Genomic DNA, 72,089 nt, shown 5'->3' with positions numbered 1-72,089 from the left:
CTGGCAAGTAGTCCGCAGATATTTGATATGTTCCAAGAAATTAAGCTTACTATCAAAAATGAGGCCCAGGAGAGAAATACTTTTCATGACTAATATAGAATGATTCGTTAAGTGAAGCTCTGGTTCAGGATGCATCTTTCGTTTGTTGCAAAAATGAATGACACTGGATTTCTGATGTGATAGTCGGTATCCATTCTGTGTCATCCATAATTCAATATTGTTAAGAGAGGTTTGTAGTTGCCTTTCGATGAAGTTCATATTCTGTGAACTGCAGGAAACAGTCAGGTCATCGGCATAGAGATATGTGTTTACAGGGACTGGTATGCATTTGGTTATATTATTTATTCTTATTGCAAATAAGGTAGAACTCAGAACTGAGCCTTGTGGGACTCCTTCCTGTTGTATATAGATTTGCGAGAGGACTTGCCGATAGCGGACTTGAAAAGTTCTATTCTGAAGGAAGTTTTGTATGAAATATGGTAAGTGGCCTCTGAGGTCAAGAGAATGTAGATCTTTCAAGATACCAAAACGCCAAGTGGTGTCAAAGGCCTTTTCTATGTCAAGGCATACCATAACGAGATGCTCGTTTCGGATAAACGCATTCCTGATGTTTGTTTCAGCTTTGACCATGAGATCCAGGGATGATCGATTTTTCCTGAATCCAAATTGGCTATCAGATATTAAATGTTTGGAGTCAAGATACCAGGTTAGTCGGCGGTGTATCATTTTTTCCAGGGTTTTGCCCAAGCAGCTGGTAAGAGAAATAGGTCTATAGTGGTGAGGGACAGAGTGATCTTTCCCTGGTTTGGGAATTGCCAGTACATAGGAGTGATGCCAGCATGTGGGGAATGAATGTTCAGTGAAAATACGATTGTAGAAAGTTAACAGCAAGGATAATGCTTTGTTATCTAAGTGTTTAAGCATTGTATAATACACTCCATCTGGACCAGGAGCACTGTTCTTTGAGGTATGTATAGCTTCTTGAAGTTCAATCATAGTGAGGGGCCGGTTATATGATAGACACGATTTGGTTTTGAAGTTCAATCGAGATTTTTCAGCTGAAGCTTTAATCTTCTGAAATGACTGGTCATATGCGGTCGATGCAGACAGCTGTGAGAATACAGAGCCTAAAGCATTTGCAATTTCTGCAGGAGTACACAGTTCCTGTCCATTCCAGTTGAAAATTGGGGAGGATGGAGGAGGAAATTTGCCATTTAATTGTTTTATTTTTCTCCATATTATTCTAGAATCTGTATTTTTATTAATTGAATTTGCAAATCGGATCCAGGAGTCTCTTTTTGCTTTTTTCCTGATATGGCGAGCCTTGGCTCTGAGTTTTTTATAATTTATAAGATTATTGATAGTAGGATGTTTGCGGAATATATTCCAGGCTCGGTTTTTTTCTTTTTTGGCACTTCTACAGTCTTCATTCCACCAATAATTTGTGGATCTACGAGAGCTTGACTGTGACTGTGGAATGGCAATAGACGCAGCTGCTAGGATTTGTTTAGTGATATGGATATGGCTGGTGACTATGTCAATTGGACAAGATTCAATTATCTGATTATCAAATGATACATGATAAGTATATTTTGCCCAATCAGCCTTGGAAAATTTCCATTTCATGCAGTTTTCTGAAGTCACGGAGTGTGAAGTTTGAATTTTACAGATTAGTGGATAGTGATCACTGTTCAGTGGATCATCCAAAGCTAGCTGTCCACTCAATACAAGGAAAAAGGATTGGAGAGCATATAGATAGATCTATTGAGGACACAGTTCCTGTTTGGAGATGAATGTAAGTTGGTGAACCAGTATTTAGGATGGATAAATTCTGCCTGTCAATGAGCATTTCAATAAGGTGTCCCCGTCCATCTGCATTGGGAGAGCCCCACAATGGATGGTGTCCATTGAAGTCGCCCAATAAACAGAAAGGGGTTGGCAACTGCAGTATTAGATCTTCAAGTTCATGAATAGTGCAAGGCTGAGTGGGCGGTAGATAGATAGAGACAACTGTTATAGTGACTCCAATTGCTATTCGCGCAGCAACCGCTTCAATGGAGGTTTGCAAAGGAATACGCCTGCAAGGGACTCGTGAATCTATGAGAATAGCAACCCCACCGTGAGCTTTATTTGTAACTGGTCTATCTTCTCTGAAAAGAGAATAATTTTTGATCGAGAGAGATACTTTAGGAGTTAAATATGTCTCCTGTAAACAGATGCCAACTGGATTATGACGTTTAATTATTTCTTGGATGTCATCAGTATTGCTACGCAAGCCTCTGCAATTCCACTGGACTATATTATTCATTGTTTAGATTTAGATGAGGGAGCTGAGTCTGTCTGCTTTTTAAAAGTCTGTTTACCGCGGTCAATTTTGATTTTATCTCTTTTTGAGAAAACTGGTCTCTTGTCTATTTCATCTTCCGGATGGATCTCCAGAATCGTTTCTGTTTCCTCCTGACTGGGGATTTCATTGGTATCCATAAGGATGGAGTCAACTGGCTGTTTGCTAACGGTATCTGGTTTCTCTGTTTGAACAGATATTACAGGGGCTGCATGGACAGCTGGTGGTATGGTGATTGGCGTGTTGTTAGCCCTGCTTGATATATGTTGCTTTGATGATTGTGGTGCAGAAGAGAGCAGGGATCGAGCCCATTCAGCAATAGAGATGTTTGGTGGAATTGATGTGTCAGTTTGGATGGATACTGAATGAAATTTTTTCGAGGCTTCGGCATATGTACGTCTAGGCATCTGTATTTGCAGTTGCTTTCGTGCTTCTGGGAACGAGACTTTGTTTTCTATTTTATATTTCTGGATTTTTTTCTCGTATTTCCACTGTTCACAATTTTTGGAGAAGGCTGGATGGTTGCCTTTACAGTTGGGACAAAGAGAAGACTGGGCATTACAATCAGTTTGGGTATGCTCTTTCGATCCACAGTTTGGGCAGACTGGGTCACCTCGACAGACTGTTTGTGAGTGTCCAAATTTCTGACACTTATAACATCTTATTGGGTTTGGAATGTATGGCCGTATGCGACAATGCAAATACCCTGCTTTCACTGACGAAGGTAGGTTTGGTGAGCTGAATGTTAGTATGATGCTCCGAGTTGGAGTTAGCTCGCCATCTTTTTTCATCATTATTCTTTTGGCCTGTGTGACTTTCTGTTCCTGCAATTCCTGTACAATTTCCTCCTCTGAAACATTCATTAGGTCCCATTCTGAAATTACGCCTTTGGATGTGTTTAGTGTGGCATGTGGGGACACCTTGACTTGAATTCCACCAAATGAATTGAGTCTAAGTAGAGACTCAGAGTGTTTAGAGCTTGTGGTCTCTACAAGCAAGTCGCCAGATTTTAGTCGCCTCACCATTTTCGGGGAACCAGCTACATTCTCAAGACATTTTTGAATTAGAAATGGCGATAGATTGCCTAAGGGTTGGTTTGTCAGTGAATGGAGAATCAGAAAACTCGGATGTTCAATTCGATGAGTATCCGTTTTCAGTCTCTTTGGATTGGTAGAGTCGATATCAGGTTGATGCAAATCCGTATTATTCAGATTTGCAGTCTTAATCGGGGGGAAGTTGTCATATTCCATGTTTTGCTCCTTTTGGCCCTGGGGGTTTGCTTTACCTCCCAGGTTTCCAGCCCCGCCACGGGGAGGCAGGAGCAGTGCCACTAGGTGACCAAGCGGCTGAGTTAATTGGTTAGTACTGTTAGATATAGAAACAGAAAGGTGGCTTCCCTTTCTGGGCCTTTGCCTACTTCTTGTAGTGCGAAAGTGCTGCAGTAATTTATAAATAAAGAAAACGGTAGTTGGAACGAAATATAATTTGTTCAAAGGCTCTTTGGATATAACGCTTTTTGGAACGCACAAAAATCACTTGGTCACGGAACGCTTGGCACCCGGGGCCTAGCTACTCCGCCTCCACGAGATCCTCTGTCCTTTCTATGGATTGTATATTGTCCATCTATAATCTCCTGATCATCAATATTTATGGAGAGCCAGGTTTCAGTGAGCAGGTAAATGTTCGTAAATATGTGAGCCTTGGATTGCTCTGAAGTGGTTTAGGTTGCTAATTATACTCCTGCAGTTCTGAAGGTAAACACTGAACAGTTGGGATCTGGGGATTCTATGACGAGAGGAGAACGTAGTATGTGTAGATAGCAGAGTATCTGATTGCTATGCCTGTGGAGAAGAGATTTTGGACTCACTTGATGGTCTGTCCGTGAAGCGTTTTACTAGAGCCCCTGATAAAAGGGATCTTAGATTCAGCACTTTTTCTGTTTGTGATGGAAGGCATGTTATTATAAAAGATGAGTAGGCGGGACACCGTGTCTTCAGAGAACGGACATCTACTCCGAAACCATATTCTTCTTTAATTAAGTTGATAAGATCTTCAGATTTAGTGGCGGGTCCAAGTCTAGAAAGAAAAATAAATTCGGTCTTTTGTGGGAATAATTGTGATATTATACTTGTGTTTGAGTAACTGAGATTTTTCTGCAGTAGTTACTTTCTGTGTTTGATGAGTTTTGGCTGGAAGCTTGGAGGAAGTATCTTGAGATATAGAGACTTTAATATTTTCTGAAGGTTTGTTCTGTTTTGATCTTTGGTGTGATACTCTGAGAATATTTAGTTTCTTAAGACAGCTGGTACGAATATATTTTATATGTTTAAGAACGTTTAGTTTTTTTATCAAGTATTATACCAAGGAAACGAGTACTTGGTTGAAATGGAATACAGTGAGAGTCTAATGGAAGGCCTGGATCAGGATGTAATTTGCGTTTACGACAGAAGTGTAGTGCAGTTGTTTTAGATTTAGAAATTCTGTAGCCATTGTTTTTGGCCCAAGAGACTATTCTATTAATGGTGCCTTGTAGTTGTCTCTCAATAAGTCGCATATTTTGAGAATGACATGAGATGGCAAGATCGTCAGCATACAGGTATGCATCAACTTTTTCAGGTATAATACATGTACACTTGGTTATAGAATCAATCCTGATGATTAGAAGTGTGGCGCTCAGCCCTGAGCCCTGGGGAACTCCTTCGTCTTGTATATATGTTTCTGAAAGTGAAGAATGGAATCGGAATGGGAAGGATCTGTTAGATAGAAAGTTCTGAATAAATTTCGGGAGATGACCCCAAAGACCAGATTTGTGTAAATCATGAAGAATCCCATATCGCCAAGTTGTATCAAAGGTTTTCTCAATGTCGGCGCGTATCATGACAAAGTGTTCATTTCTTAGAAAAGCGTTCCGAATATTTGCCTCAACTTTAATAATGGGATCAAGTGTAGATCTACTTCTCCGAAAACCATACTGGCTTGGACTCAGAATGTTTTGAGTCTCCAGGAACCATGTTAGTCGGGCGTTAACTATTTTTTCCAATGTTTTTCCCAAGCAACTGGTTAAGGAGATAGGTCGATAGTTTGTTGGATTCGTGTGGTCTTTTCCTGGTTTCGGGAAGGCTAGCACATAAGCATGGCACCAGCTGGTGGGGTAATGTTCCTCTAAGAACATTCAATTATAGAGTCGTAAGAGAGCACTTAATGATCTTTCACTTTAACTAATTGGAAATCATTGTGTAATAAATTCCATCTGGACCCGGAGCACTGTTCTTCACTCCTGTGAGCGCATTGTGCAATTCAGTCATGGTCAATGGCAGATTGTATGAATGTTGGAGAGCAGTATTGAAATTCAGTTTATAATTTTTTGTCCTGAATTTTAGCGACTGGAAGAATGGTTCATATGTGGAAATAGCTGAGTGTGTTTCAAAAGACGAGCCGAATGCATTAGCAAGTTCCACAGGTTCAGAAATTTCCTTCTCTTTCAGAAAAAGAATAGGAGAAGTTGCAAGCTAGTATTTGCGATTGATTCGTTTGATTTTTTACCAGACTGTAGCAGTATCTGTGGATCTGTTTATGATGGCAATATAATGCGCCCACGCTTCTTTTTTACTCATTCGTCTTACATGACGAGATTTAGCCCTTGCTCTTTTAAACTGTAGGAGGTTGACTGTGGTCGGATTTTTTCGAAACTGATTCCAGAATTTATTCCTTTCTCTTTTAGCAATTCAACATGCTTCATTCCACCACATTTTAGGATGGAGTCGGATTTTAAATGATGATTTCGGGACAGCAGATTCAGCTGCTATCATTATTTGTTGTGTGATATAGCTTACTGCAGAATGAATCTTGACAGTTGTAATGATGTAGGAATCAAAATGAACTATTTCTTGATATTTAGTCCAGTTGGCATTGTCAAATTTCCAACTTGTTCTAATGGTACTCTGCGGTTGGTTGGTTGGTTGGTTGGTTGGTTGGTTGTTGGGTTACTCTGCGGAGGAGAACTTGTACAGAAATTACAGATAATCGGAAAGTGGTCACTGCCAAGAGGGTTGCAGTAACTGTCCAGTCTATGAGAGGAAATATTGTTGGAGAACATACTGATAAATCAATGGCAGGGCTTGAGCCAGGTGGTAATTGCACATATGTGTTATCACCGGTATTTAAAATACAATAGTTAGGTTGTGTTTATCTAAATTCTTTTCAATTATTTTTCCGCTGCAGTCAAGATGTTGAGATCTCCATAGGGGGTTATGGCCATTCCAGTACCCAGATTACAGAAAGGAGCGGGTATTTGTCTTACTAAGTCATCTAAATCATCAAAAATGTAAGCGTGGTTTGGTGACAGATACAATGAGATTAATCGTATCGTTATGTCAATGGTGATACGGGCTGCAGTTGCCTCCAATGGTGTTTGTAACGGAATAGTTCTGGAAGGAATTGAAGAGTTTACTAACAGCGCTACTCCTCCGTGTGCTGCATTAGAGCAGTTTCTATCTTTTCTATACATTCGTCAGGTTTTTTTTCTTGTATGCATGCTACAATAGACTTATATTCAATTAGGAGATCGTAGAGGTCATCTAAATTAGCACGAAGTCCGCGACAATTCCATTGAATCACTGTGCGCATTGTTTGGTTTTAACTGGTGTGTTGGTTACTTCCGGTGGATATTTTTGTTTGCGTCTGTCTACTTTTGCCTTTTATTTCTTTGGGAAGGTTGATCTTCTCGTGCCAATGTCTCCCTCTGCATGAATCCCAAGAGCTATATCATCTTCATCTACCTTTTCATCAATGTCCATGGTATCAGATATTAATTTAGTTGTGTTGCTTCTTTCAGGGCTCTTGGTTCGTTCTGTTCGTTGCTCATTGGATTTCTTATCTGGAGGTATCGTTACAGGTGTATTAGCTTCTCAAGTAGCATATTTGGAGGCAGATTGTTCCTTTGGTGAGGAAAGGAATGATTTAGCTCAATTAGATATCGATATATTTGGAGGGACTGAGCAGTCAGTCTGAGTGTAACTGAAGCGTTTGTAGGTCACTTAGTAGATACTGCAAAACGTTTCTTTTCTTCTTGGTATGACACTTTCTGCTCTATCTTATATTTTTGAATATTCTTTTCTCGTTTCCATTGGAGCATTCCTTTGAGAAAGCAGAATGTTTGCCGTGACAGTTGGGACAATTTTGCATTTTGCAGCAAGAAGCACAGGTGGCTACATCTCTGCAGACAGTTTGCGAATGACCAAATTTTTGGCACTTAAAGCATCGGACTGGGTTTGGAATGCAAGGTCTTACATGAAATCTAAGGTAACCAGCTTTTATAGTGGTAGGTAGATTTGGTGTTTTAAATGTGAGTATCACTGTTCGAGTAGGGACAGGCTCTTCATCTTTTTTTGATGACGATTCTTTTGGAGTGTACCACATTTTGATCTCGTAGTTGTGGACAAGTTCATCTTCCGATACGTTTAACAGATCCCATTCTGATGTACCCCTTTAGAGGTATTTAAGGTGGCATGTGGGATAACCTTCGTGGGAATTCCACCAAAGGTAGATACTTTTAATAGATAGTCTCTCTGCATATCTACATTCGGTCATTTCAACTAATAAATCTCCGGATCTTAATCGCCTAACCATTTTTGGAGGGCCAGCCACATTTTCAAGACATTTTTGTATCAAAAATAGGGAAAGCTTATTCAATGGTTGGTTTGTGGAGGAGTGTAGTATTAAAAAGAGAGATACGGTATTATCCGTATCTTCTTTTTTTTTTTTGTCTCTTAGCATGGGGTGTTGTGTCATCATTATCTGGATCATGTTTATCTAGATCTGGATCAAAAGATCCATAAGTAGACTGTTTAGTTTCGTCCATCTTTGCTCCTTTTAGCCCTGGGAGGCTGGCTTTCTTCTCCCAGGTTTCCGGCTACGCTAGGTGGAGGCAGGAGCGGTGCCACCAGTGACCAAGCGATAAAGGAAGGTTAGTAGTTAGTGCGTTAGTAAGTTAGAAGAAGAAAAGTGTCTTTCCTTTCTGTTAGGTATGCTAACTTCTTTACTTAAATCGCTTGGAAATCACTAATAAATCGCTATAATCACTGGCTTGGCACTCAGGGCCGAATTTTGAAGTAAAATAATTTATTGAGCCGCAGTTTTGCTAACCGTACGTTATGGCCGAAGTGTTAGGGTTGTTGTTGTAGTAGTACGGTTTTTCGAGCATCAAAGACAAAGGCCACGAAGCTTTGTTCGATTAAATAGTTTAAAGCTCTCTGGAAAGTCTGTTTTGGAGCCTTTGTTACCTCTTGGTGCCGTGGAAGTAATTCTGGTGGCTGGAGGCGGAACAGTACAGAGGTCTGCGTATCAATTGAGAATATAAGGAATATTAGTATTATTATTAATAGTGTCAAATGACGCAAAGAAACACGCTTATACAGCAACAGGTCCCCCACTAAAAAAATTCACACCAAGTTTTCCTTTTTATACATTTTACATCATTTATCTGCGTGTAGAAAATTGCCCCTCCAAGTACTGGTTTCCTGGCAAGTACTCATTTTATGTCTCTCATACAGGGAAAGAAAAAACCAAAAAATCGAAGACAACCTTGAGTTTAATTACGGGAAACCAATATTAATATATCTAGTACAACGGATATAAAGACCCCATCTGTAATTATTTTATAAAACTTCTGTATTAAGAATTATGAAGACCGCACCCATAAAATTACGAGGAAATGCGTTAAATTTTTCATCAACTTCCTTCTGTTGTCTTTCACAATTGCTTTCTGTTGTAAGTTGGGAAATATTAAAGGTGTCTTCCAGCGGCACAGGGACACCAGGAATATGGGCCCAATTGGTGTCAACGATTTTTCTTTGTAGTGGTAATGATTATCAGTCCTAACGTGATTTCCTCATCACGATTGAACTGGTAATTGTCCTTCCAAATTTTTCCTCGCTTAAAACTGATTACCACCAATTTCGTGACATAATTTATTCGAGCTATTATTTCATATTTTGGAAGATCTCTAATATACACAATTTGGTTTTTCCTCACCAAAGAGACAGAGCTACCAGTTGGCAACGTCGTTGGTTTTTTCCCCCGTGTAAAACTGCATGTATAATTTGGTTGGTTTTCTCGTTTTCTGGATGAAAAACCTGAGTTGCAGAGGGTGAAAACGTACAGTTTATACCCAAATTCCACAGTAAATGACCTCATTATTTCGTCTTCAATATTAGAAGTATATGCTCTTCTACCTTTGCAGTAAATTCACAGTTAGAATAGGGTGCATTGCTCAGAAATTTATGACTGATGTAGTTACAGTTACGCAACCCCTGCAGCACTTCTTGAGAAAAATGAGTTTAGGAAGAGACGTGCTATTCATTGCAAATTGCTTTCTAAGTAGTTGCGTTAAGAAAATGATATGACAAGAGCAAAACGATTTGGATAGTAATCGCTTTCATATTAGAATTTAAAAGACCTGTAATTGCTATGGGACAGAGGAGTGTTTCTGCCCTCGTAAAGTCCTGACATGGTTTAAATAAGTCGAATTTCCAATTTAATATCAGAAGTAGCATTAACTATATGGTGCAGGAAGCACCTGGCTTTTGCTACGCCACCAGAAAAATAAAATAAAATAAATTACCTTTGTGAATCCCTCCTACAGAAGACATTTGAATTTCTGCAAGCCGTTAGCATAATCCAATCATGGAGGCAATGATTGATTTGGTTTTTAATGGCGCATTGTCAGCTAAGGCCATAATGCGTCATGTCAAAACCATGGAGGCAACTCATTCCAGTAATTAATAACTCGTTGGCTAAAGGTAAACTTCTTACAATCCAGTCTAAATCGTTCCCCCTTAATTTGAATTTCTGGTCTCTAGTTCTTTATTCATTTATAGCAGTGAAATTTTCATCCTCTTTAATATTACTTTCACCTTTCTTAGCTTTAAACACCTAAATAAAATCTCTTCTACGATGTCTAGTTCCGAAGCTCTGTAGGCCACACGTTCGAAGTCTTTCCTCGTGTGGACACCATATTGCCGATCTCATCAGGTGCGTTGCCCATCTTTGGACCTCGCTCGATATATATTTTTTAAGTGTGAACTTTATACACACAGTGTTCCAAATGCAGTCCGACAATTCTCTTATAAAGGGGGATTATGATATCCCCATCTCTAAAAGCAAATGTTTGGTAAATCACTGATAGGATACCATGGGCTTTCCTTACTATTCGCTCGGAGAATTTCATGTCTGATCATATCGTAACTCCAAAATCCCTTACCTTCCTTTTGAATTTTTAATACTGGAGTTACTATTTCACCAGGTATAAGACTGGCTTTTACTGCATTAAAACATAGCTGCCATTTTTCTGACCATCCGTGAAATCTATCCAAATCCCCCTGAAGAAGAAGCAGTGCTTGATGCTGATCATTAACTACTCTTCCCAGTTTGGCATCTGAAAATTTTGACATCAAGCCCTCCATCCCTTTGTCGATGTCATGCATGAAAAGAAAGAACAGTAGGCCCAAAATCTATCTTTAGGGAAACCCCACTTCTAAGGTTAGCCCAACGTGAAGAGAACCATTAATCACAACCTTCTGCGTACTGCCTGCAGTCACCTCCAGATCGATCTAAGGATCTTCCCTGTGATTTCAAGATGCTCCAGCTTATACAGTAACCTCTCGTGAGGGATTAAGTCAAATGGTTGATATAATCCAAATAAACAATATGGAAATTATTGCCTACGTCTAGATCATGAGTGACTTTCTCAACGTAGTACACAGATTGGTTAAATATGATTTTTCCTCTACAAAATCTTGCTGTGTTAATTTTAGTATTGTATAATTGTACTGCAATTTTGATAATTTCCTCCATGATTTCCCCTTCTACTGAATTCACACTAACTGGTTGCTAGTTAGTCTGAATAACTGGTAGCTAGTTAGAGACTGCAATTTTTTCTGACCTAAACTCGGATTTTTCATCCTGCAGATAAGAAAACTAGTTACAGAATATACGCAGTGTGTGGACATTATATACCTACGACTCATGGACTTAGGTGTCTCGGTCTTAATTCTAAAAATCCAACCAACCAGCGCATTTGCTGGATAAAAATCTCGACTCTCTAGAAGAAAAGTCAAGTAACCTTGTTCTGAGGGGCCCGGTTACTTTGTGCCTTTATAGTCTATTTCTCCGCTTTCGCAATTTGAATCGTGGCATCTCATGCTTCGAGTTCTCTGTTTTTATTTAGATACAAGGCAAAGAATTCCTTTGTAAGAACTACGGTCCTTGCAATACGCAGTCACCTTCATTTCTAAAATACCAAAAATTTCTTTACAACGTGTGGCTGAGCAGAAAGACAGCGAGAGTGTGATACAAAAAAAATCTTCATAAACAACAGACCGAATGTTTTGGTATGTGAAGGTCTTCTGGAGGGGAATGCGTAGGAGCGTGTTTGTGAGAGGGGGCAATGAAACATCTAAATACCACCTGAATGAGCTTCCTACAAAGAGACCAGAGCTGCCTACCTCAAGGATATGTCACTTCTCTCAGCTATATTTCTCCAATTTTGGATGAATCACTGTTTCCCACGATCAATTGCGCTTTTTAATTAAACAATTTGTCTTCATCGTCATAGTAATTGCGTGGGACACCCATTCTCTGGAATCCGTTCACGTTTTGTTTATGACAAGGTCGTTTGACAATGTCGTATTTCTCTCGTGCTCTGATACTGTGATCATTCTGACGTATCTGATAATTTCGAACAGTGAATGACCTTCAGTAGATTCCTTTGTGCCAGAAGATCATAAGATATGGTCGTCGGCGACGAAGTTCAACGGCTGTTACACTGAAGGTTCCGTCTTTGGTGTGGTCGTACATCATAAAAGTTTATATTCAATGTTGTTATCCTAAAGGAAAGTCCCAGCATCTCTGGATGTCACCAAGGACATTTCTGTGGATATAAAAGAGTTAGAGTTTCCTCCCCTGTATCGATTGGCCCTCCTGCATCACCGTGACTCCATCTCTTTCTTCATTTAACACCATGAAGGCTGTAGTAAGTGTGTGGTTTTGCTTTTAAACTATGAGATATCTGCTAGACATACATTAAAATATATATTTTTTAAAATTTCTATAAAATTTCGTATTCATTGGTAACCGGTGTCCAGGTTCAAAGGCAAGGACCCCTTTTGCTTCCTAGCTTCTCCGTGGACCCCCAAATTGATTTAAAATAAATATTAAAAATGTGTAACTGAGCGCAGTTCACTCGATACTTAATCATTTATATCTTGGCATACGGTGGAGAAAAAAGTCTAAACGCTTACCCATCAGAATTAGCCTGAGCTTGTATCTTCTCGGGAACCCCAGTGAACCACAGTTTGTGTGACACTGGACTAAACGATCCCTTTAAAAGTTATTTTCAAAACAGTCCATAGTCGAATTGTCAAAGCTTTGAAAGAGTTGGACAGTTAAAATATAATCGATTGATTTACGTGTACAGTTTTGTATTAATTGATTTTATAAACCAGAAAGCTTTGCTTAGTTCGCGTTGCCCAAGACGTCATATTGTTTTTAAATTAATTCTCATGATTCAACACGGGTTATGATTGCCTTATCTTTGCCTTTTGAAGTTTAAAGAAACTTCCAAAAGACTAACTTCTGAGAATAAACAACTGCAATTCTGATAAAGTAACTTTAAATATAGAATTTTTTATTGGAATTATGAGCAAGGCATTTTTTAGCAAATTTGTACACTGCCCTACCATTAATATTCGGACACCTGCCTTTAGACAAAAAAAAAAAAGGAGCTTTTATTGTCTCATTTAATATTTTGTGCTGAAACCTTTTGCTTTTATGACGGCCCTCAATCTTCACGGCGTACTCTCAACCAGCTTTTTATAAATGTCAGGTGATATGTTCCTCCACTCGGCCTTTAACGCAGCCACGTTTGGCTTTGTTCTTTGGGCAATCTCGACGTGCACGTACCCGACAATCCAGTACATCCCAAAGATGGTCGATAGGATTCAGATCAGTATTTTGGGTTGACCAATCCAACTTTTCCACACCAATGTTCTCAGACCACTCTGCTACGACCCGAGCAGTAAGGCATGGCGCGTTGTCTTGCTGATTCAGGTATGGGCCTTCACCGAAGTATTGCTATAATGTTGGAAGTGTATAATTATCCAGCATGTCCTGATATTACACAGCATGCATGGGTCTGTCGATAACGACTAATGGGCCCAAACCAAACCATGAAAGGAGCCACATACCATGACACTGCCTCCACCAAATTTCATTGTTGGGAGGATACAATCAGGAAGGAACTGTTCCCCTGACATTCTTGACACCCAGGAATGGTCATCAGACTGGTAGAGTGCGAACCTCGACTCGTCTGTCCATAGTACTGCTTTCCACTGCTTTACAATTCACCATGTTAATCGGCGTCTAGAATTTGTTGAGGTGATCAATTCTGTTGAACGGTTCATCTTGCATGCCCACTTTTGCAATTGTCTGTTCGAAGCCCAGTGTGCATATTTATAGCACGTTCTGTGATGTGTTGCATGCATAGGACCTGTTTCCCCATCCATGGAGGGGTTTCCGGATATTAATGGTAGGGCAGTGTATTTGTCTATTATGATATCGTTTATTCTTTTATGGTGTATTATTAATAATACGTCGTTGAGTATGAAATTGTACATCGAAAAATATGGTTTTCAGAAGTACTATTTGTTTATTTTCAGTGCATTCTGCTTTTTGCCTTTTTGGCTACTGCAATGGCCAGCGGCTTAGTTGGATACGGATATCCTTATAGCGGTTACTACGGACGAGGATTAGGTTACTATGGAGGATTAGGCCTGGGCTACTATGGTGGACAGGGTCTTGGTTATTACGGTGGATTAGGTTATGGATATGGTCGTGGTTATGGATATGGGGGTCTCGGCTATTACGGTTATCCCGGATACCATCATGGACACTATGGATATTGGTAAAAGAAAGAGGTAAGTGTTGAATGAAGATATTTAGTGAGGTAAGAATGTATTTATTCTCTTTTCTGATATGCCAATATATAAAATTCAATTCATCTTTTAACAACCATAAATAACAAATCGTTATTTCATTATCAATAATGAATATAAGTACGATTCTTCTTATGTTATTGTGTTTTTTGTTTGTAGATGAAGACCACTTGGCGACAGCGTGATGAAATAATTGTTCAAGAAGGCAGAGTCATCCAGGATGAATTGAGAAATGAAATCTGTGTTTACCAGTTCTGTTAAAGGTGGATAAAAATAAAATATGTTAAATAACTTCAAGGGTTTCTTACTTGCAATAAAATACACACAATTTCCAAGTACAATGAAAGATAAATACTTTGTCTCTCGGCCATTTTACTTTCAGCGCGCGATTGGAATTCATAAATCGCTTATTTTTTGCAAATACAAACAAAAATGCGTCTTGTTGGTTATTCTGAATTGATAACTGTGCTCAAACTCGTTTTATTCAGTGATTGCAAAAAAACGAGTAGTAAACATTGAAAAATTGGATGCTGCCGAAGGCAAAATGGGTAAAAAGGAAAATGTCCTCTCTCTTGTCAGAGCGTTTTGTTATGGCCAATCGATTTCGATGGAATATAAAAGTATCTAATGAATGTGCTTAGATCTCTTCAATATTCCGATATTTAAATATAATATTTGGGACTCTGCTTTCATTATTGCTAGTAGGAGAGTTATAATTTGAGAGAATCCCTTATATAATCTACTTTCCAAGTTTCAGCTTACAATTCGAAGAGAATCCCAGGATATGTACAAAATCATGGAATGGAGGGTTTAAAATTTAGAACTGTGGAATCAAAATTTCAAAAAAATACGTATATATTAAAAATGTTTTTGATTTTGATTCATAATCTTCTCGTGATATTTATGCCATATTGTATTCCAGATGTCATCCACATCAGGGAAGTCCGAATACAGTATTAGGTGGCCATATTTGAGTGACCACTGAATGTACTTCCGTGTTCATGCATCTGAGCATATCAAGGATAAATGGAACACTGCGCAGCACAGAATGTCTAAGACACTTGATATCTCTGTTTCTACAGTGAACAGCAGACAGGTGATTACGTTTACATCATTGTGGGCGAGAAAGCTGTAGAACGGAAGACTTCCTGCTGCGAGAATAGTGTCTAATTCAACACCCATGTCAATCATACTGTTGCCAAGCTTCCGTGTTAATTTAAATCCTTCTGTGCTTCAATATTAATACAAAACAACAGATGATATTTACCCTAGTGTACGTTAAACTGGTGGAGTTAATTTAATTAAACATTGCGTTCTTTAGATTATATCATCAGAAAGTCTAAACATTGCATTTCTTCCAGAAGAACATTCTGATGGAAATAAAACTCGAGTTTCTGGGGAAAAATCTTACTGTCCGTGGAACCGACTAACTCAGCTATAGAATGAAAAAAAAGCGCACGAAAGTCCCTTGCATCATTGACAGGATTCGAACGTGGATCTTTTCCACTCGATGTGGAGGAGATGGCATTATAACCACTGTGCTACCGTGAAGCTGTTCCACTCTGGACAGCTTCTTAGGACATCATCACAATATCATCTGGAGCCTGTCACTGGATGTGCACAGAGACATATAACGCCATAAGACTTCCATAACTCAGCACGGACAGTTGTAATAAAAATTACAAGTAGACAGATTCATCGCAAGTTAAGAAGCTTTTGCTGTTGTTGTGGGGGTTTAATGGCGCATAAGCTGCTTTGGCTGTAATGCGCCTATTCATTTATTACATAAAGAAATCAGATATTCTCGTACGGTCAGACAAACCTGTAATCAAAAAAGATTAAAAACTCTAGTGTTCTTGAGGAAATTAAAAAATTTCGGAAAGATTTGCTTTGTCTCCAATCAGATTCTCTAGCGTTAATGGTTTGCGAAGATTAACCAGTGATAGCAGGGTTGAAGTTCTGTTTTGTTAAGGTAGGGCCAGTCAATGAGAATATGTTTAACAGTCAGATTTAAAGAACAAAGTAGTGTATCATTTCCTGTTAGTAAATGAAGGTGGATCAGATGGGTATAACACCTATTCTTGCCCGTGAAAGGACTACTTCTTCTCGTCTTGATGTACGGACACTGGAGCGCCACATTTTCGGATCCTGCTTAAATTGAAAGGGTTTGTTATTAGTTTGAGAGTGCCATAGTTCTGTCCATTTCAATAGGCATGCAGCGTTTATGATTGGTACACAGTCTGATTCTGGAGCAGAGATATTCCGATTGATTCTGGTTGAACCATCCCAGGACCACCCGTCTTGTTGAAGAAGGGGCCAGTGGCGTGCTGAAGTTGGGCCCTCAACCACCAGATTAGATTTCATGGTTAAAATGCAGGTTAAACTTCATGTATTTCTGCACTGTAATCTCCAAATATTTCAACGTCCGATACACTATCACTAACATGCCTTTAATTTCCTGTGTGTATATTCAAAAAATAAATAAATAAAAAACCTTCAAGTTTCAACTGTTTTGAGTTATTTATTTTTCTGTTATCTTCGGTATTGTTTGGAACATTTTATTAATCGATAGGTTTTTGCCAGTTTGTTAAATTTATGAGGTCAATGGTCTGAGTCAGCGAACACAATCGATGAAATCCTTCACCTACAAATCGCTGAGGTCCGTCTATGGTTACAGCGATAATTGGCAAAGCTAATTGTTATAGCAGGAAGAAAAGAAGAAAAAACAAATGAAAGCAAGTCGACAGAGAAAAGCATGTAATGTAAAACGAAACCTTGACTGGAAGCAGGACTAGTCAGTGTCTAGATGCGGATCAGATAAAAATTTCCGGTTTCTTCCGCAGATAATGCCAAGTAAAACCTCACTCCTACTTCTGAATGTACAGCTAAAGAAATTCTCACCCCCTTTCCTGATCTCCGTGCACCCACATGATCAGAAGAGAGAAGAAAGAAAGCAGGTATATTCGAAAATAGGTCACACACCCATATATTCACGCATTTTGTGAGCCAAAAAACGAGCAATTTCCTGTTTGTTAAAGATTTTAATACTTTGTTTTCAGGAAGTGTGCCTTTTAAAGAGCACTTCATTGGTTATATGAAACGTTGATAATTTCCTTATATTCCTGTTTAGCTGAAAACGTAAAACCTATACAAGCATGGACATACGCGATACTTTTTGCTAGTTGAAAGATATTTCGCTTAATTACTCATCCAAACCACAAAAAAATTAAAAAAAAAGGACCACTCGTTCATTACCAAAGGAGAATACTATTAGAAGGTGAATAGCTATTCGTTCATGAATTATGGAAACAAACTCACCCACATTTCCCACGTGGCGTTGAGGTTAGGTTATCATGCACCAAGGAGGTTCCAGCTGGATATATTTTGCAGCCATCTTTACTAGTTCATCTAGATCTTTTTGAGGTGGTATACCTTGATTTTTTTTTCTGGAGCACTATGGCCACAGATGCCGATGAGCCTCATAAATCCCCAAACAACATACCCTGATTTCCTGTAATTCTCTCTGATTCTCTTCTCACTTTGTATCCTCAGTAGTCCACATGGTATCATCAGCAAACGTATAAATTAAACTTGAAATACCGACATCAATATCGTTAATAAATATTAAAACCCAAAGCTGAATACTGTGGTTGTTGTTGTTGTTGCTAGAGTGGCTTTTTATGGCTCAAGGACGACTATGGCCTAACTCAAGTTCTTGTGGAAAGACTGTACAGGTTATTAATATGGGTTTAGAAGAGCATGCAAATATCAGCCAATTTTAGACAGTGGAAAAACTCAGTTAGATTGCAGTTGTCCCCGATAATACGACTAGGCTGAAGAGTCTCCTGCAAGTTAGAGAGATCGAGAGATCAGAATGATGTGGATCTGGAAGACTGATAAGGAGTGCACTCTATAAGGATATGCTTTACAGTTAGTGGTGAACCATAGGGCAAGCATAATGGGTGATCATTTCCTTGCAATAAATAGACGCGTAAGGTGGGTATGGCCAATATGTGGGCTGGCAAGAACAATCTCTTCGTGTCTGTTTGATCCAAGCTGGATTTCCACTAAACATATTCCACTGCAGACATTCTTAGTGGATCTGTTTTACGCAAAATTTTTGTCCATTTTTCAGTGCATACTCGGCATAATATTGATATAATTTGTATAAGAAATCTGGATGTGATCGGTGTCAGAGGGGTTTCTTACTGCTTTATCTGCATGCTCATTTCCTGGTATTTCAGAGTGCTCAGAGATCCAACAGAACATGCAGTCTGTTTATTGTTATTAAGTTCCGATATTTGAGATCTCATTTGTTTTACAAATGGATGTGAAGAGTGAAAATTGTCTTGGAGGGCTGTCAGTGTATTCAAATTCAAATTGAGGAAAGACAGTTGTAGAAGAGATGTGCAGAAATTTGCTTTAGCCAGCGCGTGGTTGAAACAAACTTCCATCTGTCATAGTTGAGGTCGATAACTTAAATAAGGTCAAGACAGAGCTAGACAAACATTTGGAGTGAATGGATGGGTGAAATGGGAAGGGGTTTTTTTTTTTGGCTGATGCTTGCTTTCTTGTACCATTATATGCCTCTGATAATACTACTTTGGATTTTGGATTTGATTTGTATTTTATTGGCGCATTAGCAACTAAGGCTATAATGCGCCAAATCCAGGTCATATATAAATACTAAAAAATAAAGGTAGATTCCCTTTCTGGGTTCTTACGTAACACTTTTTAAGCAAAGAACCATTTTAAGACAGAAGAAAATCGCACAACAAAAATAGAACTATATCACTTTCAAAGATCACTTTATGAGTCGCAGAGAAAAATCGCTTGGCACTCGGGGCCTTTAGGGTGGCATGCGAAATAACCTTTGTGGGAATTCCACCAAAAGTCGATATTTTTAATAGTTTATCCGAGTGCTTATTCTCACTCATCTCCACTAGAAGGTCTCCAGATTTTAATCTCCGAACCATTTTTGGAGGACCTGCCACATTTTCAAGACATTTCTGTATTAAGAATGGGGAGAGCTTACTCAAAGGATTATCAGTTAAAGAATGCAGTATCAGAAAAAGAGGAGAAGGGGTTTCTGTTCCTTCTTTTTTCTGCCGTTTTGTATTACCTGCATTTAAGTCTTCTCTCTTTGAGATATCTCTTCATGAGATCCGTAAGTGGCATGTCTATTTATGTCCATCTTTGCTCCTTTTTGCTCCGGGAGAGTGGTTTTCTTCTCCCAGATTACTAGCCCCGTCATGTGGAGGCAGGAGCGGTGCCACCAGTGACCAAGCGGTTTAGAAAGTTAGTTAGGTTAGTATGGATTATATAAATACAAGGAACGAAAGGTGTATTTCCTTTCTGGATTCTACTTCAAAGCTTTTAAGAAAAGAATCACTTATAAAAAAACAAGAAGAATAGAGACACTGGAAAATAAATATAACTAATCCGTTGAGAAAGAACGCTATGTATCGCACAAAATATCGCTTGGCACTCGGGGCCAATGGAGAAGTCACATGATGGTAAGCGAACATGCCAGGGTGGAAGTAGATGCCTTGGTGACTGGGCAACATTGTCTATCGTGATATTGAGCTCTCTAAGCAGCTTTTGGACACGGATGCCAAAGGATCGGTTATCAGTCTGACGGGTTTTATAAAGCGTTTCCCATCCTGGGTCAAAAACGCAAGTCCCCGTTTGGTTGTCTGGCAGGGATTTTAGTTTAAAGGTATATTTTAGCGACAATTGCTTTCGTCGGAGCAATAGTGGTGGTTCACCTGCTTCGACGTATAAACTCTGGACAGGGGATGTTCTGAATGCTCCAGTAGCAGTACGGATGGCTTGGTGGTGGAGTGGGTCTAGTCACCGTAGTACGCTATTTCTAGCCGATGCGTACACTTGGGACCCATAGTCTAATTTTGAACGAACAAGCGCACGATAAAGGCGGAGTAAAGTGCATCGGTCTGCCCCCCATTTATTTGAGGAGATGGCACGAAGGAGATTCAATCCCCTCGTGCACTTTGTTCGTAGTTGACGGATATGTGGTAAAAATGTCAACTTCTTATCGAATGTGAGACCCAGGAATTCTGTCTCAGGTACTACTGGAATGATGTGTTGTCCGAGTTTGAGTTGTGGTTCAGGGTGAAGATTCCGTTTGCGACAAAAGTGTACGCAGACGGTCTTCTGAGGTGACAACCTGAAACCATTAGCCATTGCCCAAGTTTTGACATGGCCAATGGCATGCTGCAATTGTCGTTCAATAACCCTCATGTTGGATGACTGACAGAAGATGGTAAAATCATCAACAAAGAGGGTGCTGTTTACAGTTGGAGGAAGTTGTTCAGTAATAGAATTAACTTTGATAGCTAAAAGAGTAACACTTAACACTGACCCTTTGGGGACTCCTTCCTCTTGACAAAAAGATTGAGAGAAAACAGAGCTGACACAAACTTGGAATGACCGGTTCAATAAGAAATTTTTAATGAACAGGGCTAGATGGCCCGTGAGACCCAGATCATAGATATCCTTTAAGATTCCAAATCTCCAAGCCGTGTCATACGCTTTTTCGATATCAAAGAAAATTGAGACCAGGTGTTCGCGTTTAAGGAAAGCATCTCGGATAGATGTTTCCAGTCTTATAAGATGGTCAAGTGTTGACCTGTTCCTTCGGAAACCACATTGAACTTTGGAAAGGAGGTCATTCGCTTCTAAATACCACATGAGACGGGCATTCACTGTCCTTTCCAGGATCTTGCACAAGCTGCTTGTCAGAGCAATTGGACGGTAATTACTCAGAAATTTTGGATCTTTTTCTGGCTTTGGAAAGGCAAGCACGATTGCCTTATGCCAGGAGTTCGGAAATTCATCTTCAAGATAAACTCTGTTGTACAAACAAAGCAACTGATCCAGAGATTCAGACGAAAGATGTTTAATCATCTCATAATGGATGTCATCTGGCCCTACGGCACTCCCCTTGGATAGTGATAGTGCCGCTTTCATTTCCCATTCTGTGAAGGGTTGATTGTATTATTCACAGTTCTTTGATGACAATTTCAAATGTTGCCTTTCGGCATTTTGTTTGAGGGCCAGAAACTCAGGGTGGCAAGATGTTTTGGCAGACACTTTAGCAAATACCTCCCGAAGAGTGTTTGCAATTGCAGTTTGGTCTGCAATTGCACATTCATTATGCTCCAGGATCGAGGAAGGGTGTGAAGTGTATTTACCCTTCATTTTTCGGACTTTATCCCAGACAAGCTTAGATGATGAAGTCTGGTTGATAGAAGATATGAAGTAGATCCAAGATCTGACTCTGACGTCAGACCTTCTTCATCAGAAGGTCTGACTCTGACGTCATACGTAACGTGCTTTAGCACGTGCGCGTTTGAATGCTATTAAATTATCTGCGGTGGGGTACCGGCAAAAAATGGACGAGATGATTTAAGTATTTTTAGCTTTTTCATAGAAAGAGTTCGTGTTTGTAGGATATGTTTCTGGAATGTCTCAATTGTCTAAGAATCGGATATTGTTGGTAAGTGGTATCAGTTGAGTTCCCAGCGATAATTCGAGTTCTCGATGTAGTTGACGCTTTTTGCAAAAGTGAATGGCTGTACTTTTTGAAGCCAATAGAAGATAACCATTACGTGAAGTCCATGACACTATTTTGTTTACGTACAGATAGATGTCTACGTTACCCGGAATGTTCTGCACTAAACTGCTTATTCTAATAACAAAGATTGTAGCACTGATCCCTTTGGTAAACTTGATCCCTGAGTACTGGCCCCATTGGTAAACCTGATCCCTGATCCCTTTGGTAAACCTTCTCTTTGGAAAACAAATTGCAAAACAGCATTGCGATAACCCACTTGGAAAAAATAAAACTATTATATTAGGGTCACCCCGTAATTTCTTACATATACTCATGTGTTGTGTCTGTGAACTGCTTGTGTTCTTTGGCACATTTACCAGTTCTGCTGGACGGAAAAACCACAGTTTCTGTGGGGGGGGGGACCTTGTTATCTACGCCTGAGAGTCACTATCTCAACCACGGAGTGAAACCACGGAAGGAACCCACCCTTCCTGATCCTGATTACCTCTTTCCCCGCTTATTTTAATATAAATAAATAATTGGACAGACTCCATCAGTGGGAATGCTTTTGCTCAAGGAAGAACTGCCGTTCTTCTACAGTCAGTTTTGTGATATCCACGATTTTTACAGAGCTATCTGTAGTGGGACTGACTTGCTCAGTTTTATCTGTAACAATTCTTCTCCTGGCTTCCTTTAAGTTCTCAGGAAACCATTTATCTCCCAATCACCATTATATAGACATCTGCTATTCCAGTCTCCAAAGCATATTCATGTGTGAATATTCTCTTAGATATAGTGGGCATTCTATGACGATATGCTTTACAGTACGTGGACATGAAGAGTCACTGCATTATGGGGCGTCTTCCTTTCTTAATAGGTAACTGTGAGTGAGGGATGTATGACCAATGCGCAGTCGTTCTAGTACAGTTTCTTCTTTTCTATTTCCTCTTAGACTGGACTGCCACTGTTTGGGTTCTCTCTTTATTTCAAAAAGTTTATTATTTGTTTCTTTTTCCCATATACGTTTCCACTGTTCTTTAGAGGTCTGCTGTATAATGGATTTATAGTCAACATAAGGTGTCCTAAAATTGGGTGAGATCGAATTTGAAGCACTTTTGTTGTTGTTGTTGTTATGGGGGTTTAATGGCGCATAAGCTACTATGGCTATAATGCGCCTATTCATTTTTTTATATAGGGAAATCGGGGAAAAAAAAAAAAATCACAAAAGATTAAAAAGTCCAATCTGCTTCAGAAAGTTGAAAAATTCGAAAATATTTGCATTGTCACCAATGAGATTCACTAACGTTATTGGTTTATTAAGATTTACCAGTGATAGCAGGGTTGATGTTATGTCTTGTCTATAGTAGGGGCAGTCAATGAGTATGTGTTTAACAGTCAGATTTATAGAACAATGTGGACACTGTGGTGGATCGTCTCCTCTAAGTAAATAAAGATGGGTTAGATGGGTATGTCCTATTCTTGCCCTTGACAGGACTACTTCTTCTCGTCTTGATGTACGGATACTGGAGCTCCAAATTTTTGGATCATGTTTAAATTGAAAGAGTTTATTATTTGTTTGAGAGTGCCAGATTGTTGTCCATTCTGACAAGCAGGCAGCTTGAATAGTTAAGGCAAAATCTGATGGCGGAATAGGGATGTCAGTTAAGTCTAAGCTAGATGGATTTTTTGCAGCTTTATCAGCCAGTTCATTGCCCAAAATACCAGAATGTGCTGGAATCCAACAGAAGATGACCTGTTGATGGCGTTCTTCAATTTTTAATAATATACTTTGAATTTCATCTATAAAAGGGTGAACGTTATCTGAGAAATTACATAAAGCCATGATTGAACTAAGCGAATCGGTGTAAATAACAGATTTTAAAGATCGATCAGCACAGAGATTTTGTAAGGCCAGTTTAATAGCATATAATTCAGCTGAAAATATACTGAATTCAGGTGGAAGTGATACTGAAATAACAGTATTCGGAAACACCGCAGCTGCTCCAACGTTTGAGTTAGATTTAGATCCATCTGTATAAATTGGGGTGAAATTACTATATCTTTGAGTGTGAGCTGCATGAAGCTGTATGATATTAGATGCTTGTAAAACTCCCTTTCCCCATTGGCAGAGATAAGTGTCACAAGTCACCAGAGGAAGAGAAGCCCATGGTGGTTGACAGCAGGTTTGAAGCACTTTTAACAGCCAAATCTGCCTGTTCGTTTCCTGGGATTCCAACAAAAAATTATGCGGTGGCCACTTGTTCGTTTCTTGTATGCATGCTGCAACAGGCTTATATTCAACAGGCTCTTCTCGAGTAGCATATTTGGGAGTAGGTTTCTCCTTTGATGAGGAGAGGAGTGATTTAGCCCAACCAGATGTGATATTTGGAGGGACTGAGCAGTCAGTCTGAGTTGCTACTGAGTGTAGCCGTTGCAGTACTTAGCAGGTACTGTAAAATGTTTTTTAGCTTCTTGATAGGATACTTTCTGCTCAATCTTATATTTTTGAATATTCTTTTCTCTTTTCCATTTAGGACATTCCTTACAGAAGCCAGAGTGGTTACCATGGCAGCTAGGACAAATTTGCATTTCAGTGTTACAGTTTGTGTGTGTATGCTCTTTGGAACCGCAGTTAGCACAGGTGGCTACACCTCTGCAGACAGCTTGGGAATGACCAAAATTTTGGCACTTAAAGCACCGGACTGGATTTGGAATGTATGGTCTTACTTGGCATCTAAGATAACCAGCTTCAATAGAAGTAGGTAGATTTGTTGTTTTGAATGTTAGTATCACTGTCCGGGTAGGGGCAGGCTCTCCATCTTTTTTAATGACAATTCGTTTGGTTTCTACCATGTTTTGATCTCTTAGTTCATGCACAAGTTCATCCTCCGATACGTTTAATAGATCCCACTCTGATATCACCCCTTTAGAGGAGTTTAAGTGGCACGTGGGGTAACCTTTGTGGGAATTCCACCAAAAGCAGATACTTTCAATAACCTCTCAGCATGTCTATGTTCGGTCATTTCAACTAATAAATCTCCCGGTCATAATCGCCGAACCATTTTTGGAGGGCCAGCCACATTTTCCAGACATTTCTGTATCAAAAATGGGGACAGTTTACTGAATGGTTGGTCTGGGGAGGAGTGTAGTATTAGAAAGAGAGGAGTGGTATTATCCGTTCCTTCTTTTTTTTTGTCTCTTAGCATGGGATATATTTGTGTCGTCACGATCTGGATTATGTTTATCTTTGAGTTGGATAAAAGGATCCACACGAGGACTGTATATTTTTGTCCATCGTTGCTCCTTTTAGCCCTGGGAGGGTGGCTGTCTTCTCCCTGGTTTTCAGCCCTGCCACGTGGAGGTAGGAGCGGTGCCACCAGTCCAGCAACTTCATTTTAACATTTTCAACGATCTGTATTTATAATTAAATATTTTCTTGGTATGCCACTAGTAATTAAAATCACTAGATATTTTGTAATCAGCTAACGCCTTCATTTTGTCTCGTGGCCTGCGTTACCTTGCCGCTAATTTAAGACAACTCCACCATTCTAGACAGTAAAAAGAGAAAAGAATGGTTGAAATTAATTTATCACAGATTTTAACGAAAATAGTAATTTATCAATGAATATTCACATAACATTGCCTTTTCTCTTAATGATCATATAATGTTTGGTCAGTTCTCTCCAAAATTATCTTTCTGTATTCTTCCTTCCTTTCACTATCTTTAAACGGTGTTTAATTTATGCAAAGATGTGACCCATTTCTGTGACTGATTTCTCGCAACTGCGGTAAAACTTTGGCCCCCGTAAATGACCTCATTGTCGTCAAGGTCAGAATACTAATTTATAAACGGACGTACCAGAATTGTTTCTTCCTGCAAAATATAATCACACCTCTAGATTTCGATATCTGTATCAGCCACGTCCTTCTGTATCCCCACGGTTTGCGAGGTCCTGTCGCAAGATCTATGACGGAACTATTTCAAATAAAAAATAGTCTTCAAGGTCCCTGATTGCCTAGTGAATCGAAGAATGTCCATCACACCTGTTTTTACCCTCCCATCTATGTCCTTTTTTGAGGGTTAAACGCCTGTACGGAGGTCACTGATCAGGGTATATAAGTCCAGTCTAGAAACTGATCGAACATTGTTCAGCTCTTACAACGTACTAAATCACAAGTTGATTAAGCCAGTCCCTTGAATCGACAATGAAGACTGTGGTAAGTGTAGCATTTATTCAACGTAGCTTGGCAACTCATATTATCAAAAATAATTAGAAATAAAATAAGAATTATTTGGGACGATGAATGAATTTGAAATATACCTAAAATGTGTGTATTTACGAGTACTCGTATTACCACAAAGATCAGAGATTGTAGTAGAGTTGTAGGAGCATCAGTAACTAAGGCTATATTGCTCCGAATGTGCTGTCTGTAAAATGCATGTGTTCTGTGGTAGATTTTCTGTTTTGCTGGATGAAAAACTCGAGTTTCCGGAATAAAAAAACCATACATTACCCTCGCCTGAGACCGACTAACTCAGCAACGTTGTGAAAAAGGTCCTCACCTCATCGATGTGAGGAATTTGTGAGGTCTTTTCCACCCGGTGGGTTGAGGACGGCGAGTCTACCAACTGTGGTGCCCAACGAGGGCCACCAGATGCACCCCCCAGTTGAATATTTTGTTATATCAGAAATATTATTTGTCCAACTAACAAGCTACTGTTATAATTTTAAAGATAAAATGATTGAAGTTTTATTTTGAAATTTCTAGAACTTTTTATTGTACAATTAGCGAAATGTTATTCATTGATTAAAAAGTGGATTTTCATTAAGCCTAATTATAAATGATAATAATAACTGAATAAGATATTTCTGATTATTAATTATCATTACATAAATTATATTTTATTTTTTTAGTGCATCGTACTGTTTGCCCTTTTAGCAATGGCTATGGCTGGTGGTCTCGTTGGATACACAAGATATGCGTATCCAAGAGTATATGCAGGTTACTATGGAACAGGTCTGGGACATTACAATGGCGACCACTATGGTTACTATGGCGGATTAAGACACTATGGTCACGGCCTTGGCTATGCTAGACTTGGATATGGCTATGGTAAACTTGGATATGGCTATGGTAAACTTGGTTATGGCTACGGGCTTGGATATCTTGATGATTGCTAAGATGCTTGAGTCCTGATACATGGGCAGCAATCGTGCCAAAGTAAGTGTCGAAATGCTTTTAAAATTAATATAATTTCCAGGTCGAAGTAGTTCATTTTGATTTATGATTTGAAATATAATATATTAAATTAAAATACCAGAATTTTATTAAACGTTTTCCCCATTTAAGTAACACCTTAAGACAAAAATAAAATTCTATTTTTCATCCACCCTCATAATAAATATATTAAAAGGAAATTCAACTGATTATTACGTTTAAATATCAATTAATAAAAAATTATTTTCAAATGATGTTTCTGAATATATAAATATTAAAAATATGTGTTTTTTTCCTTATCTTTTAGGTTACTTAGCAACGAAATTCGGGGTTCTGATCACGGGTGTCATAGGAATGAAAGCTGTCTTAACATAATTGGCTGAACTTTACCTTTAAGTGTTGCTGTAAATATTTCGTTAGAAATTTTAATTAAACTTTGTTTTCGGAATAATCCCAAGGAGTAGTAGTGCATTACTGTTGGTTGTATGTACGTATATTATCCATACATTACAAATTATATTACAGTTTCTACGTCACCGATAATACACCTTACCTTAAAACACCAATCGCAGCAAATAAAAATAAAGAAATTAATAACAGGTGAAATTAAAGCCGACTTGGAGTGCCTGCTATTGCAAATTGCCCACACATCCACTTTCATAATACTCCAGCTATTCCCAGAAGGTACTTTCCCAACAACCCCATTAAATTTCAAAATTTCTCCAGGCAGGCAAACTCAACCGCCAAAGGAGGCAGTTGATTCTGATGGTCAAACAAACTTCCTGAGGATCCAGTCTGTTATTTTTCAAGAGGGTTAGAAACAAAGTGAGCCTATACCAAGCGTTGATTGCCGACACTTATATAAAAAAATAAGACTAATTTTCAGTTGACTAGTTCCTGTTTGCTTTAAAAAATGCACAATCTCGTGTTTTAAATCCAAACAGTTGAATCCGCATGGCATAATCTCAAAGCTTTTCATGGCTACACAATACACTCAAATTTTAAGAACTTCCAGTCTTTTGGAAATATCTTCTACTACACTGCCTAACAAAATTAACAGAACACGTCGAAAACGTGGTGTCACTCGTGCAGCTTGCGATGAAGTGGGACAAAATTTGGTATGGTGGCGTACCACAGAATAACGATGAAATGAGGAGACAGTGAGAAATTCGGACAGGTATAGAGGACATTTAAGGGGTTGTATAAGAATTACCACAAAGGTCACATTGCAGAAGTCGATACAGGACGCTCGAAAATATGGTCACATAACAGCAGTAGAGTATGATCTTCTCCCACGGCTAAACAGGCCTGACAAAGGTGAACCATGTTCGATATAAGGGTGTCTATAAGATTCTGTGGCAACAAATCCCATTTTCCACCAACGCAGACTTTAGGTCACCAAGTGACCAAGGATTCGGCTGTCGGCGTGTAGTGCGACGTCCAAGAGTGCCCCACATATGTTCAATCGGATTTAAGTCTGCTGATCGAGTTGCCCACTGCAGTCGTTGGATATCTTCAGTTTCAAGATATTCCTCCACCACTTGAGCTCTGTGTACAGTGGTGTTGTCGTGTATGAAAAGAAAATTTGGGCCAACCGCACCCCTAAAATGTCGTACGTAGGGTTCGAGGATCTGTTCTCAGTACCTCGGCGCAGCTACGGTACCCTTATCAAAAAACATAAAGAGGGGTGCGGCCGTGGATCATTATTATTGCGCCGCATAAGAGGACATCGCCTCCACCGCAAATGTCCCTTTCTCTGATGTTGGAGGGATGTTGCCGCATTCCTTGTTGTCTCCAGATGAAGTAACGTCTAGAATATGTAGGCTAAAACGGGACTCATCAGAGAACAGAATTGTACCTCCTTTGTCAGGGTCCCAAGTCTCATGTTCATGGCACCGGTTTCGACGAGCTCTGTGGAGTGAGATTGTGAGAGGGATCATTGATTAATTGAATGTTCCGCTTTGATCGAGAGGACGAGTTTTTTTGGGAAACACCTCTCAAGAATAAGTATAAACACCTCTCCATGTGATACACTTATGACAAGAAAACTAAAAGCTAAGTTCTTAGTACTTCAAAGGCTTTGCTATGATTATGACTTTCATTTCCATTTACAAATTCTAGAAAATAAGTTGTGATGAATTAAATGTCCCTTACAACATGTCCATTTACCATAATTACGATTGTTGGTTGATCTGCAGGTTTTTGGAAGAAATAAAGAAAAGTCAACCTGTCAACTGTACAGCTCGATACTTATGTTTATTAAGCTGTATAGATAAAAAATATGGCGGAAATAAAATCCATTCCTTCCACCCAGTGGTTAAACGTAGTTTTCTTTTACATATTTATTAATCATAAGTTTATTAATACAAAGCAATTCAAATAAATTTCTTTCCTGTCAGTCTACAATTAACCCAACTAATGATATCACCAGGACGAATGTTTGATCTAATGATCTGTCAACGTACTAAATAAATAACATCATAATGACTGTAAATGGACTAGGATATTCATAAACAGCTTACCCGTTATATGACCTTGAACCTTCTTTTAAACATAAACAAGTAAAAAGAGAAAAATAAACTTGATTTCGCGCCCCAGTACTGAACCTCATAGGTCCAATACACTGTACATTACTTAAGTAACAAAAACAGTAATATCCACCCGTCCTGAAATTTGGAAAAGGTATTTTTATCGCCCTTCCCGAGTAAACTTTCTGAATACGCCTTAAACATAATCGTAGTTGTCATAATTGTCAGTTACACTGGATTTCAAAAAGTTAAGGTACGAATAGAACAAAAAATTACAAGTATACTCATGAAAAACCGTGATCAGATTCACACCAAAATTCTCTTGAACAAACAAGGTTAACATACACGAACGTCTTGAAAATTATTATTCTAGGGTTAAGGATCTGCTCTAAGGCAGGTTATTAATCCTCAAGGAATTATGCAGGGCTATATGAGTTGCTTTCTCATATCCTGCAGCAACTTCATGTGCATATATGGGTTTGTTGTGTTGCCGAGTGTGTTAAGGGCCAGTTAACCTCTTTGCGGGAGGAAAGTCCCAGAATAAATTGCAGGTTAAGTCCCGAACCGCCACTTAAGATTAACTAACTGAAACCTTAATGAAAAGATCAGAAATTCTTTTGTTATAAAGCAGGAACACTGACCTTACCAAGCGAATTAGCCACTATACCGATAAGGAGGTCAACTTTAGTTAATTTGGGTTTCATCTGAATGTGCAATAGCACAAAAAGTTCTCCAGGTTGACTAATACTTTGTACATCGAGTGTTTGCAAATATGGAGTGGTCCAGTCTTAATCCCAGATTCTCTGAATCTCAAATCTCAGCTGCTCTAGAAAGAATACTTATAATCTTTTCACTCTTTCCTCACAGGGATTTATATGAACTTAGGATCGTATTAAATGATAGTCGCATCTCAGAACGAGACGTATATTGACAGATTCATTCTGTATTTTGCTGAGCATTTATCGTCAAATCTCCTAAATAATTTATTAAACAGAACGAACGCATTTAGAGATTTTCTGAATTTTTTTTAATGTTGCACTTTACGTTTTCGCTGGGATAAAAAACTTGATACGCACAGCTTTCCTGGAATGAATTAGGACCAACTAAGGTTATTGGTGCCTTTGTTAATATATCTCCTTAGATACGATAGATTAAACTAACATTATCAAGGACATATGCTTTAATCAAGTATAGCAGCCAGTTTTTCACCACTATGTGTGTCAAAGCCGCACAAGTTGCCAACTGTGGGACTGATGTGACCTTATCAACACAGACCAAATGATAGGTTTTAAAAGGGCGCAGAACCAGAGTAGTTCATAGCAGCATTCCACAATTTCGGCTTTTTGTTTATCTTCTTTCATCGGGGAATATTTAATTCTCGTGTACCACTCACCTCGGCGTCCTTCAAGGGGCACATAAAAGCGCAAGGATGGCCACGCCCTACTAACAGTTGCTAACTTTCACCTCACCAGTGGCCAGGAAGTCTACATTCAACATGAAGATCGCGGTAAGTAGAGCAATCGTGCTATTCAGCCGAGTTCTTTCTTAAGGATATATCCGCAGGAAAACTGAAGAAAACAACCACGGGGTTTGTATTTCGGCATGGGCCTTTATTTCTTGGTGTTCAATGCCTAACAGTGGGTGTATTTCATCGGTACTTTATTATCGAGATGCAATTAATCCAAGACTTTACAATGTAAAGTCATTTGTGGTTATAGTTGAACTATGACATTGCCAAACTAGCTAGTTAACCATTTCCTTAGACCAATCCGGTTAACTAGCAGCTGCAGTTATCCATATTGAGAGCCAACTTTCGTTACTGGATTGAGATGTTTAAAATATTCATTGAGATATCTGTAAATTACGTATTCTTAGGTACGATTTCCCGTTTAAGGGATGAAAAACTCAAAGTTTCCGGTAGAAATCACCATGCAACGCTTGTTTAGGATCAACTAACTCGACACTGTGACAAAAGCCTGCTTAAAATTCGTTTTGTTGAATTCGGCTTCTGGACTAGCAAAATATTTACGCCCATTGTACCTAGTGACAATATTTACTAACGATATTTAAGAAGATAAAACTCAACAGAAGTAAATTCCTAAGAAAAAATAGTACTACAATTCTCATCATGTGTGTACATCGAACACATTATGAGGATTGCAGTTCAAGCAGTATAGATAGAAGGCAACGTCGGATTTAAACATAAAAGGGTAAGGAAATCACTTGAGGAATTTAGGGTCCTCCAAATTATAATTAACTCAACATATTTATAGTAAATGAATTTTTATTCTATTAAAATGAAATTTATTTCTTGCTTTTTTTGTTTCCTTGTTTCGCAACATTTCAGAATACTCTGGTCTCGCAGAACATATCTACATAATAGAATTCAAAATAGAATATAAAAATAATTTCTTTTTCTTTACCTTTTGAAAAACAAGTTTTCATTTTATTCCAGTGCTTGCTTCTCATAGCTCTAATTGGAGTCACCTCGGCGACCTTTTCAAGTCTCGTCTATCCTGGTTATCTGGGAGGATACAAACATCTGTATGATGGTGGTCATTATGGCTACGGCTTAGGATATCATGGAGGCTTAGGATATCATGGAGGCTTAGGTTACCATGGCTTAGGATACCTTGGTTTAGGACACGGCTTCTTAGGATACGGTTTGGGGCACGGTCTTGGATATGGCACCCTGGGATACTATGGTCTTGGACATGGCACTTTGGGATACTATGGTCACGGACATGGTCTTGGTTTAGGACATTACGGTCTTGGAATCTATGGATCGGGCTATCCTGTCCATCGCTACACTTACACGCAAGGAGTAAGCTACGTGAAACCCGCTGTTCGTTACTACCATGGCCATCCTTACGTATCTGGTCTCCTGAACTTGTATGGTACCTGCTATTGAGGTAGTCTTCAATAATCAAGTTCGATGGAGATTTAAATGGTGAGTAGCTTTTTTTTTTGTTTCGACAGTGCTAGTTTCAAGAATTGATTATTGAATTCGTATTTGTATCTTGTTGATGAGTGCTTACAGAAGTGCAGCCATAAATAGTTGCATTCAATCCGTGATCAAGCGAAGCTCATGGGTTGGCTATAATACCGGATTCTATTAGTAACTGTTGATTTTAAAATTTATAAATGTAAAAGTTAGTGAGCCAATATTTCTGTGAATTACATGTCCCTAATGGACCTTAAAAATAAATCCTTTGGAAAGAATTAATTTGGAAGTTCTGATGATCACTGATTTAGGAAAGCGAAAAAATTCCTTTTGCATATCTACAATTATTTCTATCTTTTAAAATTTATTATTTATTGTCAATATTCCTAATGAGAACATATTTGGAAATTGGGCACAGGGGTCCGGGTATTTTATGCCCTCGATTAAAATTGTTTGCGACCGATTCTTAAAATAGCAATTTTAAAATACGAAATATTCACTAGGAAAAAGTCTTATGATTTCTACTTCATAATTTCTTCATTTACCTTTTATTAAAAATTAATTTTCAATAAAATTATAAAAGATTAATAATAAGGGAGTTTACAATAAAACTCCTTTAATGTCTTGTTTCGTATTTTTCAGGAATAAAGAGACTGTGCAGCTATGTAAATAGGACCGGGACTGAAAGCAGCAGCTATTCTTTTCTACCTGCAGGCGTTTTTCTAACTGCAGATTGGAGGAGTTGGAATTTTCTTGTAAAACACGGTTAGAAATAAAAATGAAGAAGTTTCTTAGACTCTTGTCATTCTTTAGATGTTACATATTGCCTAATATTTTAATCCCCACTGGTTTAAGTGAATACCAGATCATTTGAGGATGTTGATGATGAAACCATTCCCACTAAACAGTTTGATGTCCAAAACTTCTTGGAGAATATACAAATGAGTTTGCTCTTTGTATTCTCTCGAGTCTAGCTTCACTGACCTCTTCCTTTATATCTCTTCATCGTTCTGTTCCCTGTAAACTTGTCGTCCGCAATTAGAAAACCGAATAAACATAAAAAAAATATATTTTTGAAAAAAATGATTAATTGAAGTAATTTTATATAACCGGTTCCACAGTTGCCCGGAAAAATTTTCATCTGAAAGTCATTAAGATGGTGGGATCGGCATGAAATGTGACAAGAATCGCATCATTCTTCCTCAGAGGACGATTAATGGTTACTGGAAATACGATCTGGCCCGAGATATTCCTCTTACACCCCTTAATAATCAACGCGTACAATACTTTTGTTGTTAATGTAATTATCAGGGGCTTGTATCTACAAGGGCGTTTTTCTAACAGCAGATTACACGCATTTTAATACTCCTAAGAAAGACCAAATATTACTTTGTAAGCAGAAAATAACCATCACAGTTTATTAAACATATCGAGAAAAAAAAACAATACTGAGAGAAAGAGAATGCAAATATATAAAATCTTTTATCATGTTTTCACAAAATCCAATCACTAGATTTTGTCAAAACAATCGATAATTAGTTCACCGAGCTCTTGTTGTTGTGGGAGTTTCCGATGCAATGGCTACTAAGGTCACCTTGCACCTATCAGTGGGGTTCATACTACTTATGTTGGCTGCCCTGGATGTAGTCAGAAGCGGTCATATAATCCTATTCGTTTTTTTAGGAAAGAGAAAGCTTCTGTGAGATTTGCGTTTTAGACCAAGCTACAAAGGTTCCTGTAAGTTTGAGAGAACTGAGTCCAAAACTCAAATCTCACAGAATTCCAGAAGTAGTTCCAGTAACATTCCAGAAGTATTTTAATATGAATGGTTATGTGGCAGGAATAGATGGGTTAGATGAGTATGGCCTATTCGGGTTCTGGCTAGGATTACTTCTTCTTTAAATTACAAATCTATGAGCTGGAAGCTCATAGTTTTGGTACAGGTCTCATTTGAAGGAGTTTATTATGTATTTTCATTTGCCATTGAAGTGTCCTTTAAGTATTCTTCGTATATTCGTTTTTTAATCAGTGAACAGTAGTAGAAAATTCGTTGGATGGATGTTTCTCAGCATCATCTACAATTTAATTCCCTGAAGTTCCAGTATGGCGTGGGTTCCAACAGAAGACAATCTTTTCCTGATGCTCTCTGAGTCTAATTGGCTCTGATCGGATGAGCTTTAATAACAGATGATTAGGTGGCGAGGTGTTTTTGAATGGCTAATAGTACACTTTGAGAGTATGTGTATATTATTTCTTTTTTGGATCGAGAGGTGGAAAATATTTTCTACAGCAAGCTTGTGGCATATAATTGAGCGTTGTAAACCACTATATTCTGTGGGAGGTGGTACAGGAAGGGTAGTGTACAGGAGTACAAATGCTGCGCCTGCTTTACTCTCAAACTTCGATCTGTCAGTATAAATTTTAACGAAGTCGGTAGAGTACTGCGTATGAGCAATTTGTAGCTATCGGATGTTAATGTCTGCTTGAGATGTATTCCCCATTGCTGAACCTTACATGTTGCAATTGCAGAGGTTTAACCTGTAAGGAAATGGATATAGGTAGGAGAGCTAGTATTCAATAACGTTAAATTCTGTCTATCGATGAGCACTTTGATAAACTTTCCTCGTCTGTCTAAGACGGAGGAATCTCATAATGGCTGTGGTGTGCATTAAAGTTGACTAGTGAACAAAATGGAGATGGCAATTGAGAAACAAGATCTTCGACTTCGTTTTCTGAATGGTACACAGGTGATTAGGCGAAAGATAAATTAAGACTAGTGTCAGAGTGAAACCAATTACTACACGTGTGGCAAGGGCTTCTAAGTAATTTTACAATGGGAAGCACCTGGAGGGACCTCTTGAATACATGAGTATGGCTACCCCTCCATGAACACTATTAGCGTCAGATCTATCCTGCCTGAAGACAGTATAAATTTTGTTTATAATTTATTTATATAGATTACACCGTCGAACTTGGCTGCACGGTCAGATACAGTACAATAAGAGAAACTAAATGTCATGTTTTTGGAGGCCATGTTCCATGCTAGTAGACCACGGCCATTATGAGGTGCAACTATTCTATCAAAACAATGACACCAGGGTGGTTCACACATGGATGAGAACTTTTTTTCTTATTGTCTCATTAAAAAACGAAGGGGCACGAAGCAGGTGTCATAATATCATTGGATGGAGGGCTTACCATTACCTATAACAAACACGCAACTCAGCGTCATATCTGAAAGGAACTGCCAAGTTCTAATGCTTAGTGTCATAAAGATTTGTTATCTTTTCTTTTCGAACGAAAACATGAAAGCAGGCGAAATCTTTACTTGATATAAAGCTCAGTTGTTGCTGTTCTTTTTATAGGAATTTCTTGCTCAAGGGCTACTTAAGACATATTGCGCTTATCAAAGTAATTGAGGCTACATACGATAACAGCAAAGGGAGTAGTCAGAAGCGGTCACGCATTTTAAGCGGTCATCATTTGTTTCAGGGTGGAAAAAGATTCACTCACTTTTGGGTCATCAGATATGGTGCCCCTGAGTGAAAAAGGGCTAAAGCTCAGTATGTTTATGGTAGAATCTCAGTAGCTGGTTGCCTCAACCACCGCTCTTGAATTTTTTTCATTATTCGATCTATTATTTCTGCCTCTTCTTGTGCATTATTAGTTTTGGTAAGGAAAATTGGAGCTCTTGATGATTTCCGTAGGCTCAAAATCTCTGTTCCAAATTCTCTCAAATTCATCTGTTGTCCACATCCTTCTCCGAACTCTACAAATCATTCTGAACTTTTTGATTTTCTTTCTTTCTTTGAAATTCGCCCTCCCTGTTAGCACAGTGGTTATGATCACGGCCCTTGGTTTGACCTCAGTCTGAATTCCGTCTCTTTGGGAAAATTAATCAGTTCATTTTACATCATGGCCACCTTAATCGATTTGGGCGATTTTCGCATGGTTTTATCTCCCAGAAACTTGTGTTTTTCGCCTAGTAAACAGTTTTTTGTTTGTTTGTTTTGGGTTTTATTGGCGCATTAGCAACTAAGGCTGTATTGCTCCAAAACCAGGTTATATAAAAGATAACAGTTACGATTTCAGCGGCCTAGCGAATTAGGTCGCCATGTCAAGATGTATAACAACAAAATATGCATAAAAAAAGTATAAAGGTACATTTTAAATGAGAGTAAAAAAGGTTTAATGATTTTAGATAAGTAAAACTGGCAGCCATACGGTCACTGTCGTATAAAACCTGACTGAGTGTGTAAGGTTTCTCTGACATAACTAAAAGCAGTACGACATAAAACATGGTCGTGTCTACAACGTGGACACTCGGATAAAATATGTCGCACGGTTAAAAAGGCGGTGCTCTCCTCACACACAGGGAAGTCATCTGGCCTCTCTGTCGTTGTGGTGACTTGGCTGCAGCCAGGTCACCACAACGCCTCGATAGCCGTAGCTCAGCCAGTTCGTTACCTTTGATTCCAGTGTGGCTTGGGATACAACAGAAACGGATATCTAAAGAATATTCAGAGAGAGAATGAAGTATCTGCTGGACCCGGGTCAGGTATGGATGATATTGAGGATGAGGATTATATCTCATCCTCAATAAAGCCTATGGTATACTTAATGAGCCAGTATGCACCCATATACTTTTGGTGATAATGAGTTTTAATGTGGTCCAACTCTATAGCATACAACTCAGCTGTGTATATGCTGCATTCGTAACGAATCTTCTCAGATATAATGTTATCTTTAAAAATGGCAACAAACCCAACAGATGACTCTGACTTCGAGCTATCCGTGAAGACAGACACGAAGTCAAAGTATTCGGTTCGGTGCGCAGCGTAGAGTTGTTGGTAGACAGAATTTCGAATATCTAATTTCCTAAGCAATATCCCACCCACAATATATTTAAATATTTGATAACTCTGTGCTGATGGCTGAGTTCAACATTCAAAACTACTTCAGGGAAATGTTTTCAATGAACTTATTACATACATTTCTCAATTTGGCCTTTTATCCACTTTTAATAGAGAAGCTGCATGGTGGTGTTCAAGCATTCCAGGGTGGTGGTGTTGATAGTCTTGATGACTGAGTCACATTGTCTGAATTAGACGAGCTCTGGAGAGGGTTTCATAGTTTTATCATCAGAAACTCGTGTGTCTCATCCAGACAATAGTAAATGGACTGAGGAAAATGCGACTACAAGTACAGTAATCGCATATTCCTCAGTTTGCGTAATCCTCTTAACTCACCCCTAACACCTAAGCTTGCTTCAGCGGGCTTCAATATCCTACCCATCTCAACCAAGCTGGTAGAGACACTGAGTCTTTTGCTGTTACTGACGATCTCACACAATTTATTCATTTGTTTACAAGAATACCAGAAAATCTTCACAGCCCAATATTTTAAGGGTGAGGAAAACACCAAGGTATTTTCCTCACCCTTAAAATAAAATTTCCTTAAAAATCTTCATGTAATAAGGGAGCTTCAGCTTACAACTGGTTTTTATAATTTTACTGGTTCTTTCTTGCCCTTTTCAGAACTGTATATTATTGATAAATTACGTCACACAAACTTACTCCAAAGCATTTTGTTATACTAGCAGCAAATAATAATAAATGTGTCCAATGTCTTAGATGAGTTCCGAAGTAAATGCTAGAAATATAAGTTAAAGTTGCAAGCAATAAAATTAAAAAAAAAAAACCGGCAGAATTTCCCTATAGAGGTCCAATAACAATTATCTTTGATCGAGTTTACCACCATCAAAACTATATTGTGACTTATATTAATGGAGGAAACAGAAAGGCGTTGCATAAAAGGAAATATAAAAGTTAATTTGGTAAATAATTAGTGAGTAGCCGTGTTTCACGAACTTGGAGCCATAAAATTCCGGATATCCTGAGAAGCCTACGTTTTATTGTCCAAGTCGAAATACAAAACTGACATCTCCTTGACCTTTAAGCTGACTTGATAAATATTCATCTCGAATACGGAATTGAGTTTTGGGGGTGGTCACTAATGGATATGAGACACACACAAGCCTCTGCTAATGTCTACAATGGGGTCGCGAAGACCTTCAAGAAGGTCAGAGGTCCAAATTTTTTACAGGTGTAGTGAATATGGGCCACAGCATCATTATGCCTCCTGTGGGGGGGGGGGGATTGGAGCTGATAATTAACGATGTAGAGAAATCCAAATGGTCATACGGCATCATCATTCATCCTTGGTCAATGCTAGCTGCGAAGGAGGATTGTGAATGGCAGATGACCTCGTGGGGTTAAAATTACTCATGATATGAAACTCACGTGTTCCTATAAATAGATGGTGTGTTTCGATTTTTGATGCATTCAGTACTACAAGTGAAGTTTTCTATCGAAGAATACAATGGGGAAAATTGTGGTAAGTCCGTTTTGTTCTTTCTCTTTTTCTTTATACTCTTTAATCGAAAGTGTACAGATTTAATCATCGGGACTTTTACTGTTCTTTCGTGACGAAATGGTGGCAATATAGGATGTCGGAAAATCCTGTAAGGCTCATTTTTCACTGAAATTTAGCTAATCAGATGACAGCTCAAACAGAACGCACCAATCTGTGCTTCTAAGGAAACTTTTGATCTACAGAAACTACACCTTCTTAAGTTCTTCCTAAATTCTAGTACTTAGAAATTACACTTTCTGATTTTATCAATTAATATGAGATATATTTATGATTCAAATAATATTTAATTCTTGTGGACTCTGTTCTTCCACATCGTGTGGAAAACGCTAGGATTCGAAATCAGCCGAGATAAGTCTTTTGGGGTTGTTTTCACATGTGGCCGAGTTAGTCGATCTCGAAAGAGTTTGCGTGGTTAAATCTCAGAAACTTTTTATATCCATCAAAACAAGCATACAGACCCTAGAATACATGCAGTTTACAAACACTGCATGCTGACGCTTCATGCCTGGAACTCGGAACATGCAACTCAAATGAAAAGCTCACACCGTTGAATAACTGACTACTATGTTATGAATTTAATATAATTGCAAAGGATCTAGCTATAAATACCAAATTTTATTTGGGCTTCAAGGCAACAAAGCTACCTAAATTGAGCAACATAACAATTCCAAGATAAATCACTCTTTCAGAGTCGGTTTCATATTCAGCTTCAAGAGAAAAATAAGTCTTGTCAAAAATATGGGATCAACTGGTCCGCCCCTCTTTTCAATGCTTCATTGGATAATCACCACCATAGAGGTATATTTTCTCATCTTTGTGGACGATATATTATTGGGAGCCATTTTTATGTAGAATATCTTGGTAAATTACCAAAGGACTTTGAGAAACTTTGCTTTCTAAGATAACATCTTTTGTATTCATTTGCAAATTCTTTCTCTCATGATGACCAATCAGTGATTCACTGAACTGTAAAGACTCCTCAGACTTAATTAGTGTTATGGATCAATGTATTTAAGTGGTCTGACTTTTCAACTATAAAAGATAAAGGACGATGCCAAACAAATCGCAAAATACGCTCCAAGGTAGCTGAGAAAATCAAATCTCATATATTTGGTCTAGCTACAGAAGACTTTCTTTCTTCGTAAAATGTAATTATTTTTTTTTTATGTTTCTTTTTCCATTGCAGTGAAAATTATTGGCATACCTGAAAGCTATCTTTTTAAGGATATTCAAAATGTAGGGTACTTTTTTTAGGATCATACTATATACGTTATTTATTTATACATGTGTATTTTATATTACCATTAGCTTCATTTTATTTAAACTAAAACCCCCAACTTAAATATTAAATAATTATTACAATAATAATTCTTTAATTGAAATAATAATTATAATAAACAACAAATAGATAAAGAAATCTATTATTTTAGCAAAAATATTTATGTTTCATAGCTGGCCATAACGGTAATTTTTGCCGTTCTTGTGAATGTCCTTGCGCAAGACCCCAGATATGATTACAGACGTAGAAATCTGTACCCCAATCCTGGTGCCTACAATCCCTATGGCTACGATAGCAGATATAATTTGGATCGTTATTCTGGCAACCCCTATTACCCTGGTCGATACAACAACCCGAATTACGGTGGTCGATACAGCAACCCGAATTATGGTGGACGATATGGTGATCCATATTACACTGGCCGAAATGACTACCAAGGTTACAGAGGACTTTCAAATTATCGTGGCTATGGTGCTTATCCACAATAATACCTTCATGGAATGCTCTCGTAAGTATCCACCTTCTATATCAAACAGAAATAATAGTAGAAGATAAAAAACAGATGGTCTACATTGAATTTGTTTATATTCATTTTAAAATTTAAGTTTTACTAATATGTCATGGTATAATTGGGGAGAAAGACGAGTTTCGAATAAGATTTTAGAGAAGGGAATGCCTGGTCAGATCCACAATCAGACATTGGACGTGAACCAGGTACTCATAGCACTGAAGAAGCTCTTAAACAGTTTAGGTTGATTTAAAACAAATGTTTATCGAGGATCTGTAGTGTGATGTTTGGGGTTGGATGTTCCTGGCCATCATACTCACCTAATTTGGATCTATGAGAATGAAACGAGCGAATATAAGAGGGATTTTTTGTACACTTGGTTGTGATGATGTTAAGTCCGCATGTTATATAAATTTATATTTGTTTTTTTCATCAGCAGATAGTAAAGATCTACAATCTGATCCCATTTTTTATTATTTTATTTTTATAGGACGAATCAAGAGTTTTTCACATTTCAGAAGGCAACTAACGAAATAGTTTCCATTAATTAAGCAAGGTTCTTCCTGAAAAATGTAAATTTTGTTGGGTTTCTGTGTTTCTTTTTTGAAGATATTCTGTAATATGTAAGGGATCAATAAAATGTTTTAATTTTTTTAAAAGATTGTGTTTCTGTTTCATTGCGCAATTAAATACTTTATACATACACACATACTAAATTAGTATCCTGTACGTGAGGAACTATTTTACGAAATATTGATAAACTACAGAAATTAAAACATGTTTTTTACTAGGAAAGTTTGAACGGATAAGTCAGAAATATTGCAGTTTGTTTGTAGAGTACATACTGTTTTTATTATATGCTACGAGGTGGCGCTGCCAAAGTATGGCGACTTCATGAGCCCCAAGAATGTGAGGAGATTGCACGTAGGATATTCAAGCCTCTCGTGCACTTCGCACGTAGTTGACGGATGTGTTGTAGAAAGGTCAACTTTCTGTCAAATATAAGTCCCAAAAATCTAGTCTCAGGTACTACTGGGACAGCATTTTGTCCAAGCCTCAGTTCAGGTTCAGGGTGAAGATTGCGCTTCTGCAAAAATGCATGCAAACAGTCTTTTGTGGAGAGAACCTGAACCCGTTATTCGTTGCCTGAATTCAAATGGTCAATGGCACGTTGCAGTTGCCTCTCAATTACCCTCATGTTGCAGGAATAACAGAATATGCTAAAATCGTCAACATAGAGGGCACAGTTTACAGTTGGAGGAAGTTGTTCTGTGATGGAATTCACTTTAATGGCAAAAAGCGTAACACTTAAAACGGATCCTTGAGGTACTCCCTCCTATTGGCTAAAAGAGCGAGAGAGAGTAGATCCTACACGGACTTGGAAAGAACGGTGACATAAAAAGTTTTTAATAAAATTGGGGAGATTACCTCTAAGGCCGATGCTGTAGAGGTCTTTTAAAATTCCAAATCTCCAAGTTGAGTTGTGTCATACGCTTTTTCCATATCGAAGAACACTGACACCAGGTGTTCTCGTTTTAAAAAGGCAACTCGAATGGAAGTTTCGAGCCTGATTAAATGGTCCAAAGTTGACCTATTCCTACGGAAGCCGCACTGAAATCTGGAGAGGAACCCATTAGCCTCCAAATACCAGGTACTAATTTCTCCCACTTGCGGTTGGGACCTCAAGTGGGTGAAATTAGTTTGTTAGTGAAAAAATTAAACAAGAAAGGCGATTTCCCTTTCTGGGTTCTTGCTCAAAATCTGTAAAGTACAGAACCACTTACAGAACCGAGAATTTGAAAAGCACTAGAAATTAAAGAGAACAAAATCACTGGGAAAATCACTCAGGAAAAATCGCTTGGACACTAACGCTTGGCACTCGGGGCCGTCCAGTAATTGAATTCACTTTTACAACAAAGAGGGGGTAACACTTAAAACTGATCCTTTGGGTACTCCTTCCTATTGACAAAATGACCGAGAGAGAGTAGATCTTACATGAATCTCGAATGACCAACAAGATGAATATTTTTTAATAGAAACAGGAAGTTGACCTTTAAGACCAGTGCTATAATGGTCTTTTAAACAGGTTTTGGAAAGCATCTGGGACAGACATTTCCAGTTTACATTGTCCAGAGTGGGTCTTTTCCTTCGGAAGCCAATCACCAACTCCATTCTGCCATTCTGCACGCCTACTGGGTTGACTGATTGATTGCGTTTTTAATGGCGTATTGGCAGCTTTGGTCATAATGCGACAAGTCCAAATAAAAACAATTAGGTAATCTATAAACAGGCTACCTCTTCAAGGAAGTAAATATAAATGACTAAGGTAAATAACAAAATAGCGCACCTAATGGGTTCACCCCCCATTTCTTCAGGAAAACTTGCATATACTTTTATTTCGAACATAACATTACAAATTTCCCAATGACAATTATTATTTTTGAGTGGCCGCCTTTTCCTATTCGTCTAAACCTTCAGTTTACAAATATTCATATTCATATATCCGTTCACCATAAACAGTTAGGTGTTCGAATACTTTTAGTAGAGTAGTAGATATCCAAACATTTAATTAAATGAATTCACTGAATAATAAAATTTTGTATTCGTATTTTGGTAGCTTAATGCTGGAATGTTTCAGGTGAACCTACTTGAATAATAAACTCTCTTCCTACCTTCTTCATTAGATGTATTTCAATCTAGGGCTGGTCTTATCTCGAAAATTTACTAACAAAAAAGCCCATTCGAATGAAAAATTATTTCCGAGGGATTGCAGAATAGACAGAGGAACAACTGATAATAAATTTAAACCCTTTTTATGCGCGTAATTAGTTCAGGCAGCGAATAACTCACACAGAAATACAATCGTTTATTATCAGTAGTGCTTAACAAGCTGAAAGCATTTGTTTACATAATAATATCCGTCTACCTTCGTTATCTCTAAATAATTTTATACCAAATGGCAATTAGCTGAATCATCCGATGGCATTGAAAGCGCCCTCTTTAAGGATCAAGGTCAAAAAGAACTCTTTCCTTTGTACAATAGAAATGGCAATATTTGCGTAGCCCGACAAGTTTCTTGGGTGTTGGTTGGAGATGACCCAGATTTAAAATAAAAAGAAACTGATAATAATAAAGACGTATAAATACATTGAAAAACATTTACTTAGCATTCTTCTGAAGAACTGTCCAACACGAAGCCAGGATGAAGCAGATTTCGGTGAGTTTTAGCAATTCTAATTCTTTTATCGCATGCTCTGAACATTTTCATCCCATAATATCGAAAGCAATTGTGTTTTTAATTGAGCGTTTGTTTTTCGTTAATGCCCTGTAAGTAATGCGGATGTACAGAATATAAATAAACAATTTATTACAATTTATTATATACGCTGTTTATCTTATAACTCTAAAAGAATAAACGAAGGTTTATAACGCGAATGGGCACACCTCTGATTATAGCCGGAAATGTCTTACTGATCTTTGATTAGTTTTGTATCTCATCTCAATGCCATTGAGATGAGATTCTTTCGGGCTTGGTCAGACAGTTTCCCAATTCTCAGCTCAACAGAGTATGCCTGGGATGCTCTCCATGAGAACTCAGGTCTTTTCCATCCGGTGTGGGGACCAGAGTTCATAATCCATACTCACAATCGTAATCTATACTCCCAGCACTAATCAGCAGTTACATTGTGTTTGTTTGTTTGTTTCGGAATTTATTGGGCGCATCGGCAACTATGGCCATAGTGCGCCATGCATATGGTAACTATGCATGTAATTTCTTTTCAAATAGAGAAAATGGAAAGAAGGGACCAAAAAGTTTTTCTAACTAAAGGAGGTGATATACTTTAATTATCTTGAGAAAATTATAAATGCTTGAGACATTTGTTTCATTGTTTAAAATTGAGGTAAGTGTAGGATCTTTTGTTGTGGCTGAAGTGCAAAGCATCTGGCGTTCTCTTGTATATTTTGTGCATTCGACCAGAATGTGTTTCACTGTGAGCATTGTATTACAGTGATGACATTGAGGGGGTATCTCTCCTCTTAAAAGATAACCATGAGTTACATTTGTATGTCCTATTCGCAGACGAGCCAATATTACCTCCTGGTGTCGGATTGAACTGAAGCTGGAAGGCCATCGCTCAAGGTTTGGCTTGATACTTCGAAGTTTATTGTTTGGCTGATTTTCCCATAATAACTGCCATTGGCACGTGCATTTTTCCTGGATTATTGGTCGATAGTCTTGATGAGGCACTTTCCACTTGTTCTCAGATGAAAGGTGAGCTAATTTGGCAGCATTGTCCGCTAGTTCATTTCCAGGAATTGCCATATATCCTGGGACCCAGCAGAAGTGTATGTTTTTCCCAAGTACTGATAAGGTATGCAGAGAGTTGACTATTCTTTCCACGACTGGGTGGGTCATGTTCATTGTGTTTTTTAGTGCTTGAAGGGCACTTAAGGAATCTGTGAAAATAATGCTGTTGTTAATATTGGAAGACTCGATATGATTCAGTGCAACCTGAATTGCTATTAGTTCTGCGGAAAATATACTGAACTCACGTGATAACTGATAAGCTAATGTGATGTTTGGGAAAACTGCGGCGATTCCAACGTGGACATCATTCTTTGATCCATCAGTATGTACTATGGAAAAGCTAGGAAACTGGTTCACTACTGCATGGTATAGCTGCAAGAAATTTTCTCTATGCAATGTAGATTTATTCCATTCATGTAGATGTAAGTTACATGAGGGCGGAATGATATTCCAAGGAGCAAGAGAGGATGGGAGGCTATGTGCCACATTGTCTAAGGTCAGATTTAGTTCTTCTAAGAGGTGTTTTATTCTCATGCCCAAAGGACGATTAACATTAGGGCGGTTTTGGTATAACCTGGTGTGCTGTGATGAAAAAAGTATCTGCCAATTTGGGTGTTCTGGCATAGATCTAATTTTATAGGCGTAACGTAGTATCAGTTGTTGTCGCCTGATCGAAAGAGGAGGTTCGTGTGCTTCAGCATATAAGCTATGTATTGGAGACGTGCGATATGCTCCTAATGCAATCCGTATGCCACTATGATGGATAGGGTCAAGCCAGCGAAGGGCACTAGGTCTTGCTGAACTATAGACTTGTGCTCCGTAGTCAAGTTTTGATCTTATTAATGCTCTATATAGCCGTAATAAAGTAAGGCGATCAGCTCCCCAATTAGTTGCAGAGAGAACCCGGATGACATTTAGTTTTTGTTGACATGAGTTTCTTAGTCTTTTGATATGCTCAACAAAGGTGAGTTTCTGGTCTAAAGTGATTCCTAAGAACCGTATGCTCGGTTGAACTGCTATTGGTTGGCGATTCAGTTCTAGCTCTGGATTGGGATGGAGTTTTCGTTGGCGGCAAAAATGGATGCAAAATGTTTTTTCCGGACAAAGTTGAAATCCATTAGTCTGAGCCCATGAACAGATCTTATTTATTGCCCCTTGCAACTGTCTCTCAATAGTATTCATGTTTTTTGCATGACACCAAATACTCAGGTCGTCTACAAACAGTGCTTTATCAATAGTGTTTGGAATTTGTCCGGCAATGGTGTTTATTGCAATTATAAAAAGTGAAGCACTGAGTACAGAGCCTTGAGGAACTCCTTCTTCTTGGGAAAATACTTGGGACAGTGAGGTTTTGAATCGAACCTGGAATGTACGCTTGCATAGGAAATTCTGTATGAAAATCGGGAGGTGACCCCGAAGTCCATGACGATGTAATTCACGGAGTATTCCATACTTCCACGTGGAATCATAAGCCTTACTGATGTCAAAGCAGACTAACACATGGTGTTCCGATCTGAGGAATGCATTTCGGATGGAAGTTTCTAGTCTGACTAGTATATCTAGTGTAGATCTGTTTTGTCTGACACCGTATTGTGCAGAATGTAGGAGATTGAGATTTTCAAGGTACCAGATCAGTCGGCGGTTCACCATCTTTTCGAGAGTTTTGCAAATGCAGCTGGTCAAGGCAATTGGTCTATAATGAGTGGGATTTGTAGGGTCTTTACTTGGTTTAGGGAAGGCAAGGACTGTGGCACGATGCCATTGATTAGGGAATTTATCTTCCAGGAAGAGTCTATTGAATAGATGAAGAAGTAACTGTAATGATTCGGTACTAAGTTTCTGAATCATGGAATAGTGAATATTATCTGGTCCTACAGCACTGCGTCTAGATGTAGACAAGGCTCTGTGTAATTCGTGAATGGTAAAAGGTAAGTTGTATTGTTCATCTCCTTTTGAAGAGAAGTTTAACTTTTGTTTTTCTAAACTTGTTTTTAATCTTCTGAAAGTCGGTGTATAACTTTCTATTGCTGATGTTTTTGCAAAGGTTTCGCCCAGTATATTGGCAATTTCAACAGGATCATTTACATTCTGCCCTCTCCATTCCATGATGGGTAGAGGTATCGTTTTATATTTGCCACTCATTTTTCTGATTGCTTTCCAAATTTTATGTGCAGGCGTTGTTTGATTAATAGTCGAAGTGAAGCGGATCCAAGCAGCCTTTTTATTGCAGCGTCTGACATATCTCGCTCTTGCTCTAGCGCGCTTATATTGAATGAGATTGGTTGTAGTTGGACTCCGGCGAAAAGAATTCCAAGCTTTGCTTTGCTCTTTTTTAGCCACAAGGCATTCATCACTCCACCAGGTTTTTGGATGAATCGGTAATTTAGATGAGGATTTCGGGATAGTTTGTTCTGCTGCATGTAATATCGTTTTTGTGACATAGTCAACTGCTTCATCAGTTGTGGAATTTTGGATTATTTCGGAATCAAGCTTAGTTAATTTTTTATAGGACTGCCAATCTGCTTTTTCAGTGAGCCAATGTGGAATTTTAGTAGGATGATGAGAGGGCTGATTAAGTAATTCAATTATTATGGGGAAATGATCGCTATGTAGCGGATCGTTGTTTATCGTCCACTTTAGAATAGGATATAAGGTTGCTGAACAGATAGACAAGTCTATTGCAGTGCTTGTTCCTGAAGGAAGGTGAACGTATGTTGGTGAACCGTCATTTAGAAGAAGGAGGTTGTTATAGTCTAGACACTGTTCAATTAGTTTTCCTCTTTGGTCGATGTTGTTGTTACCCCATAGAGTGTGATGACCATTTAAGTCTCCCAAAATGAGGAAAGGTGTTGGGAGTTGAGCTATAAGATTGTTGAGATCATTTTGTTGGAAGGTATAGCTTGGTGGGATGTATAAGGAGCAGATTGTCATATGGATGTCAGCTGCCACACGGACTGCTACTGCCTCGAGGGGAGTGTTCAGTGAGACCTGTTTGGTAGCAATATGTTGGTTTGTTAAAATGGCTACACCACCATGTGCAATATTCCCATTGGTTCTGTCTTTTCTAATAATGTTGTAACGAGACAGTTTTGGTGTATTTTGGGGTTTTAAATACGTCTCTTGAAGGCAGAGACATATTGGTGAGTACTTACAAGAAAGATCGTATAGGTCATCGATATTGGCACGGAATCCACGACAATTCCACTGTATTATTCTGTGCATTATTTATCTCTTATTAGGCTTTCTGAGCGTTTTCGGGTTGCTGAAGTTTTCTGTTTTTCACTTTTGCTTTTATCTTTTTTTGGGAAGGAAGGCCTTTCGGTGTCCATGTCTTCTTCAACAAAAATTTGAAGAACAGGGTCATCTGCTGATTTTTCTTCAGTGTCCATTTGTTGTTGGTGACTAGAAGTTAGGATATGTTTTTCTTTGGGTCCTTGATCCGGACTCTGGACATTTTCTTGTGGTATGGTAATTGGTGTATTTACTGCTTGGGTTTGAGTTGCACTGTACAAAGATTTTACGTAATTTGAGAAAGACTGTTTTGGGGATACTGTTAGTTCAGTTTGCGATCCGGTTGATTGGAATTTTTTGATGGCTTGGGCATACGTAGGTCTGTCTGCATGAGTTGGTGGTGAGATGATTCTTTTTGCTTCTTGGTAAGAAACATTATGCTCAGTTTTATATTTCTGGATAAGTTTCTCACTTTTCCAGCGCTCGCATATTCTGGCATAAGCGGGATGATCTTTCTTGCAATTTGGACATACTGATTGAGGAGCATTACAGTTTTCGCAATCATGTTCGATTGAACCACACTTTGCGCAAGTAGGGGTTCCCCGGCAAGCTGTTTGAGAATGTCCATACTTCTGGCATCGGAAACACCGTAGCGGGTTTGGGACATACGGTCTGACATTACATACCAGATATCCGGCCTTAATGGATAATGGACGATTCGGTGTGTTAAAGGTCAAGATCAGATTGCGGGTAGGGATCAGATTACCATCTTTTCTCGTGGAGATTCTCTTGACATGAATAACTCCTTGTTCTTTCAGTTCTTCTAGCATTTCTTCTTCAGTTACATCTAGTAAGTCCCAGTTTGAGATCACTCCTTTAGAGGTGTTTAGTGATCTGTGGGGTGTTACAGTTACTGGGAGACCTGCAAAGTAATTTGTTTTCAGAAGTCGCTCAGAATGTTTGGTATTAGACGTCTCTATGAGAAGATCTCCTGATCTGAGTCTTTTTACGGATTTCGGAGATCCTGCTTTACTTTCCAATTCCTTTTGAATTCTAAAGGGAGAAAGTTTGCCAACTGCATTCTCACCAGTTGAATGGATGATCAGATAGGTTGGAATTGGATATGTCTCTGGCTCAGTTTTTTGGCGCTTTGCCGTTCCTGCTGTGGAACTGTCTTTCTTTTTTGATATCTGGGTTGCGTCTGGCAGCCCAGATAAGTCTGAGTTTGATTTACTCATGATATGCTCTTTTTGGCCCCGGGAGATTGTCTTTTTCTCCCAGGTTACCAGCCCCGCCACGTGGAGGCAAGAGCGGTGCCGCCTAGTGACCCAAGCGAAGAAAAGGGTTAGTAATAACTAAAAATAAAAAGAGGGATTAAAGAAAGGTGGTTGTCCTTTCTAGGTTATAGTATTTGAATATATCTATTTAATTATAATATTCAGGAGTTATCGGACTTTCGAAACTCAGGAATAACGTATTTACAATTAAGCGTACTAGATAATCACTCTGGAAAGGCGCTGTGGTCACTAATATCGCTTGGCACTCGGGGCCTTACATTGTGTCATAATATTCTTTGCCCAATGGTAAACACTCTGCATATGGGTAAGAAAAACGTTTTTTTATCCCTAACATTAAGGAAAGTAATTTTCCAAATTATATTATGCTCTGGTGTAGCATCTGAAGTATATACGAGTGTTAATCCATCTGCAAATCATCAGGTTTTGTCTCTTTTCACGTTTTTAAAATCAACACATCATTAGAGCGAGTAGGTGCCCTTGATAATTATTTTTTTCACCTTGATGGAACTTATCAAGGTTAGCAGTTGGTAATTTGTTTATCTGATACAGATGTCGAATAAACCGGTTGACTCTACCGGGAAATACTCCATGCGCGTTATCAGATAATCAGAGACTTAGTTTCATCAAGACTCGTAATTATTAGAGGCGCGAACTTTGGTGAAGCCAAGGCAAACGTTTCTTCTTAACTATAAAATAATGCTGACAACTTTTTGCGCTATGAATTTTTTAGGATTGTTACTTCAATGGCATCTACATTCCTTTTCAGATACTCATATTGCTGGTCTTAGTATGCACTTCCATTGCTGTGGCTACCTATCATAAACACTATTATGGACACAAGCATCATTCCTATTGGCCAGCCCATGGAGGATATCACTACAAAGTTCATTATCCTGGCTATGCAATCTACAAGCGTGGACATTACCATTATCATGGCTAGTGGTGAGAGCATTTGAAGGATTACGGTAAGCATTTTGAAAGGTGTGGATGCAGCTAACAAAACCTACATCAAAATGTTTTCTAGAAGTGCAATTTCTATTAGTGGTTACAAAAAGAACTGTATGAGCTACAAGATTAGTCACACCGTGTATTACATTTTTGTTCTTTATAAATATTAAAATCTTTCTCGATATTCATATTATCGAAAATTGTTCTGCAATATCCTATTTGGACATTTAGCCTTTAGCTTCGAAATTTCATTTTTAAATTTTAATGTTTAATGATTAAAATTTTAAAATATTCATATTCATTAAAAATCATCAATAAATGACTGTTTGCTTAAAAAATAATAATAAATAAAATAAACAAATATTTATGAGATTGCACTCAGACTTGGTCAGGGATTCGTCAATTCATCAATAAATGATTGTTTGCTTAAAAAAACATTGAGTAATGTTTTACAAGTTTAAGCTGCATAAATTTAAATTAAAAATATAAAACATTAAACACTTTTTATAAAGCTGGAATCTCTTAAAAACTTAGAAAAAGTATTTGGTGTATGTAAGAAATTCTATTTGATTTTCAGAATGTTTCGACTGGATTCTTAAAGCACTCCTCTACTATTATTGAACTCTGATTATAATCATAACATACGAGAGCAGAATTAAAACTTAGATCATTGAATTCTGATTTCTCCATCGTGGTAGCTGAATATCTATTGACAGAAATAAATACTCAGTATCAGGAAAACTTACCCACCCTAAAAGAGCGAATGAAACAATCTGAAAATTGTAGATGTTAGTACATTGTGATTACAGATTAGATTTTTAAAGTGTATTTCATTTTCAGGTGTGGATAGAAAGAACCAATGTGATCCTGAAATTCACAGAAGAGTCAATAATGAATTTTATTATTTTCAATTCACGATTTTGTTATAATTAATGATTTCATAAATAAATTTTCCATGCCAAGTAATTTTATTCAACATTTAAAAAACAGAAAGGCTTTTTAAGACTAGAGAACAGATAAAAATATATACTTTTTTTCCCCACAAGTGTATTAACAGAACATAAAAACGTTGGGGAAAGAACACTCCAGTTCTTGTATCTTGATGACAAATATTCTTCTAGTTTTGTTTCCTTTAAGTGCCTGGAAAATGAAATAGTTAACTGTTTATTTTATTTTGAAAAAGAGAAAACGTCTTTTGACCTTCATATGATATAAGAAAAATATAAACTTGTCAATCTGTCTATTAAAGGAAACACTGCTTTAATTACTATTCAGGGTGGTTCAATTAAAAGGAAAAGAGTTCAATTAAATCGTAAAATCTGAATAATACTTAATTTTAATATTAAATTCAAAATTTAATACCACAAAACGTAGTCCTAAAAATAAGCGAGACAGACCTCCTCTAAATTTCAATTGAAACAACCCTGAATGACACCGAAACTTACCTTTCATGTTTAATCTTTTCCGTTTTCACCAATAAAAAATATGGTGCCCATATCTGTGGCTGGAAAATGGATATTGATTGATATAACTATAAGGATTATATCTACCATAAGGATGTCCCCCATAAAGTAGGCTGTAGATGCTCTGTCTTCCAGGGTTGTTGTAGTAAGAATATCGTCCTCGAGGGAACAATAAACTAATGCTGGAAACTACCATCATAGAAATTAACAGGAACATACACTGCAAGAAAATGAAATGGAATCAGTATTCACAGCGCGAATTAATAATTATTAAAAGAAAGAATCATTCCAATTCTAATTCTAGGAGTCTGGCATTATTCAAAAGGGGAAATTTATCTTGTCCACTCAAATTAGAAACGAATTTACAGATCTGATAATGTTTTTATCCAAACCAAGGTGAATGGCAACATTATCGAGTTTATTTATTTGAACTAACTCAGCTTGAGGAATCATATTGAAAATACACCGAAGAAAATATTAGAAGTCCAGTCGGCAAATCCAACAGGAGCTTACTAATGTTAACAACCTCCCACTTAAAAAAATCTTTAATTAATTAATAACCTTAAACCAAAACGAATATTTCTGGTATTCATCTATACTGTAAAAGGGCATGCAGCCAGTCACAAAGCCTTGTGAAGCCATTGCAAAATTGAAAATAAAATTCAAAGAAAGTAAACTGGATACTTAAACTTCGTAATAAACTCACCAAGAACTTCATCGCACTTTTTGTAAGAACTGTATTTGAATGATCAATACACAATACAGAAGCTGTAAAATGGTGTAAGACTGATGTTTCTCTTTTATATATTTCCATTCATATTTCGTGACTAATTTTAGACATCTCTGTTTGCAATTATCCTTTGCTGACGAAATCAAACGGAAACGAAGGCGATCTCAGGGTATTTATCGACAGGTAAAAGTACGTTCAGGGACACCAATGCTATTATTTTATCGTCAAGTTCACCAGAAGGTCACTGTGGTGTCAGCAATTGATTCCATCGGAGCAGAAAGTGTTTGGTAAAAAGTACAACCAATTATTAGCTGCAGCTTGAACCAGGAGCTGAACCTGCGAGGCAGGTTCAGCTCCTGGAATGTATATATCCTAAATTTTAGCTCCTGGAATGTATCCAGGAGTTGATACCAACCCTTAGACCGCCGATGAACCAAAAGTCAGGACAAGACAACCAATAATGGTTCGGATCATATATTGGACAGTCTTTTTAACTGTCTGTTTCTTTTATGTTTATACTGACATGAATGAACTTGTCCTGACTTTTTGTTCATACAGTCTATGGTAATAACGAATTCAATATAAAATAAATCAACATTTTTTATAAATTTTGAAGCGCAACAAAATAATTTATTTTTCTTTCAAAACTCCTCACCGGTGAAGGCTACAAATAAACTTGTTCTTTCACAACTGAACCCGTGGACCTTTCAAAAGAAATAATTACTTTGTTTGTGTTTTCAGTTAAGAATGGCATAATGAACATTCTCTGACTACCCATTTCATCACCAGGAACACTCAAGCAGAACTCAAGGAAAAAAATTATCAAAACATAACGCAGTATTGTGTACAGTTTTGTCACGAAGATTATCTTTTTACGCATTGAAATAATATTAAATTAAAGCGTGGTTTCTGTTGTTGAAATCGCCAAGGTAATTTCAAGGTCATAGCTGTGTGACTCCTTAGAGTTTTCCAACGGTTAAGCTCAACAGCAATTAAGATTTGTTCCATGTACACTAAAAAACAAACAGATGCTCAAAAACAAAAATGGCCGCTTTTTTTTTTTGTTGCATTCAGTTCTGATGAATTACATGTTCCAGAGTACACATTCCCACCAGCCCAAACAGGTGTTTAACTTGAACAAAGAATAATATTCTTGAAATTCGCAAAACCAGTTTTAAACCCCGTCGCTGGAAGGGTGGGCCACTGGAAAGTGCCCCTACTTCCTGCGATATTAATGTAGATCATTTAAGGCGAGAAATAGCTGCGAAGGTCATTCGCTGCAGAGGACTACAGTGAAGTAACCTTCGTACGACAAAACGAGATACTTTTCCTTAAGTTTATGACTAACACACCCTGCGCGATAGACAGTTGGTACAGAAGTAATTAAGAAAGAATGAAAACGCAATATATTTTTATGTATGAAGAAAAAAACTGTAGATTTAAAATCTATGTTCAGCAGGGGATTTACCAACTTTCACACTAATGATGGTATTTAAATCTCGAGTAATAATAATCTTTATTACCAAAAAAGAGCATAAATTACAGTCTGCTATCAAAAGAAACCACTATTACTCATAAAATGGCATTTTCATCCAATAAAAGTTCCTTCCGATGAGATGGAATCAAAACAGAATCTTTCCCAATTGATAAAGTTACCTAAATTTGAGTAGTGGATCCCTAGATGGATGGACAGAGCCTGAAGTAAGCCTTAAAAAATTTCAAGACGTATTCTTTACACTCGTACTGGAAGCCGTTGGGCAAGAGGGGGAACTAATATGCCTCGTGCATTATCGCTTTCTGATCACGCACCAGACGAAATTACGAAGGTGGAGACGCAAGGTCACCTACGTTTTAACCAAGACAAGCTTGACTGCTTACGTAGGATACTCCCGGCTAACACAATCGACATCAAAAATAGTATCCAGATAAACTGCAAGATGAGATATGCTGATAGAAGCTACAGGTAGAACATCTTAAAGCAAGCAGACCGTATTTGACTCTTTTATTCTAGAAACACAGGTTTTTCATCCAGCAAACTGAAAAACGATCTCAGACAATTTACTCGGAGCAATATGATCTTAGTCGCTCATGCTCCTAAAACCCTACTACAAAAACAACAACATGAGGGCTTTCTGGCACAAGAGCTTCTAAGGCAAGGATGTGTATATTCTAGTTGCCTGTGGCCAGGACTGAAGGCCCTTTCTCACAGGCGCTACCTTACATAGTCTGTGTAAAACCTTATAAAACCTTACACAGTGTGTAAGATTTTATAAATTAAAATTACTTATTTAAATGCAAATAAATAAATTAATAACAGATTGAAGAAATTTTAAAATTTCTCCGAGTGTATAGGAATCAGTCAGATAGCCGAAAGCTTTAAAATTAAAGGAAAGAAAACATTCAATCAAAATGTGAAAAACGATCATTCGTAAATCTAACTGGCAATCAGAATTAACCGATATGAAAGACCTTGATCGGAATTACACACACTGGCCAAAGAATTTGAACCTTTTTATTAAGACAGTCACAGTTAGAAGAAGTGCAAATAAATGCAAACAGATGCAAAGAAAACTGTGACATGGAGTGATGATGTGTTGCCACATTGAGTATGAGGACTACACGGGTTTAATATAAAGACTGTTCGATTGCAGTAATCTGGAGCCAGAATGGAGAAAACGCATGATTATATCAGACTGTGATAAAGGTTTTATCGTCAGTACACTTTAGCAGGGGCCACGAGTCAAACAATAAAAAAATAAGTTGGTTTTTCAAATGCATTCATCTCAAAGGTTTTTAATGACTGGAAAGCAACCGGTCCTTCCATATTTCCAAGCCTTAAATGTGCCAGAAAAAGATAGTTTAAGAGCGAAGCCATACTCTAAGGGGGAGTGTACGGAAAGTACATCCAGTGTGCATCTCAAGTGACATCTGAATTCAACCAAGTCCAGAACTGCCCTTTTTCAATCTATACCATGCGCAGGGAATTTAAGAAATCGGGTATTGGTAGCAGCCTGCCTATTCCGAAGCCACTTTTTTCAGAGAAAAACATGATGGTGATCAGACAGTGTGGCAGGAACTTGAAGCGATGGATCTTATTAAGCCAACCCAAGCATCTCGAGGTGGTATCATGGTATGGGAAAGATTTGTTGTCACAGACTGGGTCCATTGATGTTGAATGTCATTCAGGGAGTGCTGAATTTTGTATCTGATCTACTGTATCCTGCAATTTTACCCTTTTGTCCGGAATGTTCTTGGTTTTGTAATGGCCACTTTATGGATGATAATGCAACAGCTAATCGTGCAAGAATGGTCCGGAAAACATGACAACGATTTCCACCATATTCTCTGGCCTTCACATTCATCTGATCTCAGTCCTATTGAGAATGTGTGGGATATGCTGGAGAAAGCTATTCGGCAACGAAATTCTCTTCCTTCAACTTTGTTGCAGCTTCGCGATATTTTTCTGGAAGAATGGTTACAACCAGACCAAAACGTACTAAAACACCTTATAGAATCCATTCCTCGCCGCACCGATTCGATACCGAATAGATATTCCCAATTTTGTTTTTTTTGCAAATGTGTGTGTGTTCTTGATACTATTTCAGACATTTCGGCAACATCGCAGATATACAAATTCCATTCAAAACGGACAGAAATTTGTCATTGCCAGTTATATAATAAGTTAAGAAGCATAAAACGGAACCCACAGCTATGTAAATTCCAGTTTCCGATTAAACATACAAGAAGAGATTGTGCTAATGATCAGAGCACGCATTGGTCATACTCACCTTACGCATCGCCATTTATTGCTAGGAAATGAACCTCCACTTTTCTCGCACTGCCGTTCACCCTTAACTTTAAAACATGTTCTCATAGAGTGCACTCATTATCAGTCTGCCCGATCCACATCATCCCGATCCCTCTCTAACCTACAGGATTCTCCTCAACCGAGTCATATAATTGGGACAACTCCAATCTAATTGAGTTTGTCCATTAATCAGTTTCTAAAACTGATTAATATATATACTCTTCTAAATATATTTTAATAATCTCTACTGTTCACTCCAGAGGAACAGGCACAATATGGCCATGGTAGACCTTGCGCCAAAAACACCCATTTCACGTGGTGACCTAAGACCTTTCTGTACGAGTAACGTGGTCGGTTTCTTTCGTCCCAAGAACAAGAACATTTTCTTTCTTTGGATACTGTTTCCTAAACCACTAAACTTCCTGAAGAATTCAATTGTATTTATAATGACACGCTATCTAAAACTGCACTGACTGATTGAGACAGCTGTTATCCACTTGAAAATGATTAGGATAAGGGCGAAGATCGAACCGGGCACATTTTTGGAAATACTGTGACGAATACTATCCTGCGAATTTTAACTTATATTTTTAACCATTCTCTTTGTACCTGTTACAAGTAATTTCAAATCTTACCTCCAATCTCTTTTTGTCTCAACTGTCTTAGATAATGAAAAAGGTAGTTGATATTGGTTTGCAGATCTCTATCGAGGTTTTAATCCTTCATGGATGATTTATTAATAAAAACACTATTTTTACCTTGACCATTTATTATTTGTATGACACGGTTCAACGGCGCGTGGCTACTAAATACTGTGCTGTTCTCGTGTTTTCTCAACCTTGTGACACCTCTGTTGTTGTTGTTGTTATTTGGCTTAACGACACAAGGGCTACTGAGGCCAAATTGTGTCTGCTGATAGTTTATTTAGTCGAAATATAACACTGTTGATGTTAAATTAAATACTCCTATATAGGCCAATACGTTTTAAAAATATTACAAGTTCATTTATGTTTGCTTCATTTCCCAGGATATGAGTTAAATCATGTGAGAGGTTCAACCTAGAGACCGACTGAAAAGTGTTTGTCCGTATGGTTGAATATAATGGACAATCAAAGAGGAAATGCCTAACAGTAAGTTGACTGTCACAGGTTGAACACTGGGGTGGATCTTCTCCCAGTAGCAGGAACAGATGAGTATGATGAGTGTGTCCAATTCTGAGTCTTGCCAGTACTACTTCCTCTCGTCTGTTTTGTCGAAATCCTGAGGGCCACAGTTTTGGTTCTTGTTTTATCTGGTAAAGTTTATTGTTGGTGTTACTTTTCCAGATCTGTGACCAGTTATCGTAACTTGCTTTGCGAATAACAGGCTTATAATCAGTGTAAGGAACCTGAGGATGTTCTGGGACAGCTGGTTGAGGATGTTTAGCTGCAAGATCCGCACTTTCATTTCCCGGAATACCAGAATGGCCAGGGATCCAGCAAAAACTGATTGATTGATTAGACACACTGCAGGAAAATAGCTGAGAATGAATGTGTTTCAAGGTAGGATGAGAAGATGAAAAATTCTTCCTTATGGCAGAAACAGCACTGAGCGAGTCAGTGTAAATTATGACAGGTGAGATGGAAAGTTCTATAATTTTACTGAGTGCTAATTTGATGGCATATAATTCGGCTGTGAAGACGCTGCAGACTAATGGTAGTGAGGCAGTAACCGTTAGAGAAGGAAAAACTGCAGCTGCACCAACCGCAGTAGCTGTTTTGGATCCGTCAGTATAGACTTTACAGGCATGGGAGTTCTGAGTAGTGTGAGCTAAGTGCAACTGCCTGATATTAAAGGAAGGTACATTATTCTTTCCCCACTCCAAAAAATGTGTATCGTGGGAGGAAGAAACGTATGTCCAAGGTGGAACAGGTGCAGTTGTGTTCTGAAAAATATCGCTTAAATTGATATTCCAACTCTGAGAAAGCTCTTTAATCCTGAGTGAAGCAGGTCTGTTTTCATTTGGCTTGCTGTCATATAACAAATCCCACCGAGTATTATAAAGATACTCCCAACTGGGGTGAGATGGAAGGCTCTGGATCTTAGCAGCATAGTGGAGCAGTAATGATTTCCTACGAAGATGTAATGGAGGATCATGTGCTTCGATATAGAGACTCTGGATTGGAGAAGTCCTAAAAGCGCCCAACGCAGTCCTGAGAGCACTGTGCTGGACAATATTTAGACGTTGTAAAGTAGTGCTCCTGGCAGAGTCATACACCGGACAACAATAATCTAGCCGTGACCGGATTAAAGTTCTATAAAGATGTAATAGTGTATACCGATCAGCGCCCCATGACATAGCCGAGACTGATCGCAGTATATTCAGATGCTTTAGACATGTATTTCTTAAATGAGAGATGTGAGCTTGAAAATTCAGCTTGCTATCTAATATCACTCCAAGGAATTTAACGGTACTTACAAGCGGGATTGGAATATTGTTTATTTGTAATTCCGGATCGGGATGGAGAGCTCGTTTCTTGCAAAAGTGGGTGAGAGTGCATTTCTTTTCTGATAGTCTGTAGCCATTCCGTGAAGTCCACCATTGTATTTTGGTAATGGCAAGTTGGAGCTGCCGTTCGATGGTGTTCATACTTTGAGATTGACAAGAAATTGTAAGGTCATCTGCGTACATGTAAGTTTCAACAGTTTTTGGGATGTCTCGTGTTATGCTGCTAACTCGGATTGAAAATAGTGTTGGACTAAGTATCGATCCCTGCGGGACTCCTTCTTCCTGAATGTGGGATGCAGAGAGTACATTTTTATATCGGACCTGAAAAGAACGCAATTGCAGAAAATTTTGAATTATTTTCGGCAAATGGCCCCTTAACCCCAAGTGGTAAAGGTCCATAATAATCCCATGACGCCATGTAGTGTCAAATGCCTTTTCAAGATCTAGGTTGACCATGACTAGATGTTGTTTCATGATAAAGGCATTGCGTATATGAGATTCGGCTTTGATAAGCACGTCCAGCGTTGATCTATTCTTCCGAAAGCCATACTGATGATCTGGAAGGAGATTTTGTGACTCCAGGATGTAAGTAAGCCTAGTGTGAACCATCCTTTCGAAAATTTTACCCAGGCAGCTCGTAAGAGATATTGGCCTATAGTTTTCAACACAGGAATGATCTTTTCCTGGTTTTGGTAAAGCAATAATGAAAGAATGACGCCAGGAAGAAGGATAGGCATTTTCGGAGAATATCCGATTATAAAAGATTAACACGGTACTCAAATCTTCTTGAATTAAATGCTTCAGCATAACATAATGAACTCCATCTGGGCCTGCAGCACTGTTTGAAGATCTGTTTAACGATTCTTGAAGTTCTATGAATGTAAAGGGTTGGTTGTACGGGAAAGAGCGGTGCGTGAAAAAGTTGATTTTATATCGTTCTGCGCTAGCTTTGATGTTCTGAAATGTGGACCCATAGGAGGCAGAAGCAGAGATTGTAGCAAATGATTCAGCAAGTGCATTAGCAACTTCTTCAGCTGTAGATAGGTCTTTCCCTTTCCAATGAAGTATTGGAGAGGGCATACGAGCGAATTTCCCATTTAGTGCCTGTATTTTATTCCAGATGAGGCGAGTGTCGGTGTCTTTTGTGATTGTTGAGGCAAAAGCGATCCACGAGTCTCGTTTCGCTTTCCGTCTAATTTGCCTTGCTTTTGCTTTAAACCTTTTATAAGTAATGAGGTTATTAGTGGTGGGATTCTTACGGAAATTATTCCAAGCTCGGTTTTTTTCCTGTTTGGCAGTGAAGCAATCTGCATTCCACCAGTGATTTCGGTGATTGTGATATGTCTTGGATTTTGGAATGTAGGTATTTGCTGCAGTCAGAATCTGATTGGTGATGTAAGTATTTACATCATCAATAGGTTCTTTTTTAACGTACAGTCTGTCTAAAAGTATTTGAGCAGAATAGCCATCCCAGTTCGCCTTTTTAAACTTCCAAGAGGATCGTTTATCAGGATTTGGTGTTACTCCTGTTTGTAAGGAGCAAATGATCGGAAAGTGATCACTGCTATAAGGATCAGTTAATACAGACCATGTCATGATTGGAAAGATGGAAGGTGAGCAAACTGACAAGTCAATTTGAGAAGTAGATCCTGTAGGTAGATGGATGTAGGTAGGAGATCCAGAGTTTAATAAATTTAGGTCATTATTATTTATAAATTCCTCGATCAACTTGCCTCTTCTGTCCATTGTAGCTGATCCCCACAATGGATGGTGTCCATTAAAGTCACCGAAAAGACAAATTGGAGTTGGAAGTTGTGCGATGAGGTTGTCAAGTTCTGATTGGGCCAGTGATAGAGATGGTGGAATATAAATCGAAACAATGGTAACTGAAATACCAACTGCAATCCGAGCTGCCACAGCTTCTAGGCTGGTTCTTAATTGGATCGGTCTGGACGGTATGTTAGTATTTACAAGAATGGCTACTCCTCCACGGGCAGGAGACTCTGGGCTTCTGTCTCGTCTGTATATCATAAAATTTGAGAATTTCGGCGAAACTTGGGGTGACAAGAATGTTTCCTGTAGGCATATACCTATGGGATTAAACTGAGAGATTAAATCCCTTATGTCATCAGAATGGCTGCTTAGTCCTCTACAATTCCACTGTATGATGTTAGGCATTATTTTGGTTTGGCTGAAGATGATTCATCTGACTGTTTTTTATGTGCAGGGCATTTTTTTCGGTCTTTTTTTGGGAATAATGGACGTCCAGTATCCATAGTGTCATTGGCATGGAGTTCTAGGATAGGGTCTTCATAATTTTGGTGTATATCCACTTCCATAGTGTTGGTTGGTGGATCAGTTTCCTCAGAGTCTTTATTGGGTTTCAATCTTTCTGCGTCATTTGAGACTGTCAGAGTATCAGTTGGAATACTAATTGGGGTGTTGGTGGCATGGCTGGTTTTAGTTTTAGAATTTTCTTTTCCAGTGGTTGATAAGGTTGTTTTAACCCAATTAGCTAGCGAGACGTTGGGCGGTATTGAGACATCTGTTTGAATTGCAGTTGTATGAAAACTGCGGGTTCGAGAGGCGTATGATGGACTTGGCATGGTCAACATTATTTGTCTGCGTGCCTCAGGATATGTGACTTTATGTTCTACTTTGTATTTTTGTATTGTCCTACCTGTTTTCCACATCTCACATGATTTAGAAAATGCGGGGTGATTGCCTTTGCAGTTGGGGCAAATGGGAATTGCGGCTGGACAATCTGCCTGTGTATGATCTTTTGCTCCACAAATAGGACAGATAGCGTCACCTCTGCATGCCTGCTGTGAATGGCCATATTTCTGGCATTTAAAACAGCGAAGAGGATTTGGGATGTATGGACGAATTCGACAATTTAAATATCCAGCTTTTACTGAGGATGGCAAATCAGGAGTACTAAAAGTTAAAATGATGGAACGAGTTGGAATGAGATTTCCATCTTTTTTTGTCATAATTCTTTTAGCAGCGATTACCTTTTGATGGCTAAGTTCTTGGACTAATTCCTCCTCAGACACTGTAATTAAGTCCCATTCTGTGATGACTCCTTTAGATGAATTTAAGGTATTGTGAGGAGTAACAGACACTGGTAATCCACCAAACGTAGTTGTTTTTAATAGCCACTCAGAATGATTGGATGTGGCTGTTTCAACCAGGAGATCTCCTGATTGTAGTCGCTTCACCATTTTTGGTGATCCTGCAATAGATTCTAGATGTCTTTGAATCATAAATGGTGATAACTTGCCCACGGGCTGCGTGGACAGAGAGTGTATCACAAGAAAATTAGGGATGTCTGGACGCTGTGCTTCAGTTCGAAGCCTTTTTGGTTGATTAATATCATGAGAGGATTCATGTCTTGAGCTTGAAGGCTCTAAGGGTGGAAAATTGTTTGAATCCATGATAGCTCCTTTTGGCCCTGGGGGTTTATCTTTACCGCCCAGGTTTCCGGCCCCGCCACGGGGAGGCAGGAGCAGTGCCACGAGGTGACCAAGCGGCTGAGTTAGTAAGTTAGTACTAATAGAAAAAAACAGAAAGGTGGTTTCCCTTTCTGGGCTTCTGCCTACTTCTTGTAGTGCGAGAGAGCTACTATGCTATAGAAATCAAGAAAACGGTTTTTCAAACTAAAATAGAAACTGTTCGCTCAAATGTTTTCTGTAGAAAAACGCTTTGGAAAACGCACTAGAATCGCTTGGCCACGGAACGCTTGGCACCCGGGGCCGTGACACCTCTGACTTATGTAGTAGTTTTGGAGTATAAGGAGGAAATTCATTTATTGTTATTTATATGTTTAAATAGGCAGTGTGTGGCGATTTAATACTTATTATTTAGGGCATTCCAATGGCCTGAAATTCTTTAAAATCACTACTCATGCCCAATGTTATAAAGGTTTAAAATTGATATTATTTAAATTCCTGAAATTCTTTAAAGTTACCACTGATGCCCAAGATTATAAGGATTTACAAAGTACCCCATTTCGTTTCAAATACAGACTGCTCAGAACAATTTTTTCTATTAAAGTGTTAAAATATCACACGATCACTAACAACGATTCCCATAAAGAAATAATCCAAAATTATTATTCGTAAATCATACACAAATTCAATGCATATACAATAAAATACTCTGAAGGGGACTGTATATAAAATATGTGACCTCGATGTGGCATTTTGGTTTCATAATACGTCTTTCTTCAATTTTGCTTTAACATTTATAGAGTGCCTTAGTCTGGATTATATTAAAATACACCAGTTTGTTGTTGTTGGGTTTTAGGAGCATTATCGGCTAAGGCCATGTTGCTCCATGAATTGTCTGTAAATTGCTTGTGTTCTGAGGCCGATTTTCTGTATGCTGGATGAAAAACTAGTTTCCAGGTAGGAAAAAAACCACGCTATTGCCTGAGACCGATTAACTTGGCCAAGTTGTTAAAAAGGACCTTAAAATTCCCGTTTAAACAAGGGCAACCTTGCCCTTGGGGTACATATCCCCTATCTCTGCAATGTTTCATAATCAATAATCATCATAATCAATAGATTTTCTATTGATTATGATGTCTTTCTTCAAGGACTTCTACCAGTCGGACACCATCTAGTAGATCCCCAAAGGATTTAGCTAATCCGTGCTGGATTAACACAATGCTCAGGTCCCATAATGGTTATAGCGCTAGTTCCTTTGGTCTCTTATTTAACAATCATTAACTGGAGCTCGAGTATAGCTGTCCTGTTACGTCCTCACTCTAACAGGTTCCGTTCAACGAGTGCTGACATCTGGTGTTCAATGAAGTAATATTTTGTAAAGTTAGGTATATTGTTACTCGTATGCAATAGTCTTTGTTTTTTATAGGCCGGTTGGTTCAAACAGTAACTGCCCCTTTTTTATGCCTGCTAACAGCTTCAAGTTATTGGTCATTTCCCACCTCTCAACCAATTCGTGCTCCTGAAAAGCATAGGATTCAACTGAGTCGGTATGTTAAAGGTGTTACAATATGGATGGAGTCATGTTGAAGAAGGCAGGTACTCACCTTCCAACACACCCATGAGAGTGACCAGCGTGAAACCTTTTATACAAAATAAATGGATAAAAAAGTATTTTATTTTTTATAAATTTCTGCATTCCTCTTTTCTAAATCGCCAAAATTTCACTTTAGAAAATCTTGATAAGCAATATTTCGGTGTAGATGGTCCTTGATGGACGTATACGTCCACCTTGAGTCCACGATGTTTGTGATCCAAGTGGAGTGCGTGATGTCGTGCTGGTTGGTTTTAAAGGTCCCATTTTATAAAAAAAGGTTCCAGTTTAACGTTCAGTGGTTAGCTTATTTAATAAGTAAATGTCCTTCACGGACGATGAGATGCCTTTTCATTTATATCACTGCAATTGACTCATTAAATTCCAGTTAATTTTAGAAATTGGATTCGTGGTTGGCACTTTTCGAAAGATACATGGTTTATCTTTTCGGATGCAAAATTCCAAACCTATATCGTTCAATTTGTCCAAGAACAGTTTTGACAAAGTACAATAAATAGATTATTAGATTTCGAACAAACATCGAGGAAGTTGTCACGTGATGATACTTCGTCTTCAAGAAAATCGTGGATATTTCTTGCGAGTCCCATAATGCTAAAAATGTAACAAAGGCAATGGCTAATCATTACCATAAATATGAACCTTATGGCGATATTATATTTGCAAAACTTAAATTAAATAGTTTAGTGTTCACATTGCCCAAGTTGGTGGGCCCACAAAATTCTAGGCTTCATATGGATGTTTTCAGTACTGTTTAAGAATGCAACCATACTGAGTTACCTGTGTATTACTCTGGTTCTTTCTACACAGGAATACAGAGTACCTATTTGGTCCTCAGGTGGCGCTACCAACACTCAGATCTCTTGGAGTGGATGCAACAAAAATTTATTCGAGTCCTGCTGAGTCCTTCTTAAGTCAAGACTGATCATAATTAGAAGCTCATTCATCAGAAAAGCATTTCGAATATTTGCCTCTGCTTTTATCATGGTGTCCAGCCATGATCTATTTTTACGAAAGCCATGCTGACTTATATTTAGTACCTTAAGGGTTTCCAAGAACCAGGCTAGTCAATTATTCGCCATTTTCTCTAGGGGTTTTTCCTAGACAGCTTGTTAGGACTACTGTTCGATAATTTGTGGGATTCGTATGATCTTTTCCAGGCTTGGGAAAAGGAATTAAAATAGAGTGACACCAAGGGGTTGGATAATAGTTTTCCACATGAATTCGATTGTATAATATAAGTAACGTATTTAGAGATTTTGGCTAAGTTGCAGTATCATTTGATAATGAATTCCATCAGGTCCTGCTGCACTCCTCCTCGACCTAACCAGAGCTTCTTTTAATTCTTCTATATTGGAAGGCTGGTTATATGAAAGTTCTTGATTGGTATTTAATAGTTCATATTTTTCAGCTACGTTTTCTGAAAGGTTGGTATATATGTATGGAAGCTCCCCTAAATGTTTTCGATTTAAGCAATTGTTTAGAGTGCAGTGTTGCTTTGCTTCAAATAGCAGATCTCCTGATTTAGTTGACGAACCATTTCCAGTGAGCCTGCAACATTCCCTAAACAGTCTTTGATCAAAAAAGGAGCTTCCTGACTGGCTAGCCTCAGTCAGTGAATGCATAATGAGGAAGTGAGGCCAGACATTCTGGTCTCTATCCTTCTTTTGCTTTTTTACCATAGTTCGAGTTTGTGATCTTTCTGTTCTGTAGTGTGTGCTGGTTCTGTGGGCCTGCGAGGAGAAGTGTTGGTTAAGTCTATATTTGCTCCTTTCAGCCCTTGGCAAAAATAGTAGTATTTTATTACTATAGTACGATAAAGAAAGGTGATTTTGCTTGCTAGCTCTCTACCAGGACTTTTGAAACAAGGGATGCTATTTGAAAAAAAGATTTCTTAAGCAATAGGAACGTAAAAAAACTAGAATTGGCGTTTTAGAAATCGCAGTACTCAGGGAAATTGTTCAGTCACAAATGGCGTAACGCCCGGGGCCCTGTCGTATGAGATGATATCCTGTTTCTTAGCTGATGGAATGCGTTTCCTCTCCCTTTGTCCAGAAACTTGGTTGTTGTTGTTGTTGTTCTGGAGGCTTAATGGCACATAAGCTGCTAAGGCTATAATGTGCCTATTCACTTATTATATTAAAACATGAGTTTTCCCTAAATCAAAAGAAAATCTGAAATCAGAAATAATTGAAAAGCCCAGTTTGCCTGAGAAAGTCAAAAAATTCAGAAATATTTGCCTTATCACCAATGAGATTTTCAAGAGTTATTGGTTTATGGAGATTAACCAGTGAGATCAAGGATGAAGTTCTGGCTTGTTTATAATAGGGGCAGCCAATAAGAATATGTTTTACTGTCAAATTATTAGAACAATGTGTACATTGTGGTGGATCATCTCCTGTGAGTAAATGAAGGTGGGTCAGATGGGTATGTCCTATTCTTGCCCTTGAAAGGACTACTTCTTCTTGTCTCGATGTACGGATACTGGAGTGCCAGATTTTTGGATCATGTTTAAACTGAAAGAGTTTATTATTAGTCTGAGAGTGCCAGAGTGCTGTCCATTGTGATATGCAAGCAGCATGAACAGTTAGTGCATAATCTGATGCTGGAACAGGGATATTGGTTAAATCAAAAGTAGTTGGATTTTTTGCAGCTTTATCGGCCAGTTCATTGCCTAAAATACCAGAATGGGATGGAATCCAGCAAAAAGTGACCAGTTGGTTGCGTTCTTTAATTTGCAGTAATAAGCTTCTGATTTCATTAAGAATAGGGTGGACTTCATCTGAGGAATTACATAACGACATGATTGAGCTGAGGGAATCAGTGTAAATAACTGATTTGAAGGAACTGTCTGAACAGAGATTTTCTAAAGCTAATTTGATTGCATATAATTCAGCAGAAAATATACTAAATTCTGATGGAAGGGAAACTGATACAGTTGTATTCGGAAACACTGCAGCTGCTCCAACATTTGAATTAGATTTAGAGCCATCTGTATAGATTGGGGAGAAGTCAGTATATCTTTGAGTGTGAACTGCATGAATTTGTTTGACATTTGATGCTTGCAAAGTATTCTTTCTCCATTGACAGAGGTAAGAGTCACAGGTTGGAAGAGGAGGAGGAGTCCATGGTGGCTGAGTACATGTGGCTACTTGTTGTACGGAATGGACGGAAATATTCCAAACTTGCTCCAATTCAAGAAGGCGAAGACCAGCTGGCTTTACTATGCTAGGTTTGTTTCTGTATAAGATTTCAAATGGTGGGTTGAAAAGGTATGACTGAACGGGATGAGAGGCACAACTTTGTATCTTTACAGCATATTTGAGTAACAGTGTTTTCCTGCGTAAAGCTAGTGGGGGCTCATGAGCATCAATGTAGAGACTATGTGCTGGCGACGTTCTGAATGCACCAATTGCAATTCTCAAAGCACTGTGCTGAATTGGATCAAGCCAGCGTAATACACTCTTTCTGGCAGAATCATAGACAGGAGCACCATAATCGAGACGGGATCTGATTAATGCCCTGTATAAACGAAGAAGCGAGGTACGATCTGCACCCCATGTTTGGGCAGATAAAGCTCTGAGTATGTTTAACTTTTTTAGACATGACGTCCGTACATTTTTAATATGGTCTAGGAAATTTAACTTGTTGTCAAGGATCAATCCAAGAAACCTGATGTTGCTGGTGACTGGGACAACGATGTTAGAAATTTGAAGTTCAGGATCTGGATGGAGTTTGCGTTGTCTACAGAAGTGGATGGCAACTGTTTTTTGCTGCGAGAGCCGATAGCCGTTGAGGCTTGCCCATTGTTGAATTTTATTAAGTGATATCTGAAGCTGTCTTTCAACAGACCTCATATTTTGAGAATGACAGGAGATGGAAAGGTCATCTGCATAAAGGTAAGTCTCAACTGTATTTGGAAGCTGCTTAGTGATAGAATCTATTCTCAGAGCAAAAAGAGTGGCACTCAGTACTGATCCCTGTGGAACACCTTCCTCCTGGATGAAAGTTGTGGAAAGGGCATGTTGGTATCGAACTTGAAATGATCTAGTATGTAAGAAGTTCTCAATAAATATAGGAAGGTTGCCTCGTAGTCCTAGAAGGTAAAGATCACTAAGTATACCATACCGCCAAGTGGTATCAAAAGCCTTCTCTATGTCTATTGAAACCATTACTAGATGTTCATGTTTGACAAAAGCATTACGGATGGCAAATTCAGCCTTGACCATAAGGTCTAGGCATGACCTGTTTTGACGAAAGCCATATTGACTATGGCTCATTAGCTGTTCCGACTCTATGATCCAGACGAGTCTTCTGTGGATAATTTTCTCAAGAATTTTGCTGAGGCAGCTTGAGAGAGATATGGGTCTATAGCTATTCGGGTTGGATGGATCTTTTCCAGGTTTCAGGAATGCCAAAACTGTACAGTGATGCCAAGAAGCTGGAAAAACATTTTCTAAAAATATGCGATTGTAAAGGACCAGGAGGCAGCGCAAAGCTTTGTCATCAAGATGTTGTAGCATGACATAATAAATCCCATCTGGCCCGGCAGCACCATTGCGGGCAGTTTTAATGACATGTAAAAGTTCAGAATATTGCAGAGGTTTGTTATATGGGAGAAGACGGGCAGTTTGAAAATGAATAGCATGCTTTTCTTCAGTGTTTTTAATTCTTTGGAATGAGGTAGGATAGGCTGTTGCTGCTGAAATTTCGGCAAAAGTATTTCCCAAAGCATTAGCTATATCTACTGGATTAGAGAGATCTTTCCCATTCCAAGAGAGGATTGGAGAAGGTATGGTAGGAAACTTACCAGACAGCTGTCTAATTTTTTTCCATATTATTTTGGAATCAGTATTTCTGTGAAAACTAGAGGCAAAACGGATCCAGGATTCTTTCTTTGCTTGCTTTTGTATGAAGCGTGCTTTTGCCCTTAACTTCTTATAGTTAATAAGATTGACTGTGCTCGGACATTGCCGAAACAAATTCCAAGCTTTATTTTTTGCTCTCTTTGCTGTGGTGCATTTGTCATTCCACCAGTAATTATGATGCTTTCGGCCCGGGGGATTTGATAGTGGTATTGTATTTTTAGCCACATTTAGAAGATGCGACGTGATGTAATCTGTGGCATCATCAATATGTTGGAGGCGGATTTTTTCCTCATCAAGGTCAATTGACGATTGAAATTTTGCCCAGTCTGCTCGGACAAATTTCCACTTTCTGCACGGTTGAATTGAAGGAGTCTTTGCTATCAGAAAGTTGCATACTATTGGAAAGTGGTCACTGCCCATGGGATCATTTATTACATTCCACTCTATGGTTGGGACTAGTACTGGTGAACAAATTGTGAGGTCTATTGCTGATGTGTGTCCTGCTGGGAGCTGTACGTGTGTCGGTGCACCAGTATTGAGTATACTGAAATTTAGTGCCTCTAAAAAGCTTTCAATTAGTCGGCCACGTCTATCCAATTTGGGAGAACCCCATAATGGGTGGTGCCCGTTAAAGTCCCCTAATATACAGAGAGGTGGAGGTATCTGTATAAACAGGTCTTCAAGATCTCTTAAAGAGTAAGAACGGTTTGGTGGTAGGTAGATTGAGATAAGTGTTATTGCACTATGGAGAGTTATGCGAACAGCAACAGCTTCTATTTCAGTTTGGATTGGGATATGTCTAGTTGGGATCTTCGAGTTTACTAGGATTGCTACCCCACCATGGGCAGCATTAGCGGTATTTCGATCTCTTCGATAAAGGCAATAGTTCTTTATCGAAGGAGAAATTTGTGAGGTCAGGTAAGTTTCCTGTAGACAGAAGGCAGCTGGAGAATATCGGTTAATTAAGTATTGAATATCGTCGGTGTTGCAACGAAAACCTCTGCAATTCCATTGTAAGATACTGTGGTTCATTTAGGTTTAGTTGAGGATGATTCATCAGACTGTTTTTTGTTTGAGCACTTTTTCCGGTCTTTTTTTGGGAAGCTGGGGCGCCCAGTATCCATAGTGTCATTTGCATGAAGTTCTAGTATGGGTTCCTCAAGATCTGAGTGTACATCTACTTCCATACTATTGGTGGATGATTCAGGTTTCTTGTTGTCTTTGGTAGTTTTTAATTTTTCTTTATCATGCGAGACTGTCCGAGTATCAGTTGGGATGCTGATTGGAGTGTTGGTCGATTCACTGGTTTTAGTTTGATGTGTGTCTTTTCCTGAATTAGATAGTGTATTTTTAACCCAATTAGCCATAGATGTGCTAGGGGGTATTGATACATCTGTTTGTACTGCTGTTGAAATAAAGCTTCGAGTGTGAGACGCATATGAACGACTGGGCATGGTCAACATAACCTGTCTGCGTGCCTCAGGGTATGTGACTTTGTGTTCAATTTTATACTTTTGAATTTTCTTCCCTGTTTTCCACATTTCACAGGATTTTGAAAATGCTGGGTGACTTTCTTTGCAGTTAGGGCAAATGGGACTTGATGCTGAACAGTCTGCTTGTGTATGTTCCTGGAACCACAAATAGGACAAATAGCTTCTCCTCTGCATGCTTGTTGGGAATGTCCATATTTTTGGCATTTAAAACAACGAATCGGGTTAGGAATATAAGCCCGAATTCGGCAGTTTAAATAGCCAGCTTTTACTGAGGATGGCAAATCTGGGGTACTGAAGGTTAAAATGATTGACCTAGTTGGGACGAGATTTCCATCTTTTTTGGTCATTATACGTTTGGCGTTGGTTACTTTTTGATTACTCAGTTCTTTAACTAATTCCTCTTCTGATATTGTAAGTAGGTCCCATTCGGTTATAACGCCTTTCGAGGAATTTAAGGTGTTGTGTGGAGTAATAGATACTGGCAGGCCACCGAATGTAGTTGTTTTGAGCAGCCACTCGGAATGTTTGGAGTTGGCTGTTTCAATTAATAGGTCTCCAGATTGCAGTCGTTTAACCATTTTTGGTGTTCCAGCAATCGATTCCAGAAATCTTTGGATGACGAATGGTGATAATTTGCCTACAGGTTGGTTGGAGAGAGAGTGTATGACCAGAAAGTTTGGCATTTCATTGCACTGAACTTCTCTTCGGAGCCTTTTTGCTTGGTTCACGTCTTCATCATTAGGTTTGTCTAGCCTTGAGTTCGAAGGCTCTAGAGGTGGATATTCATTTTTATCCATCGTTGCTCCTTTTAGCCCTGGGGGATAACTTTTCCCCCAGATTACCGGCCCCGCCACGGGGAGGCAGGAGCAGTGCCGCTCGGAGGCCAAGCGGTTGAAGTGTTAGTTGGTTAATAGAACAAGAAATATAGGAAAAAGAAAGGTGTGTTTCCTTTCTGTGTTCTAACTTGTGGTTTTCAAGTATAGAACTAGTTATAAAAGAAAGGCTTTTGGTAGAAACGTAGGAACTTAAAAGGAAATAACTTCAATCACTTTAGAAGAGCGCTCTATATATCACCAGAATATCGCTTGGCCTCGAAATACGCTTGGCACCCGGGGCCCCAGAAACTTGGAGTCTTTGCAATTTATGCTGGAATCACGAAGTCTTCAGCTGCCGAGACCTCGAGTATTCTAAACGAAACTCTAATTATTAAATGACTTACACTCTCTTAAAGTAAATTAATTCAAGCCTATTTTCGTTTAAATTATTTTAAAAATTAAATTTTTAAATTTAAAATTTTTAAATTTTTAAGAGAAGCAAAAATTAAAAATTTAATATATTTATTTAATTCGTTGATTAAAATACAATCCTGTTATGAAGATAGAGTAAAGGCACCTGAAAAATGTTTAATAATTATTTTGGCTGCTTGATTATTTTCTTAAAATTTTATTAACTTAATTTTCAAAATATCCACCCCAGCATGCATTGGTGCTGCCATCTACTGTGCAGAATATTAATTACTTCAAAATCTTAACACTGTACCGTGGTTGTCAATGTCACAGATCATGGCA

General features: G+C 38.4%; 2 protein-coding genes and 3 long non-coding RNA genes across 7 annotated transcripts; all 5 read left to right on the top strand.

Moving 5' to 3' along the window:
* Window positions 1-12,203: 12,203 nt before the first annotated feature.
* On the top strand, window positions 12,204-14,631 carry LOC150078896 (uncharacterized). The gene is made up of 3 exons (XR_016547557.1): window positions 12,204-12,374; window positions 14,059-14,316; window positions 14,494-14,631. It is a non-coding gene; the product is annotated as an uncharacterized LOC150078896 (long non-coding RNA).
* An 11,362-nt stretch (window positions 14,632-25,993) lies between these two features.
* On the top strand, window positions 25,994-27,581 carry LOC150078895 (uncharacterized). The gene is made up of 3 exons (XR_016547550.1): window positions 25,994-26,128; window positions 26,827-27,133; window positions 27,438-27,581. It is a non-coding gene; the product is annotated as an uncharacterized LOC150078895 (long non-coding RNA).
* A 3,346-nt stretch (window positions 27,582-30,927) lies between these two features.
* LOC150078894 (uncharacterized) lies at window positions 30,928-33,396 on the top strand. 2 transcript variants are annotated; one of them, XM_090382345.1, is made up of 3 exons: window positions 30,936-31,165; window positions 32,114-32,608; window positions 33,245-33,396. In XM_090382345.1, exons 1-2 carry the CDS (start codon window positions 31,154-31,156, stop codon window positions 32,567-32,569), a joined length of 468 nt encoding a protein of 155 aa, XP_090238471.1. In that variant the 5' UTR covers window positions 30,936-31,153; the 3' UTR covers window positions 32,570-32,608; window positions 33,245-33,396. The 2 variants fall into 2 exon arrangements, with proteins under 2 accessions (XP_090238472.1, XP_090238471.1); XM_090382346.1 differs by lacking the exon at window positions 33,245-33,396 and having other exon boundaries at window positions 30,928-31,165; window positions 32,114-32,609.
* Window positions 33,397-38,953: 5,557 nt separating this feature from the next.
* Window positions 38,954-41,448, top strand: LOC150078893 (uncharacterized). The gene is made up of 3 exons (XM_090383383.1): window positions 38,954-38,998; window positions 40,490-40,824; window positions 41,315-41,448. The coding sequence occupies exons 1-2, from the start codon at window positions 38,984-38,986 to the stop codon at window positions 40,802-40,804; spliced, it is 330 nt and encodes a 109-aa protein (XP_090239509.1). The 5' UTR covers window positions 38,954-38,983; the 3' UTR covers window positions 40,805-40,824; window positions 41,315-41,448.
* A 2,461-nt stretch (window positions 41,449-43,909) lies between these two features.
* LOC150078892 (uncharacterized) lies at window positions 43,910-51,576 on the top strand. 2 transcript variants are annotated; one of them, XR_016547527.1, is made up of 3 exons: window positions 43,920-44,041; window positions 50,429-50,627; window positions 51,451-51,576. It is a non-coding gene; the product is annotated as an uncharacterized LOC150078892 (long non-coding RNA). The 2 variants fall into 2 exon arrangements; XR_016547526.1 differs by lacking the exon at window positions 51,451-51,576 and having other exon boundaries at window positions 43,910-44,041; window positions 50,429-50,798.
* Window positions 51,577-72,089: the final 20,513 nt, after the last annotated feature.

Source organism: Mastigoproctus giganteus, chromosome 10 (assembly GCF_048544385.1).
Source record: "Mastigoproctus giganteus isolate SK-2022 chromosome 10, ASM4854438v1, whole genome shotgun sequence".
NCBI classification, from domain to species: Eukaryota; Metazoa; Arthropoda; class Arachnida; order Uropygi; family Thelyphonidae; genus Mastigoproctus; species Mastigoproctus giganteus.
The sequence above is the reverse complement of the archived record's forward strand: the minus strand, read 5'-3'. Positions and strand labels throughout refer to the sequence as shown.